Source organism: Pecten maximus, chromosome 18 (assembly GCF_902652985.1).
Source record: "Pecten maximus chromosome 18, xPecMax1.1, whole genome shotgun sequence".
NCBI classification, from domain to species: Eukaryota; Metazoa; Mollusca; class Bivalvia; order Pectinida; family Pectinidae; genus Pecten; species Pecten maximus.
The window spans coordinates 11,360,056-11,420,559 of NC_047032.1; the positions used below are offsets into that span (position 1 = coordinate 11,360,056).

Here is a 60,504-nt window from a genome sequence, read left to right on the forward strand (position 1 = left end):
AACTGCAAGGTATATTGCAGAAGTTCACAAAAATTAACCACATAATCTTCTTTTACCTCATTTTGAATCCGACCCAAAAATTCGGTTTACATCAACTTACAGTATTTTGATTCGATGATGAAATAAGATTTTTTTTTATCAAATTGATAATTTCAGATATTTTACTGCAAATAAATGAATAAATAAATAAAGAACGCAAAGATGAAAAAAAGCGCAAACCAAAAATAATCTATGTTTGTAAAACAGATTATTGTTCCACATAGTCTTTAACATAGGTAGAGACAATATAGAACAGCTCAATATATCTTATAACATTTGCTATTAATTTTTACTTTTTATATTATTTGTATTTCACAGGTAAATGTGATCAAGGAAGGGACTTTTACATTACATACATGATGTGTTGATAACAAACTCTAGTACTGAAACAAGGTACTTACACATATCGTTGTCCAATCAAAATCGTCATCGACAGCTTGGTAAAGGAAGCATGGCGCGAATTCTTCAAACGTGCAGGTGAGATTATCACCTGCAACTGCAGTATCATAAAACAATCATGTTAAAACCTTGTCAAAATGCTCACAGCTTATATTACTGGATCTTTCTAAATTAATAATCGATACTGACACTTCACATTGCCGTTGGTTATACCAATATCTTAGATAATGTGTTCATGATGTCTTTATTTGTTTATTTTACAGTATCAAATACATAGATTTTTAAATTTTACATTTATAGTCGTTTTCGTAGGATTATTTAGTTGGAAGTATACGTGTATGTACTCGGTAGATTACATTTTAATACATTCCTAGATATTGTAATATAACGCGAAAATAAACACACAATAAATATAAATATTCACAAAGAAATGTATACAAGGGTTGCTGCGGATCGTTTAGAAGGCGTGGTTGCATTTTTTTACTGATCCAACTGGGACAACCGCGAAACAGTACTTCCTTGAAATTGAATATACATAGTATTGAAAAAAGTTTGTTAGGATCTTCGACAGTTATCATGACAGTAATAATGATTACTTACCGATATTTTCACAAAAAGTTCCCGTGTAGCCAGGTAGGCAAATACATTCCGTGTCGAAATTAGCATTCAAAACCACACAGACTCCGCCATTGAAACAGGGATTTGGTGTGCAACCTGTGTCAAACGAAATATACAGGTGAAAACATCCAGGTAAAACTGATGGTTTGCAATAAACAAATACGGAAAACAATTATAACACAGTTAACACCTATGTATCAGAGTTAAACGGTAAACATTGAAGATGAATTGTGAACTCACCGCAAGAGCCTTCGGTTAACAAAACGTCATCCAACGCTATGTCACTTTCAGGACTAGTTCCTCGGACAGCTTCAAATGTGATCTGGAAATAAATACACACAAAAATGTTTCTAAAAAAGACAAGAATACAAATGATCACCCAGCTTAGTGGGAGTCTACTATTCTATACAATCAACGTCTCAACACCACCTAGCTTAGTGGGCGTCTCCTATTCTATACATTCTACGACCCCACATCACCTAGCTTAGTGAGCGTCTACTATTCTGTACAATTTAAATTCCAACATCACCTAACTTAGTTGGCGTCTACTATTCTATACACTTACGACCCCATATCACCTAGCTTAGTGGGCGTCTACTATTCTATACGATCTACGACCCCATATCACCTAGCTTAGTGGGCGTCTACTATTCTATACACTGTACGACCCAACATCACTTAGCTTAGAAGACATCTTGCAATCTATACAATCTACAACTCCATATCATCTAACTTAGTTTAAGTCTCCCATTCCATGCAATATATAAGCACAGATCAACTAGCTTGGCTGACGTGTACTATTCTATACAATCTACGACTCCATATCACCTAGATTAGTTGACGTCTTGCAATCAATACAATCTACGCTCCCTTATCAACTAGCTTAAATGATGTCTACCATTCTACACATTCGACGGTATCAAGTCAAAGTGAATTCTCAATTATTTATTACGTTTAGATCTGTTGATGCAGGTATATCTATGGCTCCTATTTTCCATCCTGGTCCTTGATCGCCTGAACGAGTCCAGGCCGCATCACCAGTGGAATTTGTTGATACCAACAGCATCCCCATACCGGAACCAAACATGGAGTATTGAAACGTCAGACATCGGTCAACGGTTGTCAAAAGCACCAGGTGTACCGACTGTCAACATAAAGGTGTGCTATGCTATACAGGTAAACAATAAACCCTCAAATATATCAGAGAAGCCATGGGTTTCTCTAACAAAATGGTACATGTACGTAATCTAAGCAATGGACAGTGAATTTAATGTTGTTATAGTCGATATGGCAGAATGATGTATAGTGGCAACTGCCTCTTGGCATTGTGTCAATGAGAAATTGCGAGGCAAAACGAAATATTGTATATTGATAACAAGAGGTACCTGCAAGGACTGTACAAAAATACACAGGAACCGTTCCAATATTCAAATGAGTTAAACATAATACGAATAATAATTGTTTGTACGATAGAAGACCGATCATTTGGAAGTTGTATAATAAATAATAATAAACGTTTGTTAGAAGGTAAAACTGTGATGGGTACTTGGCATATCATCTCATTTGGGCATGGTGAACTGAACATTTTACAGATATCATGTAGTAATAGAGTGGTATAACAAGAGGAACTAGACTTCTGTGACATTAATACTTCTCAGACGTTTGTGGTTCGTATGTTTAATTCAGTTTAATTCCAATACTGGATGCGGAAGTATTTATAAAGAAAGAAAATCAGCACATGGGTGATTAATAATAGACTGATCTCGTACTTGTCAATCAAATTCATTAATGGTAAAATTACAAATTACTATGATGATAATTCTCATGGAAGTAAATACCAAATAAATCAATAAATAGTGTTTTTATTTTGCATTTTTACACAAAACTATATTTGGGCCTAAAACACTTGTTGCCCATTAAATGTACACTGTATACTACGTACAAGTGGAAAATATGTAAAACAGTCGTTATTAAATTATTTTTTTTACATTTTACTGGTTGCCCGAGAGCGACGTCTTTGCATTTTTACACCGAAAGTCTATGCCTAATTATTTGGAGGGGTTAGATATTGGTATACCAAAAGGAAAACATCGATATACAAGGGGGGGGGGGGGGGGGGGGGGGGGGATATTGGTTCCAAATGGTAAAATATTGATACAAATAGGGGAACATATTGGCATAGCTAGGATAGATTTCTGACAATTACTGTTGAATTTACTTACATGATGAAGGGAAGTTAGAGATGAGTCTGGCTATGTCTCCAGATTGACGGGGGAAGGACATTTCCGCAAATGTATAGGAATTGCCTTCAGAAGCGCTCGGTGGACCTGTGTTCAATGATGGTGTGCTGCCCTGTACACAGTAAGAATATATATACAATGTAATTTTGTTTCATGTGTTTAATGTCCTCGTAATAGCTAGGAAAATATAAAGACGGGTGCCAAGATGACATCTGTGGAAGAAAACAAAGCAGAGAAAGACAAAGCAAACAGGAAAGAAAGGGAAAGGTGTTGCCATGGAGACAGCAGATATAGTTTGGTCTCAGTGTCCCCTTAATATTAGACACGGAAGAAAATGGCCACCTTCTACAATCAACATATAATGTAATTTCTCTTAGGCTCTCCAAGGTCCCCTTTAACAGAAGACATAATGGAAACCACCCACAACCCTGCAAGGGTGAAGCACAACACTCGGCACTGTACGAATGCAATATGTTATATGGTTATGCCGGTTTCAGTAGTATTTCATATAGTCCTGGACAATATATGGTAATGTATGCACAAAGTGTATGCTTCAGAAGTTGCCAGGCGTAACAGTGATTGATGGTAATTAATTATACTGAACATGTATATAGTTTCTGATCTTTTGCCATCGTCTAATTTCAATTATTTTAGGCAAATTAGAAGAGGGCTTATTGGACCATGTATAATGAAATATATATTTCAAAAATCACACATTATGTCCAACGAGAAATAGGCGAAGGTTATGCAGAAATGAGAAGATGTACTCATTTAAAAGTATATGTTGATTAAATCTACTTACTGATCCAGGCGTAAAAGTAAAGTCGGCAGATCCGTCATTCACTAAGAAGCAGCTCCCCGATTCAAATGTACAATCAAAAGTCGTCCCAGTTGAAATTGCTAAAAAAATATAGACGGTTATCAAATATTACGCTACAACATCAAATCCATATACCGTTACTAGGGGAATCGTTGCATCATAGAAAACACACCTTGTCTCAATGGGTAACACAACAAAAGAAACACATGCCGATACTAAGGGTAACATACAGTGTAACTAGGGATAACGCAGCAACAAAAAGCATACACCGTCACTAGGGGTAGCGCAACAAAACAAAAAGCAATACAGTGTTACTAGGGGTAACGCGACAACAAAAAGCATACATCGTCACTAGGGGTAACGCAAAAACAAAAAGCAATACAGTGTTACTAGGGGTAACGCGACAACAAAAAGCATACATCGTCACTAGGGGTAACGCAACAACAAAAAGCAATACAGTGTTACTAGGGGTAGCGCAACAACAACAAAAATATACACTGTCACTAGGGATAACGCAAAAACAAAAAGCAATACAATGTTACTAGGGGTAACGCGACAACAAAAAACATACACCGTCACTAGGGGTAACGCAAAAACAAAAAGCAATACAGTGTTACTAGGGGTAACGCGACAACAAAAAGCATACATCGTCACTAGGGGTAACGCAACAACAAAAAGCAATACAGTGTCACTACGGATAACGTAACAGCATACACCATCACTAGGGGTAACATTCTTTCCGAAATGTAGACTGGAACAATGTCATACATTTTTTATTGTTCTAACGATATGTTATGAATAGTATGATTGTAGTAAAAGGGCTATAGATTTATAACAAATATAAATTTTCAAAAACTTACCAGTTGAACAGTTTCTGTCGACAAATCCCAATACACAATCACATAGATACTCCAATCCCACCAGATCATAGCAGGTGGCTCCATTTTGACAGGGATTTGGATTACATTGACCAGGCGCACCCGTCGTTGTGGTAAGTGTTGTAGTAGTAGGCGTTGTTGTAGTAGTCGGCGTTGTGGTAGTAGTCGGCGTTGTGGTAGTAGTAGGCGTGGTTGTCGTGGTTGGCGTTGTTGTAGTAGTTGGTGTTGTGGTAGTAGTGGGCGTGGTTGTAGTGGTTGGCGTGGTTGTAGTAGTTGGTGTGGTTGTAGTGGTTGGCGTGGTTGTAGTAGTTGGTGTGGTTGTAGTGGTTGGCGTGGTTGTAGTAGTTGGCGTGGTTGTAGTAGTTGGGGTTGTTGTAGTAGTGGGCGTGGTTGTTGTAGTTGGCGTTGTTGTAGTGGTGGGCGTGGTTGTAGTAGTTGGCGTTGTTGTAGTGGTGGGGGTGGTTGTAGTAGTTGGCGTGGTTGTAGTGGTGGGGGTGGTTGTAGTAGTTGGCGTGGTTGTAGTAGTTGGTATTGTTGAGGTCGCTGTTGTACCATCACCTAAATAACATAGTTGCAGCAATTATCATAATGTATGTTTAGTAATTATATATTAAAGTAATGTACAAGATATATCATTCTTGTCCTACTTTAAATTTAGTTTCCATCCGTCACCAACAAAATGCATGCGTTATTTCAATTAACTGATTATCTGATTATTTATTTTCACATGATGACTTACATGTGCCAGTTGCCAAAGTTATGTTGTCCAAAGCGATATCGGACGTAAAGGAAGACCCAACGATTCCATAAAATTGAAGCTGAAAAAACAAGAGTTTGTTAAAAATAGATAAAAATAACTCCACAATTCTATAAAACTAAAGAGATAAATATTAGAATGTAATACCAACTTTTAGACATGAACGATGCTACAAGGAAATTTGTCATTTGCCCATATCTACAGTCTTTTCTTATATTGAGATTCCAGAAATAATATCCGTCACTTGTCTATTATATCATTTTGCAACGGAAGTGAAGAGATATAATAAAAGACAATCTAGCTAGGTCGTCCCGATTACAGTAGACTGGATTGTCTGCAGCGCAGTTTTTTTTTCTACTCTATGCTTGACATTGCTTCAAACAATTATTATATAAGGTCTTGGCTATCGATCTTATTACCATTGTGAAAAGAAAAGAAGAAATCACAAACCTGAAATCAAACAAACAATTTGTTGATCAAATTGACCAATCAGTGCCCACTTGGTCAGGAACCTGATCAAAATGGCGGCCCTGACCTGCCTTAGTATGACCTCTGCCCCCATTTATAATTCCGGTTCGTTTTACACGAATGTCGTACATACAGAAATTTCAGGACTATTTCTAAATACATTTTCTGACTTAAATGCTGCAGCTATGAACACATTTTGAAATAATTTTGAGATATCTGTTCCAGTGATCTCAACGTATTTTGACATAGTTTCCATGTTTATTTATTCGGCATGGCACGGTGACGTATAAGGCCGCGATATTTTGTAACTTTCCGGATTTCCCGATAATATAGAGGGGTTGGTGACATTTAAATAAAAACAAATTCTTAAAATACATATTATGCGGTACTTTAAAGCTCACTGAAGTTTTGACTTGAATAGTTTTATAAAATGAAGTTAAAACCAGATTTGTACAACTGATATATATTTTTCTTTGAGGTCTGATGCCATATTAAAGAGCACAAACTAGCTGAGAGAAATTGCATTCAGGCAGATAATCCAGTCTACGATTACCATACCTTTTATTAAAGATGGCCGCAGCGAATCGGCTGAAGCACCCCGATTGAATTTAAAGAGTCTAGAATATCCCAAAGGCGAGAATTTAATACATTATTGGTAAGATGGATACATTATACTCACTTCCAGACCAGCCTCTGCCGGGATATCGACAGAATGTTGGACCCAGTTGTTTCCCTGGTTACCGGACTGTGTAAACAATACCGCAGGAGTAATGGTAACATTACTCGTCATTTTGATAATGAATGTTCCCATTGCGGCCCCGTACATATGTAACGAAAACCGCAAACATTGCGGTTGAACTGAAAATAAACAAAACAGAATCAGCAATAGATAACAAACCTGATTTTACTTCCTGAAAAATTTTCTGAATAACAAGTGACAACATATGCTATGTTTAACAATTCAGTTTTCGCGAATATTTTATTTCGCGATCTTTCCTGTATCGGGAATACATGATTTTGCGCACTCTGATCTAGAAATGATTTTGGCCAATGATGAGCTATAATCATGTACTCCTCAAGAGTCCTATATCGGTAACCCATAGCTTGAGTCAATCAAGGTGTCATTTGCGAAAAATTTGAATTCATGATAGACTTTCCTCGCGAATTAACGCGAAAATAAATACTATGTGAAAATAAATACTGTGTGAAAATAAATACTATGTGAAAATAAATACTATGTGGAAATAAACACTGTGTGAAAAAAAATACTATGTGAAAATAAACACTGTGAAAATAAATACTATGTGAAAATAAATACTGTGTGAAAATAAACACTATGTGAAAATAAACACTGTGTGAAAAAAATACTATGTGAAAATAAACACTGTGTGAAAATAAATACTATGTGAAAATAAACACTGTGTGAAAAAAAATACTATGTGAAAATAAACACTGTGAAAATAAACACTGTGAAAATAAATACTATGTGAAAATAAATACTATGTGAAAATAAATACTGTGTGAAAATAAACACTATGTGAAAATAAACACTGTGTGAAAAAAATACTATGTGAAAATAAATACTATGTGAAAATAAACACTGTGAAAAAAATACTATGTGAAAATAAATACTATGTGAAAATAAACACTGTGTGAAAATAAATACTATGTGAAAATAAACACTGTGTGAAAAAAAATACTATGTGAAAATAAACACTGTGAAAATAAATACTATGTGAAAATAAATACTGTGTGAAAATAAATACTATGTGAAAATAAACACTGTGTGAAAAAAATACTATGTGAAAATAAATACTATGTGAAAATAAACACTGTGAAAAAAATACTATGTGAAAATAAATACTATGTGAAAATAAACACTGTGTGAAAATAAATACTATGTGAAAATAAACACTGTGTGAAAATAAATACTATGTGAAAATAAATACTGTGTGAAAAAAAATACTATGTGAAAATAAATACTATTTGAAATAAAGCTGATTTACAGTAATACAAAATTTGAAAAAATATCTTAGGGTGATCTTGGCACATAAATTGTATACGTATTATTTCTTTTTGATAGTTTGTCATGTACTTTTCTCATATTTCCTCTTAATTGCCCAGCTTTTGACAATTTTGTCTTTTTAAGTCTCAAAACTAAGGGGGGGGGGGGGGGGGGGGGGGGGGCTTTTTTTTTGTTTTGTTTAGTTTTTTTGTTTTTGTTTTCTTTCTTTTTTGTTTACTGAGAAAAGTTTTACTGTTTTTAGCTATTTACTGTTTTACTGTCTACATGACTCCGCCTATTGTTAGGTTTCGTCCCGCCGGCTAAAGCCTGTGTTCTGTCGGCATGAGGAATATCCTTTTGTTATACTTTCTAAAGTAGGTGTGACAATTTTACGGACTTTCATAAAGTCTAATGCGTGAAGTCGGCTCCATGAAGAGTACAAACTGAAATGTCTTTAGACATGATTACAGAAGTATAGTGTCATCTTCGGGGATATCGCAGAAACGATCTTTAGAAAATGAAAATCTGTTAAATCTCAATTGGAAGTTGTTTAACTTCCACTGCCCACTTATAGTCAAGTTCAAATGTATAACACGCAGGTTCCTTGATATCCAATAGGTTGCGTTTACTTTTGCACTCCTGGAACATGTCATGGCAATATTGAAGGCTCACCTACGAGCTAGTTTGATAATACGATGCACATCAAACAAATCTCAATGTCGCCATACTATCAGATTGACTGGCTTTGAATTAAGTCAACGCACTTTGACGACTTTCAAAAGAAATGCATCGATAGGTCTGTTTTTTTGTGTGTTTTATTTTCACGCAATCAAATAGCTAGCTGTGAGTGCCTTTGTTTTCGCAAAAATTGCTATTTCAAAGATGCAGCAAGGAAACGTGAATGTAGCCGCTAGAGTATTGAAGATCGTTTAATCAGGAAGTGATGAGTTCCCTGAACATAGATTACCCGCCAAGTTAATGGATGATGTTGTGAGTACAGCAGTGTCTCCAGGATTCCGGGGAGATGACGCCTCTATATAAAGGTAGTAGTGTCCTTGAACAGCATTAAGTGGGCCCGTGTCAAATGACGGTGTCTCCCCCTGAAACAAATAGCCTCATACGTTAGATTATATCCCAAACAAAAATAACTCGATAGGTCATCCTTCTTAAAACAAAATAGTATCCCGTATGTTGTTTTCCCTTGCAAAACCAAGAAGCGTCCATCACTACCTGGTTTTCACTTATTTGATGATTCTTTGCCTTTTTGTTTATCAAAAGAACTTGTTTAATACGTTTGACCCCTTGAATATGTATCACAGGCATTTTCTTTTGCAAAGTTTGGCGGATAACATTCCAGGAACTACCAGCCAAATGTATCGTTATGAAAGTTGTTTCCTCAGTGAATCAAACGATACTTACAAAAAGCCTTGTCCAGGGGAAATCACCAGCGTCAGTAAAGGTCAAAAAGCAATCCTCTAAAGCTTCAGCATCACAGATTAAGGTGGTACCCGGAACTGGAATCAAATTATGGGAAATGTTTGATAATCAATATAAACAAGATTCTACTAGACGGAATTGGAAGTGCATTGTGGGATTTTTTTATTAGAACAAGAAACAAAGATAATTTTAAATCTATATACATGTACTTGCTATTCATAGTAAGTATGGTGGCACGAATGATATACTTTTGATTTATGTAAGCATGTTTACAGAATTTATATACATTTTATCAATTGTTAATATGTTGGTACAAACTGTATCCTTTTATTTACGGAAAGTACTGTGGCACAAACAATATACTTTTTATTTACGGTAAGTATGGTAACACAAACTATATCCCTTTTGTTTACATTAACTACGGTGGAACAAACTATATCCCTTTTATTTACGGTAATAATAGTGGCACAAACTATATATATTTTTTTGTAAGTATGGTAGCACAGACGATACTTTTTATTTACGGTAAGTATGGTGCCACAAACTATATAATTTCTATACGTTTTTGTAGCTTTATTTAGATAAAAAGTGTAGTTACTGTTAAGTTGTACACTGAAGTCTTGGAACTTCTTGGTCGCGGATGAGAGAATGCTATTATGAAGCTCTAAGTTGTGTTATATACATTTGTAGATGTGATAAATTCTTACCTTGATCCTCGCAAGTTGATCCCTCGAACGAGGAGGTACATGTGCAGTTGAACGTGGCCCCGTCCTCGGTGCACGTGCCACCGTTCTGGCATGGCAATGAATCACATGGTGACACCACTGAACAAAACAGATCAAAAGGAAGACCGCATGAATATTAAAAATAATTTTCATAATTAACATATACCTCTCACATGTCCCTTAGAAACTACCGGAACTAGATGTCCGATATTAATTATAATAATAATGTTATCCGGGAAAAAAACCAATAGATTATCTTGCAATAAAAAATCGATTATAATATGAAACATTAGTTTATGTTTCTGTTGAAGTCACACTCAGCCCATAATTGTTATTTTTCCGTGGTAACACTATGGACATTTAACCATATTTCGTTTTAACTGGAGTCATTAATTGGCTTCGTTTACAAGTCAATGCATGAGCGCAGGGTCGCTACCATTAAAGATATTACATTTCTGACAAAGGCTTATTATGATTGTTTGAAGACAAGAATAGGCTGTTTTAGATTTTAATACTACACCAAACGTTGCATACTTTAAGCTGTTATGATCCTCTAAAATTATGAACTTCTCTTTTTATCTTTCATGTAATGATGAATTGCATCTCAAAGCGTTATATCGTTCTTGGCCTCTATTTGGTATGTAACTTGCGGTCAAATTCGAGAGCATTTTTAGATATATATTTGTTATACCATGATTGCCATTTTATGCCTTGTTGTGACAATCTGGTACCTCTATGTAAGAATGTTATTTAACACAAGTTTCTTGTTTTGGGAGGACCACTTAACAAAAGTGTGTTATCTATCAGGAAAACGCACTATTAGTACATTCTTATTAAAATATTTCGACTTGAAAAGACTTTTTATAAAGCATAGGATTGTAAAGGTTTTCTTCCACACATCTAATTAATGTTTGTGAAGCATTTCCCAGACAGCTTATTAAAATTGTGAAACACTTTCCCGACAGGTAATTAAATTTTGTGAAGCATTTTCCGACTTGTAATTAAAATTTGTGAAGCATTTGCTCGATATCTGATTAAAGTAAGTGAAGCATTTTACCAAGATCTAATTAAAATTTGTGAAGCATTTTCCCGACATCAATTTAACATAAAGCTCAAGCCTCAACTAGGGTTATCACAACCACCTGTTTGGAAATACTTGCCCTAAGCCCCAAATGGGGTTATCACAACCGCATTTTTGAAATCACTTGTCCTTAGCCCCCACAGGGGTTATTCATCGACTGTTTGTAATAATTTTTCACAAACCCCTGGTTGGAATAATTTACCTCCTACTTTGTAAGCCCCTACTTGAAATTATCTACCGATATGTTACTTTGGATAACTTACCACATGGCCCGGGCTCTATAGTAAGGACGTCTATAGCAATGTCGCTGTCCCAACTAAAGCCTACCAGCGCCTCAATTATTATCTACAAAAAAGAAAGGTATTTGTTACATTAGCGATGTCGATGTATCAACTAGGATTGAAAAGTCATGTGTTTCGTAAAATTTCCGAAGAAAATAGTTCGGAGTACCCGCATCTATTGGCAAGTCATTGTCAATGATTTTGAACTATTTTTTTTTTTTTTTTTTACAATTTATTTATTTTTATTATTAAATTATTTATTATTGTCGTCACCCAAGTGAAAAGCATGGATGATAAAATTACAAACAAATACTTCGCGGATAGAGATAGTTTGTTGTTTCGTTTCTTTTTTTAGAAATCCTGAACTCATCGGGTATTGCCATATTGATACGCAACAGTTGATTTCTCTAGGAGCTTCGAATGATTTGGTCCTCGTCAAAGACCGTTAGAGGTAGCTGTAAAAACACAACACCTTAAATAGTAAGGGGTTTATTGCATAAGCAATGTCGCTGTCCCAACTAGGGTTCAACAGTGAGGGGTTTATTACATTTGTGATGTCGCTATCCAGGCTAGGCGTACGAGAGCTTCAATAATATTCTATAAAGAAGCAAGGGGTTTCTTACATTTATGATGGCGCGGTCCAAACCAATCTTACTAGAGCCTCAATATTTATCTACAGAAAGGTAGGGGGTTTATTACATTAGCGATGTCGCTGTCCAAATTAGGATTTTTTTCACAATAAGGATGTGGCTGTCCCAACAAGTATTTTATTACTTTATTGATATCGCGGTCTAAACTAGGATTGTATTACACTTGCAATTCCGCTGTTCCAACTTGTATTTTATTACAATAGCGACATCGTTGTCCCATTTAGGCTTTTATTACACTCGCATTGTTGCCCTCTCAACTAAGATTTTATCACATGAGTGATATCGCTGTCCCAACCAGGGTTCAACAGTAAGGGGGTTTATTACATTTGTCATGTCGTTGTCCCATCTAGGCGTACTAGAGCTTCAATAATTTTCTGCAGAGAAGCAAGGGGTTTCTTACATTTATGATGTCACGGTCCATACCAAGCTTACTGGAGCCTCAATATTTATCTACAGAAAGGTACGGTGTTTATTACATTAGCGATGTCGCTGGGCCAACTAGGATTTTTTTAAACAAATGATGTCGCTGTCCTAACTAGGATTTTATTACATTAGCGATGTCACTGTCCCATTTAGGATTATGTTACATTTGCGATGTTACTCTCCCACCAAGCATTTTATCTATTTTATCTCTATTAATATAGAAATTATTGTTTTCAAGTCACTGCTACAAAAAAAAAGTTTTGTATTGGCATTTACTTTTAAATTATTTAGCGAAGGTATCGTTATTTTCGTATTTTTCCAAATATCTCCTTGATTTCCGGTCTCCGACCAAAGCGTCTGATCGACGCTTGCAGAAAAAGCTTCTTGTTGACCCTCCTCTCCAATTGGACTTGAAGTCGTCCCCGTGACCCTGAGTCTGAGAGTATCGACATTCGGTCCATTCATGTTGTACCAAAACGAAAAACATTTTTCTGAGACTGCAAAATAGACATATATCATGTAGTTATTTACTTTTTAAAGATTATCATCCAGAAATATTGTTCTTGCCTAGATTCCCTATCAAACATTGAGAAAGAAACCACAGTTAGGTTGATAAACAACAGTAAGTTAAATGTCTTTAGTGTTACATTTCAAACATTAATAGATAAACAACAGTTTGTTAATTGTCTGTAGAGTTACATTTTCAACATTAGCAGATAAACAACAGTAAGTTAATTGTCTTTAGTGTTACATTTCAAACATTAATAGATAAACAACAGTTTGTTAATTGTCTTTAGCGTTACATTTTAACATTAGCAGATAAACAACAGTTTGTTGTCTTTAGCGTTACATTTTAAACATTAGCAGATAAACAACAGTAAGTTAATTGTCTTTAGCGTTACATTTTAAACATTAGCAGATAAACAACAGTAAGTTAATTGTCTTTAGTGTTACATTTTAAACATTAGCAGATAAACAACAGTTTGTTGTCTTTAGCGTTACATTTTAAACATTAGCAGATAAACAACAGTTTGTTGTCTTTAGCGTTACATTTTAAACATTAGCAGATAAACAACAGTAAGTTAATTGTCAGATATACATCGACTGCCAAACAAGAATAATTTATTTTCTAGGATTCAAGTTTTTTTTTATTCAATAGTAAGACATTAGTAAATCTACGTGTTTCGTCTATTGACTTTCTTATTCGACAATACCATGCACAAGTCATGTGCGGTACTTTAAAACATTTTTTGTGCACTCAAATTTAAGCGAATAATCGAATTTTAACATATTTGGCGCATTTTTAAATTAGCACACACAAACTGCTTGCCGTAGAAACTATGTAAAGAAAATGTAACCAGCAGTCATAGATTAAAGTTATGATTTCAGCTGAAAAAGTAATTACCGCTAAAATATGTACGTTTGATGAATAATTAGCTATTATGAGGATACCTGGAAAGTTAAGATTTGATACGAGCCTGGCGATTTCGCCTTGGGATCGAGGTGAAGACATTTCTGCGTACAGGTATTGGACTCCCGAGTAAGCACCGGACGGTCCAGTCCCGACGGACGGAGTGGATCCCTAGATGTAAAAAGCATTGTCATTACATTCAGATATAGAAAATGTACATTTTTTACTTGGAATTAAATGAAAATATTATCACGACAAAACAAACAGCGAATTCATTATAAAGGATGACTGTGTATATATCAGTACAAATGAACATTAACAAAGAAACAATATTGTAGAAATTAAAGAGCTATATGATCTCGTTCAGGAATATAGCGTGTCGTTCGAACGGTGCTATTTTCACATTTTGTCATCGCTCAAGCGACTTCATTTTTGAACGTATTTTGATCAAACTGATACGCAAATTTCGAGTTCTGACTTGATTTCGTAAAATACATCAATCTATACAAATATTCGGGTGTTCCATCACTAAGGCACATATAAACTCAACGAGGAGTACAAAAATAATCTTAACAGAATTCTCGTTATTTATACAATTTTTTTTTTTTTTTCAAAGACATTTCTGACCTATCATCTGGAATGTTCTATTCTTAAAATTTCAGAATATACTCCCTTAATGTAAACAGTTAGGCATATATGGTACTCACTGTGTTTATAGTGAAATCGAAGGCATCATCTTGGGCGTCAGCCATGAAACAACTTTGACCACTTTCGAAATCACATATTATAGTCGGATCACCTGTACAACAGACATATTGAATAAAAGATTACGTATAAAGTACACACGATACTACAGTATACACGATACTACAGTACACACGATACTACAGTACACACGATACCACAGTATACACGATACTACAGTACACGCGATACTACAGTACACACGATACTACAGTACACACGATACCACAGTACACACGGTACTACAGTACAGACGATACTACAGTACACACGATACCACAGTACACACGATAAAACAGTATACACGATACTACAGTACACACAGTACTACAGTACACACAATACAGTACACACGATACTACAGTACACACGATATTACAGTACACACGATACTACAGTACACACGATACTACAGTACACACGATATTACAGTACACACGATATTACAGTACACACGATACTACAGTACACACGATACTACAGTACACACGATACTACAGTACACACAGTACTACAGTACACACGATATTACAGTACACACGATACTACAGTATACACGATACTACAGTACACACGATATTACAGTACACACGATACTACAGTACACACGATACTACAGTACACACGATACTACAGTATACACGATACTACATTATACACGATACTACAGTACACACGATACTACAGTATACACGATACTACAGTACACACGATACTACAGTATACACGGTACTACAGTAAACACGATACTACAGTACACACGATACTACAGTACACACGATACTACAGTACACACGATACTACAGTACACACAATACAGTACACACGATACTACAGTACACATGATACTACATTATACACGATACTACAGTACACACGATACTACAGTACACACAATACAGTACACACGATACTACAGTACACACGATACTACAGTACACACGGTACTACAGTATACACGATACTACAGTACACACGATACTACAGTATACACGATACTACAGTACACAGGATACTACAGTACACCCGATACTACAGTACACACGATACTACAGTACACACGATACTACAGTATACACGATACTACAGTACACACGATACTACAGTACACACGATACCACAGTATACACGATCCTACCATACACACGATACCACAGTATACACGATACTACAGTACACACGGTACTACAGTATACACGATACTACAGTACACACGATACTACAGTACACACGGTACTACAGTACACACGATACTACAGTACACACAATACTACAGTACACACGATACTACAGTACACACGGTACTACAGTACACACGATACCACAGTAAACACGGTACTACAGTATACACGATACCACAGTATACACGGTACTACAGTACACACGGTACCACAGTATACACGGTACTACAGTACACAGGATACTACAGTACACCCGATACTACAGTACACACGATACTACAGTACACACGATACTACAGTATACACGATACTACAGTACACACGATACTACAGTACACACGATACCACAGTATACACGATCCTACCATACACACGATACCACAGTATACACGATACTACAGTACACACGGTACTACAGTACACACGATACTACAGTACACACGGTACTACAGTACACACGGTACTACAGTACACACGATACTACAGTACACACAATACTACAGTACACACGATACTACAGTACACACGGTACTACAGTACACACGATACCACAGTAAACACGGTACTACAGTATACACGATACTACAGTACACACGATACTACAGTACACACAATACTACAGTACACACGGTACTACAGTACACACGATACTACAGTACACACGGTACTACAGTACACACGGTTCCACAGTATACACGGTACTACAGTATACACGATACTACAGTACACACGGTACTACAGTACACACGATACTACAGTACACACGGTACTACAGTACACACGATACCACAGTAAACACGGTACTACAGTATACACGATACTACAGTACACACGATACTACAGTACACACAATACTACAGTACACACGGTACTACAGTACACACGGTACTACAGTACACACGATACTACAGTACACACGATACTACAGTACACACGGTACTACAGTACACACGGTACCACAGTATACACGGTACTACAGTATACACAATACTACAGTACACACGGTACTACAGTACACACGATACCACAGTACACACGATACCACAGTACACACGGTACTACAGTAAACACGGTACTACAGTATACACGATACCACAGTATACACGGTACTACAGTACACACGGTACCACAGTATACACGGTACTACAGTATACACGATACCACAGTATACACGGTACTACAGTATACACGATACTACAGTACACGCGATACCACAGTATACACGGTACTACAGTATACACGATAATACAGTACACACGATACTACGGTATACACGATACTACAGTATACACGATACTACAGTACACACGATACTACAGTACACACGATACTACAGTACACACGATACTACAGTATACACAATAATACAGTATACACGATACTACAGTAAACACGGTACTACAGTACACACGATACTACAGTATACACGATACCACAGTATACACGATACTACAGTACACACGATACTACAGTATACACGATACTACAGTACAGACGATACAGTATACACGATACTACAGTATACACGATACCACAGTATACACGATACTACAGTACACACGGTACTACAGTATACACGATACTACAGTACACACGATACCACAGTACACACGATACTACAGTACACACGATACTACAGTATACACGATACTACAGTACACACGGTACTACAGTACACACGATACTACAGTACACACGATACTACATTATACACGATACTACATTATACACGATACTACAGTACACACGATACTACAGTACACACGGTACCACAGTACACACGATACTACAGTATACACGATACTAAAGTACACACGATACTACAGTAAACACGATACTACAGTATACACGATACTACAGTACACACGATACTACAGTACACACGGTACTACAGTACACACGGTACTACAGTATACACGATACTACATTACACACGATACTACAGTACACACGATACCACAGTATACAGGATACTACAGTACACACGATACTACAGTAAACACGATACTACATTATACACGATACTACAGTATACACGGTACTACAGTACACACGATACTACAGTACACACGATACTACAGTACACACGGTACTACAGTATACACGATATTACAGTACACACGATACTACAGTATACACGATACTACAGTACACACGATACTACAGTACACACGATACTACAGTACACACGATACTACAGTATACACGGTACTACAGTATACACGATACTACAGTACACACGATACTACAGTATACACGGTACTACAGTATACGCGATACTACAGTACACACGATACTACAGTATACACGATACTACAGTATACACGATATTACAGTACACACGGTACTACAGTATACACGATACCACAGTATACACGATACTACAGTACACACGATACTACAGTACACACGATACTACAGTACACACGGTACTACAGTACACACGATACTACAGTATACACGATACCACAGTACACACGATACTACAGTACACACGATACTACAGTACACACGATACTACAGTACACACGGTACTACAGTACACACGAAACCACAGTACACACGATACCACAGTACACACGATACCACAGTACACACGATACTACAGTACACACGATACTACAGTACACACGGTACTACAGTACACACGATACTACAATACACACGATACTACAGTACACACGATACTACAGTACACACGATACCACAGTATACACGGTACTACAGTACACACGATACTACAGTACACACGATACTACAGTACACACGATACTACAGTACACACGGTACTACAGTACACACGGTACTACAGTATACACGGTACTACAGTATACACGATACTACAGTATACACGATACTACAGTACACACGATACAGTACACACGATACTACAGTACACAGTAGTTGTTATCTAAGTGGATCTATTATTGTTAATATAATCCATCATTATAAGTACACTTACCTATGAGAGTGTCACAATTTAAGCCTGTAAAACCGCTGTCACACGCGCAAGTGTACGAGCCATCATTTGCTGAAGTGCATGTGCCGTAAACGCAGGGATTGTTAAGACAGCCTGTCAAATAAAATAATGACTACTTTATCTTTAACATTGGTATTTATACGTTACTATGTCTGTATTACTATAACTACGTTACTATGTCTGTATTATTATAACTACGTTACTATGTCTGTATTACTATAACTACGTTACTATGTCTGTATTATTATAACTACGTTATTATGTCTACATTACTATAACAACGTTACTATGTTTACATTACTATAACTACGTTACTATGTTTACATTACTATAACTACGTTACTATGTTTATATTACTATAACAACGTTACTATGTTTACATTACCATGACTACGTTACTATGTTTACATTACCATGACTACGTTACTATGTTTACATTACCATGACTACGTTACTATGTTTACATTACTATAACAACGTTACTATGTTTACATTACCATGACTACGTTACTATGCTTACATTGCTATAACTACGTTACTATATTTACATTACTATAACTACGTTACTATATTTACATTATTATAACTACGTTACTATATTTACATTACTATAACTACGTTACTATATTTACATTATTAAAACTACGTTACCATATTTACATTACTATAACTACTTTACTATGTTTACATTACTATAACTACGTTACTACATTTACATTACTATAACTACGTTACTATGATTACATTACTATAACTACGTTACTATGTTTACATTACTATAACTACGTTACTATGTTTATATTACTATAACTACGTTACTATATTTACATTATTATAACTACGTTACTACATTTACATTACTACAACTACGTTACTATATTTACATTACTATAACTACGTTACTATATTTACATTACTATAACTACGTTACTATATTTACATTACTATAACTACGTTACTATATTTACATTACTATAACTACGTTACTATATTTACATTACTATAACTACGTTACTATATTTACATTACTTTACCTACGTTACTATCTCTACATTACTATAACTACGTTACTATCTCTACATTACTATGACTACGTTACTATATTTACATTACTATAACTACGTTACTATATTTACATTACTTTACCTACGTTACTATCTCTACATTACTATAACTACGTTACTATCTCTACATTACTATGACTACGTTACTATGTTTACATTACTATAACTACGTTACTATGATTACATTACTATAACTACGTTACTATGTTTATATTATTAAAACTACGTTACTAGTCTGGATTATTATAACTACGTTACATGTACTATGTTTACATTACTATAACTACGTTACTAGTCTGGATTATTATAACTACGTTACTATGTTTACATTACTATAACTACGTTACTATGTTTACATTACTATAACTACGTTACTATGTTTACATTACTATAACTACGTTACTATCTCTACATTACTATGACTACGTTACTATCTCTACATTACTATAACTACGTTACTATGTTTACATTACTATAACTACGTTACTAGTCTGGATTATTATAACTACGTTACTATGTTTACATTACTATAACTACGTTACTATGTTTACATTACTATAACTACGTTACTATGTTTACATTATTAAAAATACGTTACTATGTTTACATTACTATGACTACGTTACTATGTCTACATTGACATGGCTACTATGAATACGTTACTATGAATACGTTACGATAACTACGTTACTATGAATACGTTACCATAACTACGTTACTATGAATACGTTACGATAACTACGTTACTATGAATACGTTATCATAACTACGTTACTATGAATACGTTATCATAACTACGTTACTATGAATACTTTACCATAACTGCGTTACTATGTCTACATTACCATGACTACGTTATTTTTAATACATGTACTTAACCATGACTACGTTACTTTGAATATGTTTCCATGACTAGGTTACTATGAATACGTTACCATGACTATGTTACTATGAAACCGTTACCATGACTACGTTACTATGGATATGTTTCCATGACTACGTTACTATGAATACGTTACCATGACTACGTTACTATGAATACGTTACCATGACTACGTTACTATGAATACGTTACCATGACTATGTTACTATGAATACGTTACCATGACTATGTTACTATGACTACGTTACCATGACTATGTTACTATGAATACGTTAGCATGGCCTTGTTACTATGAATACGTTACTATGACTACGTTACTACGACCACGTAAATATAACTACGTTATTATTACTATGTTACAATCACTTTTTAACTATGACAATGTTCATCTGACAATGTTACTATTTCTATGTAACTTTGTCTACGTCACTATGATTACGTAACTATACCTTTCTGTAACTACGTTGTTATCTTATGTTACTAAAACTACATGACTTTGGCTATTTGAATATGAACCTGTTATCAGAATGTATGATTATGTTACTAAGACTGCTCAATATTCAATTTGTTACTAAGGCTCCTTTGAACACTGAACGTCGTTATGAATTATGTTGCTACGACTAAATTTATTTTGACTTTGCTACTCTTACTATATTTACTTTATGACTTGACAATGAGTAAGTTTCTATACGTTATATTAGATAATTTACCTGACCCTCGGGTTTGTACTGTCAAGTTGAACCCTCTACTCGGCGGCCTACCACTGACAAAGTTAGCATCAAATATAAGCATCATGGTATTCTTATTATCCAAAGAAGTCATATAGGTAAGGCCCTGTAAATTTCCGCAGTGTCTGTAAATACATAGAAGTTTTGGCTATCAGTATTACACACATCTCAATAACACCTGTACATAACACATAACAACACATGTAAATCGAGATACTCGTGAAATATATGTATATTCAACGGGAAACCATTCAATATCCTCTATTTAATATTAACAATCTTAATTTTTTTGCACTTTCAAAACAAAAAGAAAAAAATATTAAATTAATTGTTATTATGGAAGGATGTTTGAACCAGCCAATTATAGCCTATATTTGGATACCACGGCGTCCTCCATAATAAACAATTGTCCCTAGTAAGAAATGTACATACAATTTCTATTATTAAATCTTAAGATAGCCATATCATAAAATAACTTCCTAACTTTGGAGAGTTTAGCGTATTTCCAGTACTTTGATTTATGCAGCTTTCAGTGCATCAAGTATGAATATATAATTAAAAACACTCAAATAAACCACCCTTAAAGGGACATCACGGTAAAAACGTTGTTATTTTCATTGCATGTACGTGTTTTGTTCATTTCCAGTTATGTTTCTGTGCTATCCCAATATTCACAGTCGATCCCTATGTCCAGCTTGACCACTCGATTTAGTTGGTAATGCCCCTCTAAATTTAGCGCGGAAATTATTTTTAAATCATCACGTGACTGTTTTGAAATCGAGGCTTTTTCATTTGTAAACACAAACTCACGTTAGTTTACACGTCGAAATATTGCATCTGGGTAAGTTGGGTAACGATATCATACAGTGGTTTAAATGTAAAAATAACATGTTCTGTACATATTCTGGTGCAAATATTCATATAGTATAGTGACAGTAGCAATGTACTGGTACAGAATGTATAAATATTACCGAGTTTGTGTAAATATTACCGAATTTGTGTAAATATTATCGAGTTAGTTTTGACCTACTATCCAGCAATCAAGCAGAATACGAGCAGCGTCCGTATTACTGCTGTTTTCTTGTTTGAACTGTTCCAATCTATTACTGCTTACCCAGTGTAATTCTAGGATTGTCTTTGGCCCATTTGGCCATCATTCTCTTTATTGCGGAAGCTGCTTTCAACCGCAGTCGATTCACGTTGGAAGCCATTTTTGTTTTCTGGTGTTTTAGTTTGTTGTGCGCATGCGTTTTATCGTGTATATCACAAAATTTACATATCCAGACTATTGATCAACGAATTGTGATAACGTTTTGATAATTAATAATTGATGTTTTTTATGTATATATATCATCAAATTCGAATGATTATTGTTCATAAGGTTATCTTTTTTAAAGATATACCCAATAATATGAAAAAATACAAAAGAAAAATTGGTTTACCGTGATGTCCAAAAAAGTAATAAAAATCCATCTGAAGGGGCATTCCTACGTTTGAATACAGTTTAAGTCGTCTAAATTAATCTTACTGGAAAATATGTATTTTTTCCAAGTAGTAAAATTTATATAATCTTTACATTAATACGGCAGCTTTTCTCTCAAATTCGACCCGAAGTATTACTAATTACCGCAAAGGCATACGGCATTTGTCAACAAAACGCCATTTTCTTGTACATTTTAGCGTTGATTTCATTACTGTATTTATCTGATGTAGGTATATATTACCTGATGTAGGTATATCTTACCTGATGTAGGAATATCTTACCTGATGTAGGTATATCTTACCTGATGTAGGTATATCTTACCTGATGTAGGTATATATTACCTGATGTAGGAATATCTTACCTGATGTAGGAATATCTTACCTGATGTAGATATATCTTACCTGATGTAGGTATATCTTACCTAATGTAGATATATCTTACCTGATGTAGATATATCTTACCTAATGTAGATATATCTTACCTGATGTAGATATATCTTACCTGATGTAGGTATATCTTACCTGACGTAGATATATCTTACCTGATGTAGGTATATCTTACCTGATGTAGGTATATATTACCTGATGTAGGAATATCTTACCTGATGCAGGTATATATTACCTGATGTAGGTATATCTTACCTGATGTAGATATATCTTACCTGATGTAGGTATATCTTACCTGATGTAGATATATCTTACCTGATGTAGGTATATCTTACCTGATGTAGGAATATCTTACCTGATGTAGGTATATCTTACCTGATGTAGGTATATCTTACCTGATATAGGTATATATTACCTGATGTAGGAATATCTTACCTGATGTAGGTATATCTTACCTGATGTAGGTATATATTACCTGATGTAGGAATATCTTACCTGATGTAGGTATATCTTACCTGATGTAGGTATATATTACCTGATGTAGGTATATCTTACCTGATGTAGATATATCTTACCTGATGTAGGAATATCTTACCTGATGTAGGTATATCTTACCTAATGTAGATATATCTTACCTGATGTAGATATATTTTACCTGATGTAGGTATATATTACCTGATGTAGGAATATATTACCTGATGTAGATATATTTTACCTAATGTAGGTATATATTACCTGATGTAGATATATCTTACCTGATGTAGATATATCTTACCTGATGTAGATATATCTTACCTAATGTAGATATATCTTACCTAATGTAGATATATCTTACCTGATGTAGATATATATTACCTGATGTAGGTATATCTTACCTAATGTAGATATATCTTACCTGATGCAGATATATCTTACCTGATGTAGATATATCTTACCTAATGTAGATATATCTTACCTAATGTAGATATATTTACCTTAGACCTGTCTGACCAATCAAGTTGTACTGCACCTCGAGTGTGTGGTAACATGCGCTGTTACTACTGGACAGCCCAAGGTCATTAATGGTCAAATGTATATGTAGATCGGAAGGAGACTGTTGTAAAACAAAATGTTCTATTTAATCCCTGTTTTCACCACATTATGAAAACACAAAATCACACATCCGTAAATATTAAGATTGTGTGATTGTTGCAATGATTATGCTGATGTTGATTCATGGAATATAAATAGTATGATTAAGTTGATAGATATAGGAAGTAACATGACTAATTTATCATAGATATATGTTTCCAATAAATTCCCATACTAAGCTTAACTGATTGAATGAAATTCAAACAGATTTCCCATGTTAACGTAGCATGTACATATTTTGCACGTCTATCATTTTAAATCAATACCACATGGAAGATATATCTACAACTAAATGGAAGCATTAAATCTAACTTCCACATTTCCTCCCTTTTTACCTTTTTATTTACTAAAATGTATTTAATCATTTGATCAAATTCCAACTGATGTTTTCACATTGGACTCTATTGTCATTATGATAAGATGTTGTGTTTTATCTTGTCTATGCTGTCATGTAACGTCAACCTATATATATGGGTGCCAGATTTATGACTGTCCCTTTGCTATATTAGCATTGTATGTACATTATACAAACATAGTGCTTTAACCTGATTCGTTAGAAATACTTGTGTTCAATATTATTTCTATATTATGAAACTTATGAAAATATAAAAATCTTTCAAACACTAAACTTATTCTGTGATAATTAACTACTTAATATGCTGCTTTGTTTGTTGTATCTTGTATGCTTGCTTGTAACTCGTTTGTTCCATTGCTTTTATATGCCTTCTGTGATTTGTGTATTGCTACATTCTTGTAATTCAGCTGTTTGTAATTCAGTATCGTTTCTTCTGTGATTCCTGTATGCTACATGTATATCTTAACTAGATAATATCGCATTTCTTAGTACTATGTTTATACTTGTTATTTTATATCATGTTTGTCGCAAAAAAGGGCTACAGCGCTAATGTTTACTGTTTTAAATATGCGACGTTAAATAAAATTTTTTTTTTTTTTTTTTTTTTTCTCTTATGCTCAGATATAGGCTCATAGATATATCTTAATATTATATGTATATAGTCCAACTTCTCATTCATATTTCATTACCAGACTTTTACATTTCTCGTTATATATATCATACAAACGTGGTGTTCATAATTTCATCCTCGAAAGTAATAATCTCTGTCTCTCTCTGTCTGTCTCTCTGTCTGTCTCTCTCTCTGTCTCTCTCTCTCTCTCTCTCTCTCCTTCAAACACACACACACACACACACCCTTGCACACACGTACCCTTAAAACAGAAGCAGAAACTCTATACTAACGGCAGCATACTTGCATATACGTGCTAAATAAAAATTCTTGTATATATTGTATCTTGTATCGGATGCTTTATTCGCCTTTTAAAAATCTAATATGGGGCGACTAGGTCGGAACTCCCCCAATAGTGAAAGGGGGGGGGGGGGGGGGGGGGGGGGGGGGAACTATTCAGTACTCTCGTGTTAATAGACAAATACACATATAAAAAAAACATCAATCATATTTTACATAACTGGCCATACAGACCTGAAATTGTGAAAAGAACACACGTTGGCACAAAACAGGCCCATTCATCCTCATATTAGCATTTCTATTGTGGTAGAAACATGTCATACCAACTCGTGGTTGTTATATATGGTATTTCTTTCACTCTCGTTATTTATTTTTTTTTTTTTTCAAAGTTACAAAAGAGACTTGCTAAAGCTCGCCGCTACATGATATATCAAACACACATATATTAACTAGTCACATTGGTAATGAGGTGATATATGTATATGAAATCTATAATTACCGTAATATACCAGACACACTTCTGTCCTGACACGTAATTGTTGGGGTAATTTGGAGATAAAATTGTTTGTGGAACTCCGGCTGCCAACGTGATATCTCCTCCGCATACTGTTAAACAAGCCACGTGAACAAATATAGCATTACTGCAGCCTTTGTGGAGAGAGTGTGTTGTTTTAATCATAGCAAGTTATTTTGCAAATTATGTAAATACAGACTGTTTTCGGCCCCTATATATATTGCAAAATAATTTGCAACCATAGAACTGTAGAATAGTTAGGGTGAGATTAGTTACTAGTATTAGAATAAGTTCCGCTATTCTTCGCCAGTGCTAAATAAGAAAAGTTTGGTTATACTCTATATTATGCTTTGCTTTTGCTGTTAAATCAACTCAAAACTGTCTTGTGGGTAGGGCGGAGGAATTGCACCTGCTGCCAATCAATGCATGATCTAAACAGACGACTAAAATTAGCCTTTTTTCTTTGTTATGAACACATTTTCTTCTTCCTAATGTCTTGACACAGCCTGAAATTTAGTTGTGTGTTCACCCCTGTTTTTTCCTACACCATGTGTATATTTGGTATCATGGTTCATATGTCGAAAGGTATCAATCCGAATTCGTTTTTCAATTCTAATATTTCATTTCTTGCATTGAGGTTACTTATATTTCTATAGCTATTCAAATGAAATTTAGGTTCGAAGATCATATTAAAATCTCCACACAGTATATATTAATTATTTCTTGTTATATATATATAATATTAAAATTCTCCTCATAAAAAGCGGCTGGTCTTTATTAAATAAAACGTTATCAAAGTCACTTTCTCTCCTTGCATTCGCATATCTAAAGCTAACATATTACCATTTAAATCCCTTTTTTTTGTAAACTTCGCCATTCCAAATCATTACTAAAAAGTATAGCCGTTCACCTCGAATTGGAATTAAATGCATCACAAATACATTCAAATCCCCATTTCGAACGAATCATTTTCCTTATCAGCTGTAAAATGCCTCTCTTGCAGGCAAAACAAATCGTAGTTCATAACAGTGTCTAAAGGAACATTATGTTTGAAATGACTCCGCACATGCCACATTTGTGTGATATTGTTTACAACCGCCATTAGCATTTCAAGGTCAAAATATGATCAGTGTTTACAAATATATCAAATAGAACCGGTAAAACAGATGTTCCTACTGTGTGCCATAGAAACTTAGGATCATAACGATATGGCTATTTTGTGCAATATATGTGATACAAATGAGCTAATTGTGGCCCCCTGAACCTTTTATACCTTTTTTTTGTCGTAATTCACAAACAAACAGCTTGACAAATAACAGCAAGGCCTGTGGTAAGCTATGATTCATGCTAACGATTGATCAAGTTACTGATATATGTTGCACCACAATAGTGATAAAAAGGCTTGTCACTGTCACTTATATCATTGAGTTTGCTATTTACATGATCCTTAAAAAATAGATTCCAAACCAAACTCTATAAAACTCAAAAGTAATATATAACAAGTACTAGTTGTAATGGGAAACTATTACAGAAGTCCACCAAACGCCCCCGCAATCGTACCATCCCTCAATTTCCCTATACATTTGTATATATTATAGCAAATTTCATTGAAATCGAACAACATATAAATTTCGACCAATCAGAAACCTCCGAATGGTTGCTATTGCAACGAAACCCATTCAGTTGATTTTGCAGTCCCCTAATACCCCTACATACCAAATTTCATCAAAATCAGACAATATCGTAATTTAAACCAATTAGAGACCAGGAAATGGCGGCCATTTTGTTTAAATGTGAGAGTGAGGTTATGGGAGTGACTGGTGTCCCATGATGTACCTACATACCAAATTTCATCAAAATCGGATCAAATCTAAAGTTCGACCAATCAGAGGCCTCCATTTCGTTTCCATGGCAATACAGGTTTTCGAAAGTGGAACCATCGCAAACCCCTATATACCAATTTTCGCCAAAATCTAAATTTCAGCTAATCAGAAGCCTCGCTATGGCGGCCATTTTGAAACGGAGCAAAACCAATAAGTCCCCCACTTCGTTTGAGGGACGTAATTAGCGTTTTGGTCAATACAAAGTTTGCAATTTTAAGTCAATATAACCACGTTTCCTGACAATAAAAAGAAAAAATTTCCTTTGATATTTTTTTTCTAATTTTCAATGAATGCAAATAATTCTATAAAAAGACTCAAGTGTTTTTGCAAGCTTAATGGCACGAGACTATGCATCCATCACTGTTTCAAAGATATATCCATTGTTTTTGGGATCAAGGTAAAGTCTTACCTGAATCTGATATCAGTGTCTCGCAGTTTGTACCAGTCACGTCTCTTGGGCATACACATTGACAGTTAAAGTTGACGAAGCCCTTGTGTTGACATGTTGGAGGATTAGTGCAACCGGCTATAAATAGCATCATATATAATATATCAATAGTAGCAAAGTAATATCAAACAACAGTGTCAGCAGTGTAACAAACAACATCAAACAGCAGTAATGTCAGCAGTGTAACAAACAACAACATCAAACAACAGTAATGTCAGCAGTGTAACAAACAACATCATCAAACAACAGTAATGTCAACAGTGTAACAAACAACATCATCAAACAACAGTAATGTCAGCAGCGTAACAAACATCATTATGTAACAGTAATGTCAGCAGTGTAACAAACAACATCACCAAACAACAGAAATGTCAGCAGTGTAACAAACATCAAACAAACAGAAATGTCAGCAGTGTAACAAACAACATCATCAAACAACAGTAATGTCAGCAGTGTAATAAACATCATCAAATACAGTAATGCCAGTAATGTAACAAACAACAATCAACAGTAATGTCAACAGTGTAACAAACATCACCAAACAACAGGAATGTCAACAGTGTAACACACATCATCAAACAACCGTAGTGTCAGTAGTGTAACAAACATCAAACAACGGTAATGTCAGCAGTGTAACATACAACATCATCAAACAACAGTAATGTCAGCAGTGTAACAAACATCACCAAACAACAGTAATGTCAGCAGTGTAACAACAACACCAAACAACAGTAATGTCAGCAGTGTAACAACAACATCAAACAACAGTAGTGTCAGTAGTGTAACAAACATCAAACAACAGTAATGTCAGCAGTGTAACAAACATCATCAAACAACAGTAATGTCAGCAGTGTAACAAACATCAAACAACAGTAATGTCAGCAGTGTAACAAACAACATCAAACAACAGTAATGTCAGCAGTGTAACAAACAACATCAAACAACAGTAATGTCAGCAGTGTAACAAACAACATCAAACAACAGTAATGTCAGCAGTGTAACAAACAACATCAAATAACAGTAATGTCAGCAGTGTAACAAACAACACCAAACAACAGTAATGTCAGCAGTGTAATAAACATCATCAAACAACAGTAATGTCAACAGTGTAACAAACATCAAACAAACTGTAGTGTCAGCAGTGTAACAAACAACATCATCAAACAACAGTAATGTCAGCAGTGTAAGAAACATCATCAAACAACATTAATGTCAGTAGTGTAACAAACAACATCAAACAACAGTAATGTCAACAGTGTAACAAACAACATCAAACAACAGTAATGTCAGCAGTGTAACAAACAACATCAAACAACAGTAATGTCAACAGTGTAACAAACAACATCAAACAACAGTAATGTCAGCAGTGTAACAACAACATCAAACAACAGTAGTGTCAGTAGTGTAACAAACATCAAACAACATTAATGTCAGCAGTGTAATAAACATCATCAAACAACAGTAATGTCAGCAGTGTAACAAACATCACCAATCAACAGTAATGTCAGCAGTGTAACAAACATCATCAAACAACAGTAATGTCAGCAGTGTAACAAACAACATCAAACAACAGTAATGTCAGCAGTGTAATAAACATCATCAAACAACAGTAATGTCAGTAGTGTAACAAACAACATCAAACAACAGTAATGTCAGCAGTGTAACAAACAACATCACCAAACAACAGAAATGTCAGCAGTGTAATAAACATCATCAAATACAGAAATGCCAGTAATGTACCAAACAACATCAAACAACAGTGATATCAGCAGTATAACATTATCAGTACACAACAGTAATGGTGTGAAGTGACGAACACCCATTTTTACTTTTAACAGGATATGAAGTGTATGTATCTATTGATGAAACTACTTGACAGGAAAAGCCGTGTATATTTACCGTTTTAGATAATTTGACAGAAAGTGAAGCATGTATAGTGGTTTTAATTAATCAACAGGAAGTGACGTAAATGTTTATAGTATAGAACAATTGACAGGAAGTTACTTACATGTGCATCTGTAAGAATCTGTGACATCTTGCGTGTCGTAAAAACTGAGTACATTTGCTGAGTCAGCCAAGAAGTTCAGTCGTGTATCGAATAAACGTATTGTCGGACTTCCGTTTATCGAAAACGCCTGAAAACATGAAAAACATTGTTTTTTCTCATCCTTCTGATAAGGCACAATTTTATTGATAAAACAAAATGTTGAGCCCCCGTTTTGAGCCCCCAACCGTTAAAACTTTTTAGAGAGAGAGGGAGACAGTCTGTCTGTCTGTTCCAACTTGACTCGAGGTGGCTTCCATTCTTAAGTTTCAGTTCGTTAAAATACCCTTTGACTGAGCAATGGTCACTTGAAGTTATTGGAACTTGAAGAAGACACATAACAACAGGTATACTTGATCATACATTATACAAAGGATGATGTAATGAAATATGTGGAACCAAGATAGAAGCTTGTATTATATTACTCCGCCGTGCTCTTCAGTTGAGCTACAATGTTATGCCCTTTTCATTTTGGCGGAACGATTGTAGATTTGATTCCCAATAATGCCATTCGCGGTTTTCGTGCTTAGCATTTTGTGCCTCCCATATATTGCTCAATAGTTGTATAATGTGAATATAGAAAAAAAAATAGAAAAACATATAAAGTCTATGAATCTATTTATACCACGGTAGGTCATTTTAGATGGCATTTAATCGAATAAGCGCAACGATAATTCATTGGCTTTAAGCATTATCTATCAATTGCAACATTATTTAGAAAATAATTATTCTGCCACATTTGGAGTACTTATCAAATACTTGTCTTGGATAAGCACTGATTCCTAATTGGATAATTAAATTTCATATAAAATTATATTGATTTTTTTTATGTTAACTCCAAATAAAGTAAAAGACGCCATGGAAAATGTACAGTTCAAATATATTGAATTTAATTTTATTCATTTCAATTTCAATAGAATCGAAGGTCCAATCACAAAGTTGATAACAAATTAATAAAATATAATATGAACGTAAGATAATACACAATAGAAGCAAATAAAGTCTATAAAACGCATTCATATGTAAAATAGAATCGATGTTCCTAATATATATCATCTTTCAAGTTCAAGTTCAAGTTCAAGTTCTTTATTGACTTTGAGTCTTCCGACTCATCAGTATCATATACATACATAATATACAAATTTTACATAACATTGACAACATCAGACAAAACACACAAAAAACATAAATTTGCGCCAGAGACAATATACTCGGAGAGCATAACTATGTCAAAGAAGCTCTTTTGACATTTGCCACTTTGATGTATTTGGCCAATCTAGACAATCAAGTAAGTCATGCTATGGAAAGTAAAAAACCTAATTCTAAAGGCAAATCTTCTTCAAGTCAGACTTAAATCTTTCAGTCGAGACCTTAACAATTTTTTAGAAACATGACTAAGGTAGTTGAAATTAGTTTTGACTCCGTTAAGAACACTATATTTTCTTACATTGATATGGCATTTACAGGGATAAAACAGAGTTGATCTTCTCGACCTTAAAAAACGATGTGAAACTAAAAAGTTATATTCTCCTGTTAAATGACTACAGTCATGCTGGCTATGTACACATTTGAATACAATATAAAATCTATGTATTTACGTCTACTTTCCAGGCTAGATAAGTTACATTATGTACACATTTGCATGTAAGATAGACTATTATAGACTAATTTTAATTTAAGACACAGACATTTTAAAAGCTTGATGTATGAAAACGTTGTTTGATATGGTGACCATATTATAGAGCAGTATTCTAACTGACTGCGTACCATATTCATGTACAGAGAACAGACACTTTTGTAAATGGCCTGCAAGTACGTTTGAAAATTCCAAACATTTGCATCGCCTTACCAACCACTTTTTTTAACATGAGCCGTAGGCTTTAACATGTTTCTTTCTTAAGAGGTTCACCAGCCAAGCTATAGGAATATTCAGTTGTACATCTTTTGTTGGTAAACGTCATGTGACAGTATTTCTTTACATTAACGGACATGTTAAAGTTTTACACCAGTCGTAGACATATGCCTTTCCAAAGTGAAATAAAGAAAAAATGTAGTAAAAGCAGCTCGGGTTGAAGAGCCGTGGTTTCGGTCTCTCTAACAATAAGTTGTCCTCACGTTGGAGGCCTTTCTTTATAAAACTGTATTTCTGTTGAATATTTATAAATGTTATTTATGCTGAATTACTTCTAAATAAAAATATGCATGCATAGATAAATTATATAAACTGAGTTTACTTTGATAGATCCGGAATTAATGTCTTACGGTTTTAAGTTCTATGTATAGTTATTTAAGGATTAACATCAATTATTTTTTCTGTTATACAGTTATAACAGAAAAAACTGGAGTGTACTCTAAATAAACCGAAGAGAGTACACTCCAGTTTTTTTATGTTATGACTGTATAATAGAAAAAATAATTAATGTTAATTCTTATAATTTAATTTCGTCTTATACACACCAAGATATTTCACTTTCTTTGGCGAACTCTTTTCTGTGATAAATTATTACGCAACGTCATCAGCCAATCAAAAATGACGTTACATTTCGCAACGTCAAAAATTTTGTTATGGAGGTATAACAAAATTATTTCAGCCAATGAAAATGCGTGTTTCATACAAAATTAAATTATTTATAAATATGATCTAGTGTATATCATTTACTCGAATCTATGGATGTAATAACTTACCCTGAGAGAATACTGCATGATGGAGGCCACGTCGTATGGGTTTACGTCATCAGTAGATGACTTCGCCATATTGTTATTACCTTGGCCGCCATTCACGTTCGCCCATAAAATTTCGACGTGGTTGTCTCGATCTGTCCGACTCTGTTCATGATGACCTCCCATTGCGTGTAACATCTCGTGTAAAGTGATACTATTCTGTGGAAGAACAAGTAAAATTTCATGGTAAGCATATTGAGCTGTCGGAGAACAAGTTACAGCTCGTGAAAATTCAAATTGATCTGTCGGAGAACAAGGAAAAGCTCGTGTAAAGTAATATTGATCTGTCGGAGAACAGGGAAAAGCTCGTGTAAAGTAATATTGATCGGTCGGAGAACAGGTAAAAGCTCTTGTAAGTAAATTAATATTGATCAGTCTGAGAACAAGTAATAAACAGTTTGTGTGAAGTCAAATTGATCTGTCGGAGAACAGGTAACATCTCGTGTAAAGTAATATTGATCTGTCGGAGAACAGGTAACATCTCGTGTAAAGTAATATTGATCTGTCGGAGAACAGGTAACATCTCGTGTAAAGTAATAGTGTTCTCTATGATAATCTATATCCTGGGATATGACAATATATATATACCCATCTAGGGACATGACAACGCACATTTGTCATCTTCGGACATGACAGTGTACATACATCTGCAGACATGACAGTGTACATATATTTTTCTAGGAACATGACAACATACTGTGCAAAGGGGGGTGACTCCAAAATCAGGGGAGGTAACTTGGTACACTGCCGAAGCAATGAATATAGAAATACTGTATGTAGTCGTATATCCTATAAATGGGTATCAAACTAGCCCAAAAATTAATAAGTCGGTCTTCATATGATAAATTAAATTATATTTAAGAAATCATTTTTAATACAATACTAGGACATGTAAACATCCGGAACATCACAGCTACATCATTCACACCCAGAACACAACAGCTACATCATTCACACCCAGAACACCACAGCTACATCATTCACACCCAGAACATCACAGCTACATCATTCACACCCAGAACACCACAGCTACATCATTCACACCCAGAACATCACAGCTACATCATTCACATCCAGAACACCACAGCTACATCATTCACACCCAGAACATCACAGCTACATCATTCACATCTAGAACATCACAGCTACATCATTCACATCCAGAACATTACAGCTACATCATTCACACCCAGAACACCACAGCTACATCATTCACACCCAGAACATCACAGCTACATCATTCACATCCAGAACATCACAGCTACATCATTCACATCCAGAACACCACAGCTACATCATTCACATCTAAAACATCACAGCTACATCATTCACATCTAGAACATCACAGCTACATCATTCACATCTAGAACATCACAGCTACATCATTCACATCCAGAAAATCACAGCTACATCATTCACATCTAGAACATCACAGCTACATCATTCACACCCAGAACATCACAGCTACATCATTCACATCTAGAACATCACAGCTACATCATTCACATCCAGAACATTACAGCTACATCATTCACACCCAGAACACCACAGCTACATCATTCACACCCAGAACATCACAGCTACATCATTCACATCCAGAACATCACAGCTACATCATTCACATCCAGAACATCACAGCTACATCATTCACATCCAGAACACCACAGCTACATCATTCACATCTAGAACATCACAGCTACATCATTCACATCTAGAACATCACAGCTACATCATTCACATCTAGAACATCACAGCTACATCATTCACATCCAGAAAATCACAGCTACATCATTCACATCTAGAACATCACAGCTACATCATTCACATCTAGAACATCACAGCTACATCATTCATATCTAGAACAACACAGCTACATCATTCACATCTAGAACAACACAGCTACATCATACACATCCGGGAACATATATTAGCATAAAGCAGTAAGGACATAGAACGTTCATTAGTTATTAGATATATCCACGATAAATATCTATATAGCGTAGTAGTTGTCATCTTCAATATAACGGGGATTAGTTTCACTTTCACTCATTGCAGCCCTGGAAGATGTTTGGGCAAAAGTAAAGGTTCAGATCCACCACTTGTTGATAAAACAAGAAGTTATATTATTAATTATGTACAACATATTAACCTCCAGGTCGCCATGCCGTTGACTGGCTTTGAACTTCGTCGTCGCTCTTCTGTTTTCTTCAAAAGAAATGGCCAGGTCTCTTTCCTGTCGTCACCAAATGGCTAGTTATGTACCTTAAACGTTGCCATGACATACTCCAGGGTTCAAGAGAACGGAAGTGAATGTAACCCATGGAGTATCGAGGTTGAAGACCTTATGCCAAGCCAATTTGTCATTTATTCATGGAGCAATGCTGATTCATAAATAAATGGCAACTTGGCTTGCCATAAAAAGCAAACATAACCCTTGGAGTATCGAGGATGACTCCAGTGGTGACGGGAGGGAAAGTAAACATAACCCCTGGAGTATCGAGGATGACTCCAGTGGTTCCAGAGTATGAATGTGAACCAGTATCGAGGATGACTCCAGTGGTTCCAGAGTATGAATGTGAACCAGTATCGAGGATGAGAGTTTATTTCCAATAGCCTTCACACTTACCGATACACAACCGGGAATTTGCAGACTGAGATCCTGCCTGCCAGAAAACACTCGACCGACATATGAATAACAACCACTGCAACACAAATATACTGAAATGTCATATACGTCATCATAATAATAAACATGAAATAAAGACGAATTGAAGAATGGGTCATATATAAGCCACAAAATTGTTCCGTCAAGAAGGGGTAAAACATATGATAAATTTTGGAGCTTAATTTTATGTACTGGTATGAATGGTTTGATAATGCCTTACCTGTCACTGAAGATGTTGACATACGATTGATGTCCAAGTTGGTTTGCTAAAGCCGTCGATCTTGGCAACCATTGCACGCATGTTTTGGCTGCCATTTCTTGAATTGCCCCAAGGATGGTATTTCGCTGATTTGTATCTGTTTCATACGTAAAGTCATACATTAGGGCTACATAAGAATTCCTTCAACTGGAGTATACGCCTTCTGTAAGACGTTTCTGTAGCTGTTTCATAAGATCTGCGAGGACGGTTTTTAAAAATGCAATACAAACTACAATACAATGGACAGTTTGGTTTCGGTACACCTTGTCAATATGGCCGACAAACCTGAAGTAATTATCTCCCCGTTACAGTTTGGTTTCGGTACACCTTGTCAATATGGCCGACAAACCTTAAGTAATTATCTCTCCGTTACAGTTTGGTTTCGGTACACCTTGTCAATATGGCCGACAAACCTTAAGTAATTATCTCTCTGTTACATTTTGGTTTCGGTACACCTTGTCAATATGGCCGACAGACCTGAAGTAATTTCTCCGTTACACCTTCAAGATAAATCTACCAACTCCAAAATATATTGTCAGCTAAAAACACATATCCCACAGGGATTTCTACTCTCCGAATAGAAGGGAATACATCAAGTTTGTACAAACAGTGATGAGTTTGTTCCACTCTCATGGTTTCGGAATTCAAATGTGTAAAGGACATTTTAAAGAATTTCTCAGGGCATACAAAAGACCCCGCACTAGGATTTTGTTGAATTATATATTTGGATAACTAAAGCTATTACATTTTAAGTTTGGCATCTACAAATTGCATGAATGAAATCTCCTAACACAGTCTACGCTTCATCAGGTGCTAAGCCAATCCTCTTTAATGTGATGTTTTTTTCCAAATCAATTGTACCAACAAAGGTATACATAGCGGATATGTTACAGGTGAGCTGTACATTTTCGCTGAACTTCTTGTTTCTGTATACTTCATGTAAGAATGTGGTGATTTCGTCTGCACGTTAAACCATACTTACTGAAAGAGGACGCTATCTCGTACGGTACTATAGCTTGTTCCCAAAGAGGACGGGAGATGAAATTTTCCATCCGACCTTCTGTATCTTGCTGGAATTGTAAAATGTAAATAAAGCTTCCCTGTTAGCAGTGTTATACCACCCATTACATAACTACCATGTTATTAGTATCATGACACCATACATAACTACCATGTTATTAGTATAATAACACCTTACATAACTACCCTGTTATCATTGTCAAAACACCCATTACATAACTACCCTTTTATCATTATTATAACACACATTACATAACTACCCTGTTATCATTGTCATAACAACCATTACATAACTACCCTGTTATCATTGTCATAACACCCATTATATAACTACCTTGTTATCAGTGTTATAACACCCATTACATAACTACCCTGTTTTCAGTGTCATAACACGATACATAAGTTATTGATGCACAGAGGAAATATACAGTTAGTGATGATAACACAAAATCTCCTAATGTTTCTGGGGAAATAATGTACAAATGTCGATAACAGGAATTAAACAAGATCGTATAACGTACGTACACTCTAAGACAAAATTGACAAAAATAGAGATCTTCATGGAAACTCTTTAACAAATACAAGGAGAACTAGACCAGGCGTTCCGTAAGGGGAAGTATATTTTATATTTATGGACGATAACCGCCAAACAAATTAAGATCAACTCGCTAACGTTGGAATCCCTGCTGACGTGGATGGCTTACCAATTCCGATTCCAGACCCATGATGACTTTTTGTCGGTGTGTTAGTTTGTGGGAGTCATGGTTTTGTCCCCACATGTTGCTCCTTTGTCTCTCCAGGTTTTCGGCACCTTTGGCCTGTGTAAGCAATATATGTGACAATATACTATACCAAATACTGTATTTTCTCATCTTACTTATATTTTACATATTGACCTTTACATAGTAACACAAACGACGAAGGAAGACAATTGTTTTACTCTTGTTCTAAACAGGTCTCAAACTCACGATGTACGGCATCTAATCGCCTACCTAGAAACATTAACTCAGCTTATAACACAGTACCTCATCCATGTTTTCAATATACATGCTGTCGAACGCTGGAACAAGCTATGTATCTATAACGTCAAATCAAGATTCAGATTCGTGATAGAAAGTCAAAAATTATTTTTAAAAATCCGACAAAGCATTAAAATGCTATAAATATATAAAATTATAGAAATTAACGTGTTGGATTAATTACCTTTAACAAAATAATTAAACATCTGTTTTCAGGATATAAGGATGTATAGATTGAGGTCAAGAGGTCATCACGTGATGATTTATCACCGTAGATTGCGGTGATGACCTTATGTTTGATAATTGCCACTGTTGTCACCTGGGCCCGTATCCATGAAACCATTCTTACGTTCAAGCACAAGATATGTGTTCAACCCAACTTCTTTAAACTCGCTTATACCACAAAAAGCAGTTTAGAAGCAAACCCTAAACATTGAAGATAATATCAACTAATTTGCTATCTTTCCGAAATTCTTTGAGATCACATGAACGCATTCAAATATCAGATCTATCGCCAAAAGTATTTGAGCATAAGTATGGTTTCTTGATGGTGGAAGTTTAATCACTTAAGATTGAAGTAATAAAGTTATGATCTGATATCTGATCACTCTAGGTTGATACCATGGGTCATAAGGTCGTGACCCGATGTCTGATCACTCTAGATTGAGGTCAAGAGGTCATCAGGTCGTGACCCGATGTCTGATCACTGTAGATTGAGGTCAAGAGGTCATCAGGTCGTGTCCCGATGTCTGATCACTCTAGATTGATGTCAAGAGGCCATCAGGTCGTGTCCCGATGTCTGATCACTGTAGATTGAGGTCTCCAGGTCGTGAGGTCGTGTCCCTATGTCTGATCACTGTAGATTGAGGTCAAGAGGTCATCAGGTCGTGTCCCGATACCTGATCACTGTAGATTGAGGTCATCAGGTCGTGAGGTCGTGTCCCGATGTCTGATCACTGTAGATTGAGGTCAAGAGGGCATCAGGTCGTGACCCGATGTCTGATCACTGTAGATTGAGTTCAAAAGGTCGTAAGGTCATGACCAAATGTCTTTTCAATAAGGTTCAAAAGTTACGTCGAATTCCCAGATATACATATTTATATACACCCTGGTACAAGTATGTGCCTTCCTTTTTTCATATGTCAATAATTGTGTGAGGTCTAACACATAAGGAATACCTAATACATCCAAAACTGTTGACAGAATTAAGGCCGGTGAATGGTGATGCTTAACACTCTTGAATTTAAGCTTGAGATTAAAAAAAATCTTAACATAATTGTAAGATAACATCCGGGTATTGTGGGTATTCATGTTAAATTGCGAGACAAATGATCATCGGGATTGGAAAGGAATCTTACCCTGTGAAGTTTGCCGTCGTATGAAATCAACATACTTTCGAGTATCAGAGCGAGATTGGAGTCAGGATCGACATTCTGAAATTAAACATGTTTTGATTATTCTAATTCTCCGTACGAACAATGGAGTTGTTAGTGAGTAGAAGACGATGTTTGTACGTGTAATTGCTAATTGTCATGAGCATTAATGATGCGAGCATTTTTAAAAGTAGAATGAATACGGTATGTATCGGTATGTATATAATGAATGTTTATCAGAGGTATTATAAGTACATGTATATATAGCACGAGTACGAATATTGGGGAATATTAGAATTCTAGTATTTCATTCCCTCTCATCACTCAAGTCAAATTTACTCAAACATGACTTTTCATCATGCAGCTTTTCAGTCTTTAACCATTCGAATGATTAAAATACAATTTGCATAAATTGGGAAATCATTCTAATTGGACTTTGAAACAGTTCTGAATCGGCCAAACAGATCAACTGGAAAGGTTGATAAATTTCGTTGCATAAAACCTCTCATTGATGAAAAGTCAGATACATATCTCCTATAATTCACTCTGACCCCGACAAAATAGAGAAATACACTCTATTCCATTTAACCCCACCGAAATCGAGAAATCCACTACCATAAAATACCCTACCATTCATTCTGACCCAAGCGAAATCCTATTGTAAATATTTCAACATTCATCTCCCTCTCATCATTTCCTCTTCCAATGTCATCACAGTGAAATGAATGCTCCAAAAATCTTACCTTTCCATCGAAGTCTGGTGAACTGAGATCTACTTGCGTTTCATCTTCAGCCGATCGCACTACTCGATCCTGTGGATGTAACAATTTTACATTAAAAAAGTTAGAGAGTCGGTAATATAGCGAATTTACAGTGATGGAGGACATAGCGACTTACATAGAATGTAGTGTTGGTGATATCAATTCTTTATTAATGGTAAACCGATACAGTTCAGGGATATAAGATTTGCATACATTAAATTACAATAAATATTTCCAGGATCAATCATACAAAATCTAATCTTCTGCTGAATAATTTCCTCGTAAGATGTTTGCATGATGAACAAATTTTCCTAAATTACACAATTCTTTTGTATAACCAGACGATAGAAATATAACTAATTTGAAGACGGAGGGATTTCTTCGATAATAGGGCTTAATATATTTGATTCTCAGCTCACTGTACAAGGGGCATTTAAAAATGAAGTGATATTCATCCTCGATGTCAGTAAGACAAACAGGGCAGGTTCTAAGATGCCTAGGTACGTTTCTTTGTCTACCTGATTCGATGAAAAGACAATGGGAAGATAAATGTAATCTAACAATAGTTTTTTTTTATAATTAGAAGGAATTGGTTTTAAAAGATATGTTTGCAACGTTAAATGATCTACAACATGCCTGTATGAGACACATTTCGGCGATGACACAAAAAAAATGTTCACATTCTTGTTTGAAATTGTCTAACAGTCGTTGTTTTGCTGTAGCTATGAAATGATTTATATTTCCATCTTACCTAGTGAGCACAGCTCGTGTTTTACTTTGGCAACCCAGTTTTTACAATTTGGGTTCACCTCACAATCGTTGTACATATATTCGTAACATGCATTTAATATACAAATTCTTGGTAGAAGTTAATTTACACCAGTATTTCAGTATTTTCAATTTACGAGAGAGGACTATTGGAAACCTTCCCAATTTCAAGGTATACCATAGCATTTGGTGTCAATCGTTTAACTCCAAGAATATTTTTACAAAAATCTAAATGTACTTTCTCAATATCTGGGGCTGTATGGAAACCCCATACTTCACTACTATACCCCGCCACACTTCCTACGTATGTGTCGAACAGACTTAATAATGTGGAAAAATTTAAAAACATGGGAATACGAGTTTTTTAATGCAAATAATGCCTTCCTGCCTTGTGAAGCTAACAGTTTTTGCGATTGATTAAAATTACCGTTATAGCTTAAGAACAAACCAAGATAGCAAACACTATCTACATTTTCAAGTAATATATCATTAAAATAACATTTTTCATCTTGTGATATTTCGCCGGACTTTCGGAAAACCACAACTTTAGTTTTAGAAACATTGACTGTTAGGGACCACTTTTCTGTATAATCTTTAAGTTTGTCAAGCATCGACAGTAAACTACTTATACTTTCAGAAAACAAAACCATGTCATCAGAATACATTAATAAAAATATGGACAATTCTTGTAAGTCAAGAGGCTGCACTGCGGCCCGTAAAAAATCAGCTTCACAATCATTAACAAACATGCTAAACAAAATCGGGGAGACAATTTCCCCATGTAAGACCCGTCTTGTTGTAAAAAAAAACTGATTTTTTTCCATCAACATGGTTGCTAAATTGTATATGACTATATAATGATTTGATTACAGACATCATTTTGCCGCGAACACCAAGTTTGGCTATTTTATAGCATAATTTACACCGATCAATATTATCGAATATTATTACTAATGAATTTGTTAATAATAGAGTGCAACACAAATATTGCGTCGACTGTTCTCATATAACGACCTTTGCAATATAGCTGGAGTGTTTGCTTAATTTTCATTGGCCAACTTCCTGTTTTTCGCACAAGGACCTATCAGTGAGTAGGCCTGTTGACTGTAGTGTTGGTAACATAATGACTTACGTAGATTGTGGTGTTGGTTGCCTCCCTTTTCCTCCGTTCTGCTGACCGTGCCTTGACTATTCTTATCATTTCTTCAATTTTGACCTTGTTCTCATAGTCTGCAATGATAAAACTTCGTTAATGTTGAAGGTTTTTAATCAAAGTTAGTTTATTTAGTTTCTTTCTGGGTTTAACGCCCCGTTAACAGCCATGATCATTTTTTTAATACGTGTCTTCTTCAATTGTAGTAGTTGGTGACCACCTCACTGAACAACATATGGGAGGTCCATCGCATGCTATCCAAAGCAATAAGAGTCAAGTGTCTTGTCATTGGACACAACCACGACAGCACAGGCCGGTCTGTTTGTTAGCTTCACAAGAAACACAAACTGACACGATTAGAAAGCGCCATACCGACGCACTTTGGATCTTCATCCTGAGGTTACGTGGTCGGCGCTCTTACCGAATCAACTATTCGGTGAATAGGACCAAAAATGAGCGAGTTATTAGTTGTAGAAGATTGCGCACCATAAAACTTTAATCTAACCTCATCTTCCCTGCTATCTGTTAGTATTTGTTTAGACCCATTTTAGTTTTCGTTACTCCACATTTTTCTGGACGGATTTCTTCACCTGGGCCCAATTCCGAAATAGCTGTGTGATGCAGTTTTCCTTAAAAGATATTCTACCAGAATAAATGGACTATCCAATGTGAATCATATAATCTTTACAACTGTTGAATAACATTCAGTTTATAGTATATGAGAAAAAACCTCTAAATGTGTTTTGATTGGTTGACACGATGACCTTTGACTTTGACTCTTAAAAGGCCGTTGTAAGGCGTCGCGGAAATGATAAAACAAAAAAAATAGTTCGCAATTGTTTTTATGATGAGTAATTTCTTTATATAGATTTCTATCATTTTTTATTTTCAGATTTATAAACTTGTTAATTGTTTGTTATGAATTTATTACAATGTTTCCGAACATTTATGAAATTGTCATTTTTGCATATTAATTAGAGGCATTATACTTTAGTTCATATGATGAAAAGAACACACGCCTACACAAAACAGGTCAAATCCTTTTAATAGTTATTTTACAAAAGTAACAAAAACACGCATATGCAACCACGAGTTTTGTGTAACCTCTTTCACAAAGCAAGCCTGTTTGTGTTGTCGTCATCGTCGTCGTCGTCATTGTTTCTGTGTATATTTAAATCCGGTATTGGTTATTTCAGGGTCCTGACGTCATTTTTCCAAACACGTCAAAATATGGAACAAGCAAAGCAAGTGAAATGTTCATTGGACCGCCTCAAGTGAATTGGATACTGGACAAACAGTGCGGTGTTCACTCAAGCATGTGTAAACAGCCATGGCAAACTTAGCATGTCCATAATCGAACAACCACGCTCAATTAACGTATTAAAATATTTTCACTTTAACATGTCCAATAGAATGATAACAAGGTAGATAAAATCATTTAACGGCGGTACGTGTGCCATGAAGCCATAAGACAGAACTGACTAACTTAAACTATAACTCGTATTACATTGACCACGTGAGGCCGTACTGACTAACTATAACTCGTGTTATCTTGATCACGTGGGACGGTACTTATTAAACTATAACTCGTATTACATTGATCACGCGAGGCCGTATTGACTAACTATAACTCGTGTTATCTTGATCACGTGGGACGGTACTGACTAACTATAACTCGTAATATATTGATCACGTAGGGCCGTACTGACTAACTATAACTCGTATTATATTGATCACGTAGGGCCGTACTGACTAACTATAACACGTATTACATTGATCACGCGAGGCCGTACTGACTAACTATAACTCGTGTTATCTTGATCACGTGGGACGGTACTGACTAACTATAACTCGTATTACATTGATCACGTAGAGCCGTACTGACTAACTATAACTCGTATCACATTGATCACGCGAGGCCGTACTGACTAACTATAACTCGTGTTATCTTGATCACGTGGGACGGTACTGACTAACTATAACTCGTATTACATTGATCACGTAGAGCCGTACTGACTAACTATAACTCGTATCACATTGATCCCGCGAGGCCGTACTGACTAACTATAACTCGTGTTATCTTGATCACGTGGGACGGTACTGACTAACTATAACTCGTATTACATTGATCACGTGGGGCCGTACTGACTAACTATAACTCGTGTTATCTTGATCACGTGGGACGGTACTGACTAACTATAACTCGTATTACATTGATCACGCGAGGCCGTACTGACTAACTATAACTCGTGTTATCTTGATCACGTGGGACGGTACTGACTAACTATAACTCGTATTATATTGATCACGTAGGGCCGTACTGACTAACTATAACTCGTATTATATTGATCACGTAGGGCCGTACTGACTAACTATAACACGTATTACATTGATCACGCGAGGCCGTACTGACTAACTATAACTCGTGTTATCTTGATCACGTGGGACGGTACTGACTAACTATAACTCGTATTACATTGATCACGTAGAGCCGTACTGACTAACTATAACTCGTATCACATTGATCACGCGAGGCCGTACTGACTAACTATAACTCGTGTTATCTTGATCACGTGGGACGGTACTGACTAACTATAACTCGTATTACATTGATCACGTAGAGCCGTACTGACTAACTATAACTCGTATCACATTGATCACGCGAGGCCGTACTGACTAACTATAACTCGTGTTATCTTGATCACGTGGGACGGTACTGACTAACTATAACTCGTATTACATTGATCACGTGGGGCCGTACTGACTAACTATAACTCGTGTTATCTTGATCACGTGGGAAGGTACTGACTAAATATAACTCGTATTATCTTGATTACGTCAGGCCGTACTGACTAACAATAACTCGTATCACATTGATAACGTCAGGCCGTACTGACTAACTATAACTCGTATTACATTGATAACGTGGGGCCGTACTGACTAACTATAACTCGTATTACATTGATAACGTGGGGCCGTACTGACTAACTATAACTCGTGTTATCTTGATCACGTGGGACGGTACTGACTAACTATAACTTGTGTTACATTGATCACGTGGGACCGTACTGACTAACTATAACTCGTATTATCTTGATTACGTCAGGCCGTACTGACTAACTATAACTCGTATTATATTGATCACGTGAGGCCGTACTGACTAACTATAACTTGTGTTACATTGAGAACGTGAGGCCGTACTGACTAACTATAACTCGTATTACATTGATCACGTGGGGCCGTACTGACTAACTATAACTCGTATTACATTGATCACGTGGGGCCGTACTGACTAACTATAACTCGTATTATATTGATCACGTGAGGCCGTACTGACTAACTATAACTTGTGTTACATTGAGAACGTGAGGCCGTACTGACTAACTATAACTCGTATTACATTGATCACGTGGGACCGTACTGACTAACTATAACTCGTATTATATTGATCACGTGGGGCCGTACTGACTAACTATAACTTGTGTTACATTGATCACGTGGGGCCGTACTGACTAACTATAACTTGTGTTACATTGAGAACGTGAGGCCTTACTGACTAACTATAACTTGTGTTACATTGATCACGTGGGGCCGTACTGACTAACTATAACTTGTGTTACATTGATCACGTCAGGCAGTTGTGACTAACTATAACTTTTGTTACATTGATCACGCGAGGTCGTACTGACTAACTATAACTTGTGTTACATTGATCACGTGAGGCCGTACTGACTAACTATAACTCGTATTACATTGATCACGTGGGGCCGTACTGACTAACTATAACTCGTATTACATTGATCACGTGGGGCCGTACTGACTAACTATAACTCGTATTAAATTGATTACATGGGGCCGTACTGACTAACTATAACTCGTATTACATTGATCACGTGGGGCCGTACTGACTAACTATAACTCGTATTACATTGATCACGTGGGGCCGTACTGACTAACTATAACTCGTATTAAATTGATAACGTGAGGCCGTACTGACTAAATATAACTCGTATTACATGTATATTGATCACGTGGGGCCGTACTGACTAACTATAACTTGTGTTACATTGATCACGTCAGGCAGTTGTGACTAACTATAACTTTTGTTACATTGATCACGCGAGGTCGTACTGACTAACTATAACTTGTGTTACATTGATAACGTGAGGCCGTACTGACTAACTATAACTTGTGTTACATTGATCACGTGGGGCCGTACTGACTAACTATAACTTGTGTTACATTGATCACGTCAGGCAGTTGTGACTAACTATAACTTTTGTTACATTGATCACGCGAGGTCGTACTGACTAACTATAACTTGTGTTACATTGATCACGTGGGGCCGTACTGACTAACTATAACTCGTATTACATTGATCACGTGGGGCCGTACTGACTAACTATAACTCGTATTAAATTGATTACATGGGGCCGTACTGACTAACTATAACTCGTATTACATTGATCACGTGGGGCCGTACTGACTAACTATAACTCGTATTACATTGATCACGTGGGGCCGTACTGACTAACTATAATTCGCCAATTTATCTCTGTGCTCTTTCTGTTCAGATTCAGTAATTCGCTAAATTGAAGTACTCCAAAATAAACTGATTTACAGCAATATAACTCGTGTTTCTGACGTGGATAAGCGTGTGGACTTATTTGATCAACAACCTTTTCACTTGTTAATGCGCTCATCGCTGAGATTGGCGAGAACTTGATAACCATCAAACACAACCTAAGCAGATACTGGTCGGACCATCCTTCCAAGTCCGATCTACACTACTATCACTGGAAGATTAGTATCATACAACCGGACGTATAAATAATGTGCATCAGAAGTGGCATTTTATAGTGCTCTAGAGTTTGTAAAATTAGTTTTACTAGATATGATGGATGAAGAATTTAAAATTATTGTCAAATTGTGATTAGCCTAATCGAAGAGCGTAACGAAGGGAGATAACTCTAGAGTTATTTCAGTTGTGGAAACGGTTGTTTCAAGCAGTATTTTATAGGCTATTCGACTGCGAGATGTATTCTTTTGTGGTCGACTGTCCATCTATAGAAATCCAGACTATGTTCATGTTTATTTTCAGAAACATCAGAGGGTTAAGGCTAAATAAAATGAATAGCTTGGTTCTTGGATCATTTTTTCAAAAAAGAGATGAGGAAGGGAATGAGATATTTTATCATTTCATTGGTGAAAAACAGATGAGGACATTTTCTTCCATTTTGTATTCAAATAAGCCGCTTCCAAGTGTGGGAAACAATTATTTATCATAGCTCTTTGTCTTTGTCTTTTAATCACATAGCCGTATAATATTCTTTTGGTCCCGGATATGACGTGACAGGTGGCGTTACTGGTCAAGATGAAGTATGTGATTGGTCAATGTAGCGGTAAATGCAAAATGCAGATATACAGTTAAAAACGAAACAAAGTGAAGATTTAATGCAAGCTGAATAAGTGGATTTATCTTTTCAAATGACACATTAATAAAATTATATTCTTGATTCAAATATAGTCTTATTATTATCAAAAATGATTCAAACTGATATAATTTTTGTCATCCGTGCTGAAACGCATTAGTTCGTTAATCTATTTCACCAGCAGTTTTACATTATAACCACTATTAAAACTATGCCGTTAATCTTGTTTAAAGAAATTGCTTGTTGTTTTTATTTTTCAATGAGGATGTTTAAGATGAGGGACTATTACTTCAAAGCGGAGACTTAGAACCAAGCCATTAAATACTATTTTACTTTTGCCATACAAAATAAAACTGTCATTACGAATGAAACGAAAGTGATTTTATTTAAAAATGGTGAGATATTGAGAAATAACAAGAATTGGACTAAAAACGGATGTCATCTGGTAATCGTCAATGAATTCGAGTTCAAGTTTATGATATATGTATCTAAGTATGTTGGTAAATTATAATGGAACTTTTAGAGAGAAAAAAAAACAACCGTGAAAGTTTGAAGCTCACAATCTTTGTTATTTTTTCACAAAATGTGGTATATTTTTGAACGCTTGTCCGCAAGCAAATGTCAGAGTAAAAAGAGAATCGCGTTTATACAATACGGTCATAATTTTATAAACATTTAAATCCCACTTTTTTATATTCAATCTTGTACATCATTTCATTTTTTAATGGGGCAAATACGTCAAAACGACTACTGCATGACGTTTTAAATCAATCAATTATGTTCCCCGAATGTATTGTTTATTTCCGTGTAATTATTTTAGTATTGTGAATATTGAGAACAATGTATGTGTATGAAACTGAAGAGTTAAAAAACTTATCAAAGAATTTGAAACGGTTGACCGCTGGATATGACTATCGGAACCAACTATTTATCTGGAGCGCTTGACCCCTGATGATGGCTATCAGTACGGGTCACGGCTACTGCTCTCACGACTGTCCATCCCACTGTTTATGTTACGATATTTCAAAATGCTAATTGAAACGTGACGATGTGATCCACAAGGACAGGAGATAGCCATCACATCGTCATGACCGCGCCCGAGGACTTTCCAAATATTGAGTTGTTTGTAATTGTTTCGGTGTGTCCAGTATTTGAACTTTTCCCTTTTTGTGGGTCGTAGAGCGAGCTACGTAATTGCGGGAGAGGTAAAAATATCCTCAAGGTAGATATTTTGAGTATATTACGAATTAAACGCGTCCTGTTATTTATTTTTCTTGATGTTTTGAATGCGTTAAAATATACGAAAGCCGGTTGGGACCATTTTCGTAGAAGAAAATAATATTTTTTTTCGCGTTATTACGCGAAATTAACGCGTTATATCACGAAACTTTCGCGTTATCACTGGAATCACTGGAATCACCGGAAGACATCGATATAAGTCTTATTTGACTTCTTTGATATATCTTGACGTTTTCCCACAACTAATGTTTGTCCTTCGCGACTTCGTTCCGGTTGCACACACTTAATAATCACAAAATTGTATATACAATTAAAAAGTTCTAAAATACATAATGTATACTCAGAGTATAGTATCGAAGTTGGTCATAAAAAACTGGGATATATGTCTTACTGAGAAAGGCAGACGCTACGACTGTATACATTTATCGGTTAACTGATAGTCCAATAGTTCTACTATGGTTATATTGTATACACAGTTTGTGGAATACTTATGACGTAGTTTCCCAGTTGAGCTGGATTGGAACTCGCACATTCTACATGTACTTGTTGTGTTATTTCTGATCTTAGTGTTCCAGGTTAGTTGAACGAGGGTTCAAATTTCAGGGGGTGGTTACGCCAGTGCTTGTTTAACCTGTCCTTAAAGCTATTTACTGACGGGGCTGAAACCACACATTCTGGTAGCGAGTTCCAGTTTAACACCACTCTGTTGCTGAAGTAGTTTAGGGTTTTCTGCTTTTCACATGTTTTTTTTTTTTAATAACTTCTTTGAGTGGCCACGAGTAGCGCCGTATTCGCACAGTGTGAAGAGTTTATCCTTTTCCATGTTGTTGAGAATCTTATAGACCTGCAGCATGTCCGCTCTTTCCCTTCGATATTCAAGGGTTGGCAGTCCCAGTAATCGTATGGTTTATCTTTTAGGGATGGCACTCGTTTGGTAGATCTTCGTTGGATGTTCTCAATTGCCCTTTTGTCCTTGATGTACATAGGTGACCAGATGACGGAAGCATATTCCAGGTGGGGTCTTACCAAAGATTTATATAATTTATATAATTTATATAATTTATATAATTATATCGCGAAACTTTCGCGTTATTACACGAAACTTACGCGTCATTACGCGAAACTAACGCGTATTATTATATGACTGATTTTCCCCTTTCCTGATTGGCCAATTCTAAACATTCTCACTTTGCTTAAATATTATTTTCAACCCCGAATCCGTGCTACAGAGTGATACAGCCACCCAATAACTCGAGTTCGTACTCATATATAATAACAGGGACTTTCCCGCAATCTGTGACGTCAAATCAAGGGTGACATAATAATCCAACAACTCGATTACGCACCCGAATATAGTAACAAGGGAATTTCCAACTATCCGTGTCGTCAAAAATGTATGCTTACATGTACATGTAGGTATGTGCTCCCGGACAGAGTTTAATAGACTGAATTCTTAAATGTTTTAGCATTTACATTTTGTTGAATTTTAAGCAATAATAAATAATGAAGTTTAAATTCAATACTTGTAAACACTGAACAACTTTGACTTATTAATTGTCAATTTGAACTTTTCTCAAGTCGATCACTATTATTCATGCAATCCTATGACAGGTAATGATATTCATTCTGTAATATGAAAATGTTGTAGTTTTGTCATATAATAAAGCAGTTATCGACCTGTTTTCAGGTGAATACGATGACCTTCGGCCTCGGGAAATATCATTTTCTCGAGTTTATAAATCATTATATTCACCTGAAAACAGGTCGATAATTGTATAATATCACGAAACTTTGCGTTATTATGCGCAGCAGGTTATATAAGACGATGAAATTGCTTTAGAGTATCAGATACTGACTCTAAAGATGGAAGGCGAGAACGATGATTTTTTTCTGTCCAGAATTTTGTAATTCATTGAGAATGAATAATGCAACATCGTATATATCCGAGAACTTATTTCCTTATTGTTAAACACTATCGTTTCAAATATCGTTTAAGTGTTGAATTGCTTAGAACAAATCTATCCACTATTAGTTTAAACATTATTTTATTCAACAAGACACAATAACATTACATATACAAAAGTAGCCGATACTTCTTATTTCTATATATATATTCGCGATATAACGCGTTAGTTTCGCGATATAACGCGTAAGTTTCGCGTAATAACGCGTTAGTTTCGCGATATAACGCGTTAGTTTCGCGTAATAACGCGTAAGTTTCGCGTAATAACGCGTTAGTTTCGCGATATAACGCGTTAGTTTCGCGTAATAACGTGTTAGTTTCGCGTAATAACGCGTTAGTTTCGCGATATAACGCGTTAGTTTCGCGATATAACGCGTTAGTTTCGCGTAATAACGTGTTAGTTTCGCGATATAACGCGTTAGTTTCGCGTTATTACGCGAAAGTTTCGCGATATAATGCGAAAAAAGTATTATTTTCTTCTACAAAAATGGTCCCAACCGGCTTTCGTAAAAATAAACTAAGGTGGTAATCCCATATCCCTTCATTCAAAAGATACGTTCGACTAAACTTAGTTGAATATACGAGTAAATATCAGCACATAGGAAGAGTTTTAATAAAAACTGTAATTGGGAAAAAAACAAGAACTATATTTGGGGAGAAATATTCAAAGACAGATCATATCGCATTTCCCAATTATGCTTATTAATTATTCTGATACATTTGTAGAATCTAATTTCGGGTAGAATTGGGATCTATCCACTATGGCAGACCATGTTGTCATTCGTCATTTAGCAATGTTAATCCAGGGTGGTACTCTAATAAACTTATTATACGTTCCTCATACCTTAACCAAATTCTATAAGATATTTTATTTATGAATAAAAATATCTTATACAGAATAGTATATCAGATATATCATAACCTATATAAGATATAATTCGTACAAACATTTAGGACAAGTAGACTTTAACTTTTTATCCCGCTGTTGGGATGATAAAGGAATACTGCTCTACCAAAGTGTGTATTCACAAGAAATAACGATAGTACCTGTAGCAATCCGAGAGGAGTAGTCTTTTGACAGACGACAATGGACGACCGACGCAGCTGTCATATTATATAACCAAAATTCAAAACGAAATTAAGTTGTTATCGTTGCTTTCATTTTCATTTTAACCTCTGTTTTATAAAGGCGAAAAGCATTTAAGCGACTACAACTGTAGATTTCATATTCATTAAAGCGACTATAACTGTAGATTTCATACTCATTAAAGCGACTATAACTGTAGATTTCATACTCTTTAAAGCGACTACATCTGTAGATACCATACTCACTAAAGCGACTATAACTGTAGATTCCATACTCATAAAAGCGACTATAACTGTAGATTTCATACTCATAAAAGCGACTATAACTGTAGATTTTATACTCATTAAAGCGACTATAACTGTAGATTCTATACTCATTAAAGCGACCTTAACTGTAGATTTCATACTCATTAAAGCGACTATAACTGTAGGTTTCATACTCATTAAAGCGACTATATCTATAGATATCATAATCATTAAAGCGACTATATCTGTAGATTTCATACTCATTAAAGCGACTATATCTGTAGATACCATACTCATTAAAGCGACTATATCTGTAGATTTCATACTCATTAACGCGACTATAACTGTAGATTTCACACTCATTAAAGCGACTATAACTGTAGATTTCACACTCATTAATGCGACTATAACTGTAGATTTCACACTCATTAAAGCCACTATAACTGTAGATTTTATACTCATTAAAGCGACTATATCTGTAGATACCATACTCACTAAAGCGACTATAACTGTAGATTTCATACTCATTAACGCGACTATAACTGTAGATTTCACACTCATTAAAGCGACTATAACTGTAGATTTCACACTCATTAATGCGACTATAACTGTAGATTTCACACTCATTAAAGCCACTATAACTGTAGATTTTATACTCATTAAAGCGACTATATCTGTAGATACCATACTCACTAAAGCGACTATAACTGTAGATTTCATACTCATTAACGCGACTATAACTGTAGATTTCAAACTCATTAAAGCGACTATAACTGTAGATTTTATATTCATTAAAGCGACTATATCTTCAGATTTCATACTCATTAAAGCGACTATAACTGTAGATTTCATACTCATTAAAGCGACTATAACTGTAGATTTCATACTCATTAAAGCGATTATAACTGTAGATTTTATACTCATTATATACTCAGTTTTATTGCCCAGACATTTGAACATAGAGATGACTGCCAGGGTTGGGACCCTGGGTTCGGCATCTGTAAAAATATCTCCTCATGCAAGAGGGCTCCTATTCTACATCATTCATTCATTCATTCATTCATTCATTCATTCATTCATTCATCCATTCATTCATTCATTCCATTTGATTGATTCATTCATGTATTCCATTTTGTTTCTTTTCATTTCATTCATTTTGTTATTCGTTCATTCAGTGTAAACCTGCTACACCACACACACCCTCATACATACACACACACAATATATATATATACATATACATACAACAACACTCTCTATATCGCACTCAGTATAGCATTCATTCATTTCTCATACTCTACAAAAATAAAATAAAATAAGAGAGGTGGGAGGGGTTTGAGGGGAGTCCAGTCATGTTGAGACATTTGGGGAATTGAGTAGATCAATTATTGTAACATAGACCATAAGAAACAGTTCTACTGAATAGATAGAAAAATACAGGAGCATTATACAAAAAAACTCCCCATATTTGGTAGAATTTCCTCAGTAAATTCTTTCTTTTTGCTATATAAAATTCTATTTTCAACGTTTTAATGAATTTAAATGTGCAAGCTGTAGATTTTTTACTCGTTAGTTTAAACTGTGTTTAATTTGTGAATTTCTATGTAACAATTATATACAACATATAAATGATGCAAAAAGGAATCAGAAACAAGTATCAAGACACTATAACTCTAGTTTTCATACTCATTCTGGTAAGTATTAACAGATTTTTTTAAGATCCTACTCAGTACTATATAGCATGAGTAGGGTATATTTTTATATTAATAATAACCGGAATCAGGCGCGTGTGGTGAAACTGATTTCATATCATCTTAATCGAATCAAGTATCTAAGATATCTCTTTTGCAAAAAAAATTGTTGTTGTTTCAAATAATAAAAATTCAAAATATTGAAAAACAAACTTACAGAGATATTTGTCATTCTCATGTCAAATTCATTAAAAATATATCATAAACGTTTTAATGGAATTTTGTTTCCTAAAATAAATGATTAATTAACATAGATGTGTATTTGTTTATTGATATTTAATAATCATATTTAAATATATTGTATTGCTTCTTAAAACCAAGTAAGATGATTGGACACAGGTTATTACTGTATAACTTATAGAAACCCTCCCCTCAACAATTTTATCTAAAAATGTGACAGCGACGACTTCAGAAATCAGCAAAGTAAAAGAAGAAACATGTTTGAAAGTACAGAGAAATAGCAAGGACTATCACAATATATTTCTTACATTTACCACAATATATTGTATAAATATGTATGATAAATAGCATTATCTGCATGGCACATACAAGCTACATGTACTAACGCCAGCTACTTCCGCTCTTCAAATCAACCTTGTTGGTATCGTTTCAGTCTGCCAGGCAGGAAAGAATATAGTTTTATCTTCTTAATGACACGTTATTTCAGGAAATGTAGTGGAAGGATTGGGTAGATTTTTTTTTTTTATATTAGTTCCAGACAAACATATACATCAATACTCTCTTAATTACGTACATGTAATCAATTTTTATGAATACTCATATTTTAAATCTACTATTACATTCTTAATTATTGGGCAGTATAGTGTATGTAGAATTGAAACAATCAACAAATGAATATATTGACTGGAGCTAATTGAAAAATGGGATTGGGGGATAGTTTGGATAAAAAAAGTAGAAGCTGATTCAGGAATCAGGATTGGGTAGGTTGTATAGGATGATAGGGAGAGAGATTAAAATAGAGAGTTGTTTTATAGAGATGCCTTGTTAATTAATAAAGAGGTCTCATTAATTAAAATAGATTCGTCCTTATTTAACTAATTGTTATCATTTAACTAGACTGGCCACCTGTCTCTAGAATATTTAAATTATAAATAAAATTTCGGTTAATTATTTTGGTCTCGAGGATATGTCTACCAGAGGGGGGGGGGGGGGGGGGGGGGGGGGGGGGGGGGGTAATCTAGTATTAGAATGTCGTGGAGCAATTCTAACAGAAAACGTAGGGAATGGTGGCCAGTCTATATCATTTATCGGAGATGTAACGTTAACAATATAGGTGTCGCATTAATAATTAGAGACTTAATTGTTAAATAATTAATACATATACGTCATTAATTACTAGAAATATTCCATTAATAAAAAATGTCTTATGAATCTTTTATTTTTTTATTTTTTTTTTATTTCTTTGTGTTTTTCAACACATCAGAGAGACATTACAAAACAATACAATGTAATATATTATGACACAATACATAATTAGAAAAACACATGTCATTACGCTTTATAGTCTAACATACCCATTTATGTATACGTACACTTTAGTATTACTATATATGATAAAAATGACCATAACGTCAATATGACAGTACACAATAGTTCATGTACGTTATAAATATAATAACAAATAGTAAATTAAACAATTAAATGGCGAATAGCAACACCTCATTATTTAATAGATAGTCTCATTTATTTACAGAGATGTGCCATTAATTAATAAATATATGCCATTAATCAATGAAAATAATCCATTAATTAAAAGATGTCTTATGAACCAATATTTATTTATTTAACGGGTTTTACGTCCGCTCTGTTTGACGTTTTACATTCCCATATACTTATATTTACATTTTATACTTATTTCTTGATGCGCAAACATCCTATATATACGTGTGGTGTAAACTTTATTTATTTTACAACAATTGCGAATCAAGTTATATTAACTTATATTAATCACGCTTGTTGGCCAAGATGGAAGCGCGCGAGGGGTCTTACTGTGGGGGGAAACCGGAGTACAAGGGGGAAACCCAAGTGACCGAGCAGATGACCTCATACCTTTACACGTCCGATTGGGAATCGAACCCCGGCCACCTAGGTGAAAGGCAAGTGTGTTACCACTGTGCCACCCAACCACCCGAGTGTATATATACATTTTTTCTCCGTTTTTATTAACTACAAATATCTAATTATTTGATCAAGTTCCAACTGATGTTTTTTTAACATTAGACTCTATTGTCATGGTGATACGATGTTGTGTTTTATCATGTCTATGCTGTTATGTGACGTCAACCGATATATACATGTATATAGGTGTCAGATTTTATATAGGTGTCAATTGTTTCTGATTGCTTTTTGTATCATTTATATGTTGTATATATATTGTTAAAGGGGCATTCCTTCGTTCGAACATCAGAAAAATGCACAATTTCTTTTTTATGAAATCTATGTACGAACGATGATAATATGAGTGTATGTGCCTACACGTAATGAAATTAACACCAAAATATACGAGAAAAAGGCTATCGTATACAAATACCGTATGTCTTTGCGGTAATTAGTGGTGCTTCTGGTCGAATTAAGAATTTTCAGCACTTGATACTCGAATAACATTGGTTTATCTTGAGAGTAAAACTGCCTTATTAATGTAAAGATTATATATTTTACTACTTGGAAAAAATACGTATGTTTCAGTAAGATTAATTTTGATGACCTAAACTTTATTCAAACGAAGGAATACCCTTTAACATGAAATTGACAAAATAAAACACTATAACACTAACTACAACAATGTATTGATTATCTTACCTTTAACAGCACGGGACTTCTTAAATCCATTTTGGGCATTGGTCGTATATACAATCATACACAAAACGAATGTGATGAGTGTCCTCATGTTTACCGCTTGTTTGCAGTGCTGATTCCTATAGCGAGCAGTGTCCGCACTGACAACTGAATTTAGATAGTTGAATTCTTTATAATCTACTAAATTAGCCTGGAGCAAGTCGCAGAGTAAACGGTTGAAAGTAACTTATCTTTCGTCCCCATGGCTAAATTTCGGTTGAACGGTCAGTTCAAAATCGTGATAAACACATAACATCGTCCACTCCGACGTCATACTCAAGAGAAATCTAAACATAGCGGCGGTGGGTAATGTATAACGTGACTGTCCACTGTCTCCTCCTAAAAAGACGTACCCGACCGAGACAATCTGATTAGCCCTACAGCCACCTAACACAGTAGAAACAACTCCAGGTAACTGCTTGACGTTCGTGTCGACCTTGTTCAGGTGCGGCCCATGTCTTTCTATTTTTTTTTTATTTTGACCACGGGTATGCCAGCAATTCAGCAAAACAAATATTTCCCAAATCGACATTGATATTCAAAACTGTTGCAATGTAATATATATTTATCCTACACCTGTTGCGAGACGCGCTTGTTGGTCCAGTGTACAAGATGCAAGCAATCTCTCCCAGAGTGCATTGCGGAAAGTGCCGACGGTTCCCGATTGTTGCGGTTCCCTGCATATAAGAACCGCAATGCACTCTGGGAGAGATTGAGATGTACGTTCCAATTTGTGACGTATGTACACTGTAGCTCTGTTGAACTATTTTTACGACAAGCATGTGTAAATTGACGATAAAACAAATATAAAATTGATTGTTAGAATGATTTTTTATGGCCTGTCGACCACCCGATCCGAAACTATGGTGGCATGGATCTGCCATCACATAACGAGATAATTTTGTCAACATAGCGAGATAAATATACCATATAGCGAGATAATAAAACGACATAACGAGATAAAACAACCGACATAGCGAGATAATTTAATGCGTTTACGAAGTCGCTATCTCGACATCTCGCCACATTAGATGTTACTACTGACATGGATTTTTTTCTTGTCAACGTCACGTGACCCCCATTCGAAAGTTCAGCGCGCCAGTGCACACGAGGCTTGGACAGGGATAATCGTAACATTTGCCATAGGTATCTAACATGCTTTGTTTACCTGTTTGTTGTAGGTGTTGGGCCGTTCAGCTTCCCTGTCCAAGCCTCGTGTGCACTGGCGCGCTGAACTTCCGAATGGGGGTCACGTGACGTTGACAAGAAAAAAATCCATGTCAGTAGTAGCATCTAATACGGCGAGATGTCGAGATAGCGACTTTGTAAACGCATTGAATTATCTCGCTATGTCGGTTGTTTTATCTCGCTATGTCGTTTTATTATCTCGCTATATGGTATATTTATCTCGCTATGTTGACCAAATTATCTCGTTATGTGATCTGCCATAGCGAAGCTTTATCAGAATACCAACAATATCGTGAGCTAGCACCGAGTACAAGTATAGAGAACACTGTATCACCATTGCCTCGACAGGTTCCTGAAAACCATTCATCTTTAGCAGACATATATCTTTAGTGAAAAACAAAACTAATTTCTCAGGTCCTTATGTCAATGAACCGAGCTGTTGGATTTCCTTTAAGCACATCTTCTAGTATTACACTGGGCAGTGGGCGCCTCTGGCTGTGGTTAGACACTAGTCCTCATACGACATGGCTGTTGGTGTCCCCTACACATCAGTCCTCATACGACATGGCTGATGGTGTCCCCTACACATCAGTCCTCATACGACATGGCTGTAGGTGTCCCCTACACATCAGTCCTCATACGTCATGGCTGTTGGTGTCCCCTACACATCAGTCCTCATAGGACATGGCTGTTTGGTGTCCCCTACACATCAGTCCTCATACGACATGGCTGTTGGTGTCCCCTACACATCAGTCCTCATACTACATGGCTGTTGGTGTCTCCTACACATCAGTCCTCATACGACATGGCTGGTGGTGTCCCCTACACATCAGTCCTCATAGGACATGGCTGTTTGGTGTCCCCTACACATCAGTCCTCATACGACATGGCTGTAGGTGTCCCCTACACATCAGTCCTCATACGACATGGCTGTTTGGTGTCCCCTACACATCAGTCCTCATACTACATGGCTGTTGGTGTCCCCTACACATCAGTCCTCATACGACATGGCTGATGGTGTCCCCTACACATCAGTCCTCATACGACATGGCTGTTGGTGTCTCCTACACATCAGTCCTCATACGACATGGCTGTTGGTGTCCCCTACACATCAGTCCTCATAGGACATGGCTGTTTGGTGTCCCCTACACATCAGTCCTCATACGACATGGCTGTAGGTGTCCCCTACACATCAGTCCTCATACTACATGGCTGTTGGTGTCCCCTACACATCAGTCCTCATACGACATGGCTGATGGTGTCCCCTACACATCAGTCCTCATACGACATGGCTGTTGGTGTCCCCTGCACATCAGTCCTCATACGACATGGCTGGTGGTGTCCCCTAGACATCAGTCCTCATACGACATGGCTGTTGGTGTCCCCTACACATCGGCCCTCATACGACGTGGCTGGTGGTGTCCCCTAGACATCAGTCCTCATACGTCATAAATGTAGGTGTCCACTACACATCAGTCCTCATACGACATGGCTGTAGGTGTCCCACTAGACATCCTTACTCGCATTACACTCGCTGTTGGTGTCCCACTAGATGTCCATACTCACATTACCCTTGCTGTTGGTGTCCCACTAGACATCCATACTCACATTACCCTGACTGTTGGTGTCCCACTAGACATCCATACTCATATGACCCTAGCTGTTGGTGTCCCACTAGACATCCATACTCATATGACCCTAGCTGTTGGTGTCCCACTAGACATCCATACTCATATGACCCTAGCTGTTGGTCTCCCACTAGACATCCATACTCACATGACCCTAGCTGTTGGTGTCCCACTAGACATCCATACTCACATGACCCTAGCTGTTGGTGCCCCACTAGACATCCATTTAAGCATTGAACGGCTTTCAGTTGGCATTCATATTGACTATGAATGCCAACTGAAAGCCGTTCAATGCTTATATTTACCATCTGCGATTTTTTATTTGTCGTGCGATTTTTTTTTGAAATTTTCAAATTCAAATTTCAGTTGGCAGTTCATAAGCTGGTGAACTCGCAACTGAATTGGTAGGG

At 35.7% G+C, this 60,504-nt stretch overlaps 1 protein-coding gene across 1 annotated transcript; it reads right to left on the reverse strand.

Annotated features, from left to right (window-relative positions):
* Positions 1 to 1,038: 1,038 nt before the first annotated feature.
* Positions 1,039 to 57,404, reverse strand: LOC117316575 (MAM and LDL-receptor class A domain-containing protein 1-like). Its single transcript, XM_033871236.1, has 30 exons — positions 57,243 to 57,404; positions 42,685 to 42,782; positions 40,767 to 40,835; positions 40,009 to 40,083; positions 38,336 to 38,449; positions 37,594 to 37,681; positions 36,573 to 36,708; positions 36,314 to 36,389; positions 33,652 to 33,846; positions 30,931 to 31,057; positions 28,884 to 29,000; positions 26,577 to 26,683; positions 24,656 to 24,774; positions 21,795 to 21,937; positions 19,120 to 19,230; positions 14,940 to 15,031; positions 14,274 to 14,403; positions 13,098 to 13,318; positions 11,731 to 11,812; positions 10,369 to 10,485; positions 9,644 to 9,738; positions 9,192 to 9,324; positions 6,899 to 7,077; positions 5,734 to 5,812; positions 4,977 to 5,552; positions 4,099 to 4,196; positions 3,279 to 3,408; positions 2,009 to 2,200; positions 1,297 to 1,378; positions 1,039 to 1,152 (listed from the first exon to the last, which is right to left on the reverse strand). Exons 1-28 carry the CDS (start codon positions 57,328 to 57,330, stop codon positions 2,169 to 2,171), a joined length of 3,627 nt encoding a protein of 1,208 aa, XP_033727127.1. The 5' UTR covers positions 57,331 to 57,404; the 3' UTR covers positions 1,039 to 1,152; positions 1,297 to 1,378; positions 2,009 to 2,168.
* Between the last annotated feature and the right edge of the window lie 3,100 nt (positions 57,405 to 60,504).

What these genes read in the sequence shown, in the direction of transcription:
- LOC117316575 (XM_033871236.1), bottom strand. Translation starts at nt 57,330, where the DNA reads ATGAGGACACTCATCACATTCGTTTTGTGTATGATTGTATATACGACC. An exon ending in ATTGGTCAGACAGGTCTAAG is followed by an intron (nt 21,938 to 24,655) that starts GTAAATATATCT and finishes ATGTATTTACAG; the next exon opens with ACACTGCGGAAATTTACAGG. An exon ending in ATCAAATCTTAACTTTCCAG is followed by an intron (nt 13,319 to 14,273) that starts GTATCCTCATAA and finishes TCTATTTTGCAG; the next exon opens with TCTCAGAAAAATGTTTTTCG.